General features: G+C 42.0%; 2 protein-coding genes, 1 long non-coding RNA gene and 1 pseudogene across 3 annotated transcripts; 1 reads left to right on the forward strand and 3 right to left on the reverse strand.

Moving 5' to 3' along the window:
- Nucleotides 1–10,041: 10,041 nt before the first annotated feature.
- On the forward strand, nucleotides 10,042–20,540 carry FPR2 (formyl peptide receptor 2). Its single transcript, XM_036104140.2, has 2 exons — nucleotides 10,042–10,090; nucleotides 18,393–20,540. The coding sequence occupies exon 2, from the start codon at nucleotides 18,404–18,406 to the stop codon at nucleotides 19,457–19,459; it is 1,056 nt and encodes a 351-aa protein (XP_035960033.1). The 5' UTR covers nucleotides 10,042–10,090; nucleotides 18,393–18,403; the 3' UTR covers nucleotides 19,460–20,540.
- Nucleotides 20,541–30,107: 9,567 nt separating this feature from the next.
- Nucleotides 30,108–31,717, reverse strand: LOC118543209 (uncharacterized; annotated as a pseudogene).
- Nucleotides 31,718–32,563: 846 nt separating this feature from the next.
- Nucleotides 32,564–42,878, reverse strand: LOC118543275 (uncharacterized). Its single transcript, XR_013444336.1, has 3 exons — nucleotides 42,557–42,878; nucleotides 37,037–37,233; nucleotides 32,564–32,987 (listed from the first exon to the last, which is right to left on the reverse strand). It is a non-coding gene; the product is annotated as an uncharacterized LOC118543275 (long non-coding RNA).
- Nucleotides 42,879–45,944: 3,066 nt separating this feature from the next.
- On the reverse strand, nucleotides 45,945–60,421 carry LOC118543243 (uncharacterized). The gene is made up of 5 exons (XM_036104063.2): nucleotides 59,755–60,421; nucleotides 52,572–52,695; nucleotides 49,743–49,869; nucleotides 49,385–49,477; nucleotides 45,945–48,687 (listed from the first exon to the last, which is right to left on the reverse strand). Exons 2-5 carry the CDS (start codon nucleotides 52,593–52,595, stop codon nucleotides 46,841–46,843), a joined length of 2,091 nt encoding a protein of 696 aa, XP_035959956.1. The 5' UTR covers nucleotides 52,596–52,695; nucleotides 59,755–60,421; the 3' UTR covers nucleotides 45,945–46,840.
- Nucleotides 60,422–60,948: the final 527 nt, after the last annotated feature.

Raw genomic sequence — 60,948 nt, forward strand, 5'->3', positions numbered from 1 at the left:
CGCTATATTTATTTCTTCATCTTGCATTTCTCTCTAACTCACTCCAAAGAGTCTCTTGACTCCATCATTCTGATGTGTCCTTGTCGAGGTCCCTAGCCCCTAGAGATATATTTCCCACCTGGAATTTCCATAGACTGTGGTCCTTGCTCTGGACAATTCTAAGTTCTGGTCTCCTGAGAAGAGTAAAGACAATCATCCTAAAAACATTATTGCCAAGGCCCTGAATCAATTAGGGTTTTTCAATTATAAGTCATTTACAGTTTACAATTATACCTAACAACATCTGAAACCAACACAATATTTATGGTGTACTTTACAAGAATTTTGGAAATGGACAGTACTAGGCTGGATTCTGTCTGAATAATATCATCAAGAATCACATTTATTTTAATGCTTCCACTTTTTTTTTTTTTTTTTTTTTTTTTTAAAGATTTTATTTATTTATTCATGAGAGACAGAGAGAGAGACAGAGGCAGAGGGAGAAGCAGGCTCCCCGCGGAGCAGGGAGCCCGATGTGGGACTCGATCCCAGGACCCTGGGATCATGACCTGAGCCGAAGGCAGACGCTTAACCGACTGAGCCACCCAGGCGTCCCTAATGCTTCCACTTTATCGTCCCCAGTTTGGTGGCTTTCTTCCTGGAGTTTGCCACCTAATGGCTGCAAGATAGCTGCCACAGCTCCTAACTTCACACACAGCATCCCAAGCCAGGAGGATGGGGATGAAATGGGAAATCACTGAAGATTTTTAATCAGAAGTAGGGCATGTTCAGATTTGTGTTTTATAAAAATTTCTTTGGAGTCATACATATAAGACACATGTTAGAAGGTTCCCAAGGGAGGAAGGGTAACAAGTGTGGATGTAACCAAGAGTCAAAAGGAAGTCATAGTCTTACTGGGAATTAAAGTGAAGAGAATGGCAGAGGGCACTAATATTCATAGAGGAGAAGCGTTCAGGTGCTGAGAGAAAATAAGAGACATGGGACCCCACAGAGAGTAACTCCCACACAAATTTCCAGGTCTTTGGAAGTCTGGTGTTCTTCCTGAAACCGGGATTCCTGGATGCCCCTGCATGCTTCCCATAAGCCCTCTTTACTGAAGCATATGCGGGTTTTGTTCTTTGCTACCAAATGGCCTATGATTAACACACCAGGATTTGTAAAACGGACAGAGGCAAAGTGACTAAGGTGAAAAAATGGAAATTCTCAACAGGACTCAGATTCCTGAGTGTCCCCATTGTCTAATCTGTGTAAGGCCAAGGGGAAATGATTGAGCTTGGCCTTGGTGGGACAAGTTCCTGCCTATGTTGCAAAAATCCCTGACTCTTGTTGTATCTGAAATGGCCAGCAAAGTCTTTCAGTAAATCACAGTGCCTGAGATGGTGAAGCCAGATTGCCTGGGCTGGAAACCCAAATTTACCATTGACTAGTTCTGCAACTGGTCAAGCCATCCAACCCAGGGATTGGCCGACATTTTCTGTAAAGGGCCACAGTAGTAAATATTTTATGTTTTGCAGGCCATAGTGTCTCCATCAAAACTACTCAACCTTGCTGTTATAGCTGTGTGCCAATAAAACTTTATTTAAGGATGCTGAAATTGGAATTGTATATAATTTTTACTTGACACAGAATATTATTCTTTTTTCTTCAGCCATTAAAAAATATAAGCCAATCAAAAATAGATGGGGGGGCTGGATTTGACCCCCGTTTTTACTTTGCTGAGCCTCAGTCACCCCATCTGTGAATTAAGGATAATAATTCTCATGGAGGACATGTTTGAGCAAAACAAGTAAGATAACTGATGCAAAGTTATCCAGAATTAGTATGGATTAGTTAATTGGCATGAATTATCATTAGTTAGCAGGTATTCTTGTGCAATACATATTACCATATGCTAGTAATCAGAAAAGAATCTCTTCCTCTCATGTTTTACATTCTCTCTGGGTGAACCTATCCACACTTAAGGCTTCAACCACACCTCATTAATAATCCCCAATTCCCTGCCTCCAGCTTGGACCTTGCTCTTGAATTCCAGGCACATCATCTTGGGTTCATTTGTCCCTTCAGGCCCATTTCTAGAATTTGATCTCATTACCTTCTCTGATAACTCTGTGTGATGGAAGGAACTGTGTCCCTCCAAAATTCTTATGTTGAAGCCCTAACCCCACTACCTCAGAATGTGACTGTATTTCGAGAGAGGGCCTTTGGCTCTGACCCAATCTGACTGGTGTCCTTTTAAGAACAGGAAATGAAGATACAGACACACACAGAAGAAAGACATCCATCTACAAGCCAAGGAGAGAGGCCTCAGAAAAAAACAGCGCTGCTGACACCTTGATCTTGGGACTTCCAGCCTCCGGAACTGGGAGAAAAGAAGTTTCTATTGTCTAAACTGCCCAGTCTGTGGTATTTTATTAAGGCAGCTCTAGCATACTAATATACTCTGCCTCTTCTCATGGAATTCCATCTCAGTGATGGCCCCCAAATCCACCAAATTACCCTGGTGCTTTTAAAGAAAATAGCCACAAAATTCTTTGACACTTCTCCCACTGAAAGGTAGGGTCTGTGCCCTCTCCCCTTGAATCTGGGTGGGATTGGGACTACTCTGACCAACAGAATGTAGTAGAAATGACACTGCATGACATCTGATGTTAGGTCAGAAAAGGCCATGAAGCTTCTACTGGTTTTCTTGGGACACTTGTTCTGGAGGAAGGCAGCCACCATGCAAGAAATCTGATTACCCTGAGGCCACCACGCTGTTAAGTCCTTATGTAGGTCCTCAGCATTGGAGTCATTCCCACCCAGGTACCAGACACGTGGATGAAGAAGCCTGCAAGTAACTCCAATCTCCAAACTTCAAGTCACTCCCAAACCTTTGAGTCTTTGGGGGCAGAAAGAAGCATCTCCTCTGTGCCTTGTTCTAATTCCTAACCCACATAATCCATGAGCATAATAAAATGGTTGTTTGACATTGCTATGTTTTAGGGTGGCTTATTATGTAGCAATAGTAACAGGAACTCAAAAACTGTGGGATTCATAAAGAGCCCTTCTTCTTCCTCACTCCGCATGACTGTCCAGTCTTCAAGGCCAGTCTCCTGAGCCTGGACATCTCTCCCCAGACCACTCCTCCTCTCTGGGACCCTAGACCTGCCCTGGGCAGCTCTTCAACAACTTCCCTTTAATCTCTTGCTATATCCTCCACTCTAAGGTCTCTGCCTTCAATTGGGAACATTCTCAAATCTATCCTTTTGCAGGACTCTAGCGCAATTTTTTTTTTTTCTGAAGCACACATCTGACAAGTCATCCTCCTGCTTAAATGTTTTTTCATTTTTTGCAGTTTTTTTAATTGAAGTATAGTTGACACACAATGTTACATTAGTTTTAGGTGTGTAACACAGCGATTCAACAACTCTATACATTATGCTAGGTTCACCACAAATGTAGCTCCCATCTGTCACTACACAACACTATTACGTATCATTGACTGTATTTCCTATGCTGTACCTTTCATCCCCATGACTTACTCATTCCATAACTGTAAGACTGTACCTCCCACTCCCCTTCACCCATTTTGCCCATCCCTAGTCCCTCCTCTCTGGCAACAATCAGTTTGTCCTCTGTACTTATGGGTCTGTTTCTACTTTTTGTTTGTTCATTTGTTTTGTTTTTTTAGATTCCACATATAAGTGAAATCATATGGTATTTGTCCTTCTCTGACTGACATTTTACTTAGCATAATACCCTGGATCCATCCGTGTCGTTGCAAATGGCAAGATCTCATTCTTTTTAATGGCTGAGTAATATTCCATTATATATGTATACCACATCTTCTTTATCCATTCACCTGTTGATGTACACTTTAGCAGCTTCCATATCTTGGCTATTGTAAATAATGCTGCAATAAACATAAGGGTGTTTTATCTTTTTAATTAAAAAAGAATTAAACATTAATTTAGTGTTTTTGTTTTCTTTGGATAAATATCCAGTAGTGGAATTACTGAATCACATAGTATTTCTATTTTTAATTTTTTGAGGACCTCTATACTGTTTCTGACAGTGGCTGTACCAATTTACATTCCCACCAACATGAGGGTTCCTTTTTCTCCACATCCTCACCATACTTGTTATTTCTTGTCTTTTTTGATTCTAGCCATTTTGGTAGGTGTGAGGTAATATTTCATTGTGGTTTTGGTTTGCATTTTCCTGATGATTAGTGATGTCAAGCATCTTCTCATGTATCTGTTGGCCATCCATATGGCTTCTTTGGAAAAATGTTTATTCGGGTCCTCTGCCCGTTTTTTAAAAAAGATTTTATTGATTGATTGATTGATTGCACAGGCAGGAGGGGCAGAGGGAGAGAATCTTAAGCATCTGTGCTGAGCGTGGAGCCTGATATGGGGCTCGATCTCATGACCCTGAGATCACGACCTGAGCCAAAATCAAGAGTCGGTCGCTTAAATGACTGAGTCACCCAGGTGCCCCCCTCTACCCATTTTAAAATCAGATTATTTGTATTATTTGGGGGGGAGTTTTGGTGTTGTGTTGTATACGTTCTTTATATACCTTGGATATTAACCCCTTATGGGATGTATCATTTGCAAATATCTTCTCACATTCAGTAAGTTGTCTTTTTGTTTTGTTAATGATTTCCTTTGCTGTACAGAAGCCTTCCCTTTTGGTATGGTCCCAACGGCTTTTTCATTTTTTTTTTTTTTAAGATTTTTTTATTTATTCATTCGAGACACAGAGATAGAGAGAGAGAGAGAACATGAGCAGGGGGAGAAGCAGAGGGAGGGGGAGAAGCAGGCTCCCCGCCGAGCAGGGAGCCCGATGTGGGGCTCGATCCCAGGACCCTGGGATCATGACCTGAGCCGAAGGCAGACGCTTAACCATCCGAGCCACCCAGGCGCCCCAGCTTTTCATTTTCTTAAGGAGAAATTCCAAGTTTTTTTTTTTTTTTAAGATTTATTTAGGGACACCTGGGTGGCTCAGTCCGTTAAGCATCTGACTTCGGCTCAGGTCATGACTTCAGGGCCTGGGATTGAGCCCTGCGCTGGGCTCCCAGCTCAGCAGGGAGTCTGCTTGTCCCTCTCCTTCTGCCCCTCTCCCTGCTCGTGTTCGCTCTCTCAAATAAAATCTTTAAAAAATAATTTAAAAATATTTATTTATTTAGGAGAGAGAAAGCACAAGCAGGAGGGGCACATGGAGAGGGAGGGAGAATCCCAAGCAGACCCTGTGCTGAGCATGAAGCCCGACATGGGGCTCGATCTAACAACCCTGATATCACAACCTCAGCCAAGAATCGGATGCTCAACCGACTGTGCCACCCAGGTGCCCCCCAAGTCTTTCTTGTAGCAGTTATGACCTTCTAAGAGATGGCTTCTGCCATCACTTATCACTCTCTGCCTCACCACCTATGCTCCAACAACCAATTTAACCGATTTCCTGGCATCTCTCCTGTGTATTTTCACTCCCCTCTGCCTGGAATGCAATTTTCTTTCTCTTCTTTACCTGAGTCTCTAAGACCTAGCCTAGATGTTACCTCTTTCTGAATGACACTAGGCCTTGTCAGTCTGAGTTGGCTGTTTCTTTTGGACAGCCCATAAAAATCCAGGCATCTCTCTATTACTATGTATACTGTCACTCTACTGTGACCAAATGGGCCAGAGCAGGGACTAGACTTGAGTCCTCTTCAATCTTGATGGCGAAACCCAGCATCCCTTGATAGCTGAAACCCTATGCCCCTTGAGTAGCGTATCTTGCAGGAATGCGGAAGCAGGATGCTTACCAAAGGAAGGACTCTAATACAAAGACCGACAGAGACCGAACCAAACCGGTCTGCACCAAGGTGGGCCCCAGCACTGACTTTTCCCCTGATTATAATTTTTTTTTTTAAAAGATTTTATTTATTTATTTGAGAGAGAGAGAATGAGAGACAGAGAGCATGAGAGGGAGGAGGGTCAGAGGGAGAAGCAGACTCCCTGCCGAGCAGGGAGCCCGATGCGGGACTCGATCCCGGGACTCCAGGATCATGACCTGAGCCGAAGGCAGTTGCTTAACCAACTGAGCCACCCAGGCGCCCTCCCCTGATTATAATATTAAAAACACTCCCAGGAGTGGAGATTTAACATACTAATGAGACATGCAATGCATGATGAAGCATGTTCTGTTTGATAACCCTGCGCACCCAACATCCCAAATCTCTCCCCAACTACATGCTTAGGATCACTCCTTTCCCACTTCAGTCTTTTTAAGAACTTTCCCCAGCCTTTGTTCAGAGAGCCAGAATGAAGCACCCTTTCCTTTAAGCTGTCTCCCTTGTGCTTGAGCATAAGCCCCAATAAAAGCCTTGCCTGGAATTCCTGTTTGGCCTCTAGTAAATTTCTATTGCTTAGAGAGCCCAAGGACCTGAATCAGTAACGCAAGCACTTCACTGTCTCATCTCTTCATTCAGTTGATCAGAGCCTGTGTCTGATTAATTTCTACATCCCCAGGAGCCAGCAAGGGAGAACTTCTTTGGAGGCCTACACCTATATAATATCTACCACCCTTATTCCTTAATAAGTGGGTTCCATTTTATTCAGGTGGCAATTTCCTTCATTGTAAGCCAATCAAGGCAACTTCATTAAAACATTTTTTTTTGGCCAGGGATTGGTCTGGAAATGGGTATGTGACTCAGTTCTGCCAGTGAAGAAGAAGAAGAGGTTTGCAGAGACTCCAGAACAGATTTTTCTCCCTTAGAAAATGACAGAGGCATATGAAGTCAGTTTTTCTGCCCATCCCCATTCTCCTGGCTTGGGAGGTTATGTGGACATGATGGTGATGTCTCTAATAATGGCAGTCATCTTATGGTCATGTTAAGGAAGCCCCTGGAAGAAAACCAATGGGATGGTGGACTAGAAGGATTACATTAAACTCAATTTTTGTTCAAATTAAGAACCTTCTTAAATTGAGAAATAAATTTAAAAAAAATTTATTTCACAGAGAGAGAGAGCATAAGCAGGGGGAGCAGCAGGCAGGGGGGAGAGAGAGGCAGAGGAAGAGGGAGAAGCAGGCTCCCCGCTGAGCAGGGAGCCCAACACGGGGTTTGATCCCAGGACCATGGGATCATGACCTGAGCCCAAGGCAGACGCTTAGTGACTGAGCCACACAGGCATCCCCCAATTTTTTTTTTTTTAAAGATTTTATTTATTTATTTGAGAGAGAGCGAGCGAGCACATGAGAGGGGGGAGGGTCAGAGGGAGAAGCAGGCTTCCCGCCGAGCAGGGAGCCCGATGCGGGGCTCGATCCCAGGACCCCGGGATCATGACCTGAGCCGAAGGCAGACGCTTAACGACTGAGCCACCCAGGCGCCCCCCCCAATTTTTTTATATAATAAATTTCTTCATGCTTTAAGGGATTCACAGTTTTCCTATAACATAACTGAAAACATCCCATTGGTATAGTGATTCTGTGAGAACAAAGAAAAAAAAGAAAACAGTTGTCTTCATCTGTTCCTCCTAGACTCCTGTCTTCTGGCTCTCCAGAGCTGTACCCACTGGATTTGAGAACAACTCTGTGGAACAGCATGATGGTGCTTAAAATCTCAGAAAGGGCCCATCTCCTCAGATCAGTGGCCCCAGTTATCTCCCTCAGGAGCAGAAGGGGAGGGGCCTGATCTTGATGATGGTGCTGGGTGAAGGCTCCTCTCTTACACATCTCCCTTACCTCTCTCTATGTTCCTGGTTACTATTCCTTTTATCTCTATTTATTTTTTAGAGAGAGAGCGGGTGAGTGGGGAGTGGGGGGAGTGGGGTGGAGGTGGAAGGGCAGAGGAAGAGGGAGAGAGAATCCCAAGCAGGCTCCATGCTGAGTGCGGAGCCCGACATAGGACTCAATCTCCCCCAAGGTCATAACCTGAGCCAAAATCAAGAGTAGGACGCTCAACCAGCTGAGCCACCCAGGTGCCCCTACCATTGTTTTTAGCACCACTGTGTTTTATAGGAAATATATTTGGTCTTTGTCCCTGGTTCCTGGCACAGACTCCTAAAACCCTAGGAATTTCCTGAGTGATAAAAGTGTATTTTGTTATACCTAAGGAGCTCTTTTCGATCACACCAGAGTTTATGCTAATGAGGTGAGTTAAGTGGGGCCCCTAGATAGCCTCTGAAAGACCAGGTGATTAAAGCTTTGGGACTTTCAGCCCCATATACACTGATCTCAGGAAGGGAAGATGGAAGGGAGCTGAAGATTAAGCTCTATAAAAACTCTTTTTTTTTTTAAAGAAAGATTTTATTTATTTGACAAAGAGAGACACAGCAAGAGAAGGAACACAAGCAGGGGCTAGTGGGAGAGGGAGAAGCAGGCTTCCCGCAGAGCAGGGAGACCAATGCCGGGCTCAATCCCAGGACCCTGGGATCATGACCTGAGCCGAAGGCAGACGCTTAATGACTGTGCCACCCAGGCCCTAAAAACTCTTGACTGGAGGGGTGCTTGAGTGGCTCAGTCGGTTGCGTATCTGCCTTCGGCTCAGGTCATGAGTCAGATCCCAGAGTCCTGGGATCAAGCCCCATGCAGGGCTCCTCTGTCCCTCGACCTGCTCATGCTCTCTCTCTCATAAATAAATGAAATCTTAAAAAATAAAACAAAACTCTTGACTGGAAAGATCTGATGAGCTTCCAGGTTAGTGGACCCATCAAGGTGTTGGGAGGGTGGTACCCGCAGAGAGGGCATGGAAAGTGTGCACTCCACCGTCTGCATACCTTGCTGTATGCATCTCTTCCATTTGGCTGTGTAGCCGAACCAAATGAGTTTGTCCACCTGATGTGCAGCAAGCCAATAAAAACTGACATTGAGCTTTGGCAGTGAAGAAAGGAGAGCTATTTACTGGTGTGGCACCTCCCAGGAGAATGTGGAGCTAATGCTCATTAGCCCCAAACTCCCTGATGGCTTGCAAGTGAGGGGTTTTAAAGGGCGAAATTTGGGGCACCTGAGTATCTCAGTTGGTTCAGTGTCCGACTCTTGATTTCAGCTCAGGTCACGATCTCAGGGTCATGGGATCAAGCCCTGCATCAGGCCCCTGTTCAGCGGGGAGTCTGCTTGAGATTCTTTCTCTCCCTCTCCACCCTGCTTGTGCTCTCTCTCAAATAAATCTTTAAAATAAAATAATGGGCAAAATTTGGGGCAGGGGTCTCCTGAGAAGGTGGATGCTATAGTGCCACTTCATCTGGTTCCCTGGAGGTCTTTTCCAACTCAAGAGACTGAGAATCTGAAAAATATCTTTATTCTTTGTTAGAGATTTCATTAAGTACATCTGGTGATTGTACCTTTACGGTGGTGCTAATTAACTACTGGTAAGCTAGTGGGGTTGCCTTCCCACAGGTTCCTCAGCTGGTCCAGCCATGCCTGGGGGTGATAAGAACTCTACTGTTCATTTTTTCATCCAAACTGACATGATGGATGCTGGCTTCCACTGGTCTTGAGTCGTATCCTTTATAATAAACTGGTAAACAGAAGCAAATTGCCTTCCTGAGTTTGTCAAGCCACTCTAGCAAATTACTGAACCTGAGGAGGGGTTCACAGGGACCCCGATTTACAGCTGGTCAGTCAGGTATAGGTGACACCCTGGGACTTGCAAGTAGCATCTGCAATGGGGCAGTCTTGTGGGATCCAGCCCTTCACTACACATTTGGTGTCAGAACTGTTATGTGAGGAGAGAAACAAGTTTTTGCTTAACTACCATCTCCCGCTTTGTATTGCTTGTCTTGAGTTCTTCTCACCTCAGTAATTATTTCCTTCATTTTCCTGAATCTCTGAAGGAGAAAGGGCCTGGACACCCACGCTCCTTGACCCTTGACATTTAGAGGGCTGAATTCCTGTCTGCCACAGTAGGCTGGAGGTGAGGGGAATATTCAGACTTCAGTCTCTAAGGAGAGTACACAGACAACATAGCCAGGGTGCTTTCTGGAAATTGCAAAAAGCCCTGGGTTTCTGTCACCTGATTGGTTCCAGCTCCATTGTCCCTCCCCCACCTTATCCAATAAAATATCTGCCCAACCTGAGTCACTCTGCAGGAAGCTGGGAACTAGCAACAGAAAACAGATCTCAGTTGGTGGTAAGTTGGGGGCCGGACAATTTCAAAAATTATTATTTGAACATCTGCTAGGTGGTAGATATCTCCTAAACCTTCAGAGCTGGGTGTCCAATATAGAATCCACTTGCTACATATGGTTATTGAGCTCTCGCTGGTCCAAGATGTGCTTTAAGTGTAACACCCATTTAGTACATTCAAAGACTTACCATGGAAAAAGAATGTAAAATAGCTGATTGATAATTCTTATATTGGTTACATATTCCAATGATATTCTTTTTGACATGTTGGGTTACATACAATATATTATTTAAAATTAATATGTTATCAAAATCGATTTCTTTTACTTTGTAGAAAGAATGGTAAGCCTCACATGTAGCTTGCATGTATGTTTGTTTTTTTTTTAAAGATTTTATTTATTTGACAGAGACAGAGATAGCGAGAGCAGGAACACAAGCAGCGGGAGTGGGAGAGGGAGAAGCAGGCTTCCCACTGAGCAGGGAGCCCGATGCGGGACTCGATCCCAGGACCCTGGGATCATGACCTGAGCCGAAGGCAGACGCTTAACAACTGAGCCACCCAGGTGCCCTGCATGTATGTTTCTGCTGGACAGCGTTACTCTAGAGTTTTAGCACCAGAGGAATTTGGTAGTCTTCTAGCATATATACGAATGTGGAGGATATTTATTTATTTATTCATTCATTCATTCATGTAAAATTCTTTAAAATTTATTTGAGAGTATGCGCGCACAAGAGAGAGCACGAGCAGGGGGAGGGGCAGAGAGAGAGGGAGAAGCAGCCTCCCCCCTGAGCAGGGAGCCCAATTCGGGCCTTGACCCCAGGACCCCGGGGATCATAACCTGAGCTGAAGGCAGATGCTTAACTGACTGAGCTACCCAGGAGCTCCTAATGTGGAGGATATTTAGACTAGAAAATGAAAGAGTGCATAAATAAATAAAAATATCTGGTAGGATAAACTGTGCCTGGAGTTGCTGCTCTGCATTGTGGGCCAGGTGGTGCCTCTGAAGATGTAATTACTAAGCTGAGAATGAATATTCGGTAAGAGCCAAATGTGGGAAGCTTGAAAGAGCACTGTAGGCAGAAGGAACAGAGGATGCAGAAGCCCTGAGATGGCGGATGAGCTCGGCATGTTCAAGGAATTGAAGGAACTCCATTTGGATGGAGCGCATTGTGCAAGATCAGAGTGAAAGTATGGAGTATGACTGAGTGTGATGTTGTGATATATAATAAGAAATATGTATTTGGTTTTTGTCCTGTTTCTGGCACAAAGCTCCTAAAACCCTTGGAATCTCCTAAGTCAGGAGAGCAACTGAGGTGTCTTGTTAAGTTAATGGGGTGGCTGGTTACCAGGAGGACCAACAACGTGATTGGAGGGTTGGAACTTTCAGTCTCAGTCCCTGGACCTCCAGGGAGAGAAGTGGTGGAAACTGAATTCAATCCACAATGGCCAATGAGTTAATCAATCATGCTTATGTAATGAAGCCTCCATAAAACCCCAAAAGGACAGGCTTCAGGGAGCTTCTGAGTTGGTGAAAACATGTGGAGATGTGGAGATGCGGGTAGAGCAGCCCACCTGGAGAAGACATGGAAGCTCTGAGTCCTTTCCCCATACCTGGCCCTATGCATCTCTTTCATCTGCTGTTCCTGAGTTATATCCTTTTATAATAAACTGGTGATCTAGCAAGTAAAATATTTCTCTGGGTCCTGTGAGCCACTGCAACAGATTAATCGAATCTGAGGAAGACATTGTGGGAACCTATGATTTAGAGACAGTCAGTCAGAAGCACAGGTACCCTGGGCTTGTAACTGGGGTCTGAATTGCCCCAGGGGCAAGGGGGCATCTTTTAGGACTGAACCTTTAAGCTGTGCAGTCTGATAGCGTCAGAATTGAGTTGAATTCTTGGACACCTGCTGGTGTCCAAGAATTGTTTGTTGGTGTGAGGACTCTCCTACACTTTGGAAATTGGGTCACAAAGGGATAGACAGGAAAGATCCAAGAGTGCTCGGTAAGCTTGAGCTTGGAAGTCAGGAGTTTGGAAACCACTGGAGAATGTTGAGCAGAATAATGTCATGCTCTCTGTTTTTCAAGATCAGTTGGCTAGCCCCACATCGGGCTCCCTGCTCTGCGGGAAGCCTGCTTCTCCCTCTCCCACTCCCCCTGCTTGTGTTCCCTCTCTCGCTGTGTCTCTCTCTGTCAGATAAATAAATAAAATCTTTAAAAAAAAAAAAAAAAAGATCAGTTGGCTATTATCTGAAGATGGATTTTTTGGGGGGGTAGTGGTGGGGGAGGCATTTGAAACAGGAACAAGCTATTTGCAAGTTCAGTGCAAATATGCAAGCCAGACGAGGGTCCATGGACAAGAGCACTGGGGATGGGAATGATTCTGGGTGTGGATTCAGTTGCTTTGCAGACAGAATCAATAGACTTGGGAAAGACATCAAGAATGATAAGGATAAGGGAAAGACATCAAGGATCCATTTTAGATTTGGAGTGATAAGGGAGAGACATCAAGGATCCATTTTAGTTTTGGAGCTTTAACAGCTGAGTGTTTAATCCAGATAGATATGGAATACTGGGAGAGAGGCAGATTTGGGGGGATGGGATAGTTAAGAGTTTGGTTTGGGTAATGTCAGGTTTGGAATGCCTATGGGATTTCCACAGGGAGATTTCAAGTAAGGTGGCTATTGGTACCAGGGCACCTGGCTGGCTCAGTTGGTGGAGCATGTGACTCTTGACCTCAGGGTTGTGAGTTTGAGCCCCACGCTGTGTGTAGAGATTACTTAAATAAAAAAACTTTTTTTAAAAAAGATTTTATTTATTTGACAGAGAGAGAAACAGCGAGAGAGGGAACACAAGCAGGGGGAGTGGGAGAGGGAGAAGCAGGCTCCCCGCTGAGCAGGGAGCCCCATGTGGGGCTCGACCCCAGGACCCTGGGACTATGACCTGAGCCGAAGGCAGACGCTTAACGACTGAGTCACCCAGGCGCCCCTAAATAAAACTTTTTAAAAAAGAAGTTATCAGTGTGGTATTAAAAGCCATGAGACTGGATGATACTATGGAAAGACTATGTATAGAGGATGCAAGGAAGCAGGTATAAACCCAGAGACACCCTAACATGTAAAGTTAAACTTAGAGGGGGTGCCTGGCGGCTCAGTCAGTGGAATGTGTGACTCTTGATCTCGAGATTGTGAGTTTGAGCCCCACGTTGGGTGTGGAGATTACTTAAAAATAAAATCTTTCAGAGGCACCTGGGTGGTTCAGTCGGTTGAGCATCCAACTCTTGATTTTGGCTCAGGTCATGATCTCAGGGTTGTGAGCCCCGTATTGGGCTCCATGCTCATGTGGAGTCTGCTTGGGATTCTCTCTCTCCCTCTCCCCCTCCCCCTGCTCATGAGCACGAGAGCGCTCTCTCTCTAAAATCTTAAAAAAAAAATCTTTAAAAATAAAAAAAGTTAAATTTAGAGGAGAAAAAGCTAGTAAATTGGACTGAGAAGAGGTGGCCAATTGAGCTATAATAACAACCAAGAATGTACTGTGGATACATTTAAGTGATTGCCTTCGGCTCAGGTCATGATCCTGGAGTCCCGAGATCAAGTCCCACATCAGGCTCCCTGTTCAGCGGGGAGTCTGCTTCTTCCTCTGACCCTCCCCCTTCTCATGCTCTCTCTCTCTCTCTCTCATTCTCTCTCTCTCAAGTAAATAAATAAAATCTTAAAAAAAAAAAAAAGGAGGAGGAGGAAGGGGTCACATGGGTGCTACATCACTGAGGTATCAGGATGAGGACTGAGAAGGGACCACTGGAGTCGGCAACAAAAAGGCCACAGGTATCCCTGAGGAGAGCACATTCTGTGGAGTGCTGAGCAGCGAAGTCAGTCTGGAGTATGTTTAGGAGAAAATGTGAGGTGAGGAGTGGAGACACTCCCTTCTAAAGTTTGGCTGTGAATCCTCTTCACAGAAAGAATTCTCTTGAGAGAAATAGGGCTGAAGCTAGAACAGAATATGGGCCAAGGATGGTTTCTTTTTATTTATTTATTTTTTTAAAGTAAGCTCAACGCCCATTGTGGGGCTTGAACTCATGACCCTGAGACCAGGAGTCATGTGCTCTACCCACTGAGCCAGCCAGGTGCCCGGGATGGTTTCTTTTTAAAGGGAGGAGATACGGTAACATTTATGTGATAGTGAGAATGGCCTTAGTAGAAAGAAAATCTTGGATTTTTGTCTTTGGCAGAAAAGAAAAGGGATAATGCAGGAGGAAAGTTCTCAGGAAGGTGAGGTAGAGAGGGATCCAGAGCAAACATGGGAGGGTAGCTGCTGGGATGAATGAGAATGCTTTACTCACTACAACAGGTGCAAGTAGATTGGAAGGTTTGGGGCAGCGCAGGCTAAAAAGTTCTAATGGTTACCATTTTCCCATTACAATATGAGGCAAAGGCATTAGCTGACAGCGGGGACGAGGAGGGGCGAAGCCAGGTAAAAGCAGAGAGGAGAAAAGGAGAACTGAAACAGTTATTTCAAAACTTGGAGGGGAAAAAAAAAAAAGCAAAACTTGGAAGTGCAAATATGCTAGAGAAGTAGAGTAAGCTAACACAGAAGTACTGAGCTGCCATTTGAAATCTGGTCATAAATTCAGTTGTGCCCCATAGTAGTTGTGACACTCACCAGGCAAGTCACTTCCCCTGCCAGAGCTGTGGTTTCCTCTCCTTATCCCAGAGAAGGTTGCTGTAATTGGAGATTATAAAATGGACAGTGACTGGCACATTTGAGGGGCTCACTGAACAGGAGCCCTCATAACCCACAAGAGTATTGTGTGTGGTTCACAGGTCCTGTCTCCCAAACTACAGCTAGGGTGGGCCCATAATGTACAATTTTGCCTCATCGGCCTTTCCCCTCCTGTCATTGCACAATTGTCCTTCCTTGTTGTAGCAGCATTTTTAAACCAAGATCTATGGATCACTGAACACATCATATCTTCTGAGTGCCTCACAGGGTGCTTAGTGAGTGGGTAGAGAGAACATGACTCTTGTCAAGGAAGTATGGTGGGTGGAAGAGAGTTGAGGGGACAATTCTGATGGAATTTCAAATGCTCGTATGTGAGGGTTGTGGGCTAAAGGAGCTCTTGGCATATGCGAAAATGTTCCTAAGTACTAACTACTACTGTTATGAGCGCTGTTCTTGACTTGAACTTGAGCTTCCACAATGCATGGCCCAGGACTGAGCCCCAGGACACAGTACAGAGCCAGGTGAAGACCAAGAGTTCCCATCTGTTAAAGACTCACTCGGTCCTGCCTCAAACACTTCCATGTCTACTCTCAATCCTCACCTGAAAAATCAGTCTTCACCATAAAACTGCCTCCATTCTGCAGAGGAGCAAACTGAAGCTCAAAGAGATGGCACTAAGAACTCCTTGGGCAGGTGTCAGATGAAGAGTAGAATAAAGACTGACCTCCCTCCAGAGCCCAGCACTTTTTACACTGGTAACAGTGACTCTCAACTGGGAGTGCTTCCCGCCCCCCGCCCCCCCAACCCAGGGGACATTTGACAATTTACTTTTGGATGTCACAACTGGTGGTGGAGCTGCTACTAGCATTTGGTAGGTAGGGGTAGGGATGCTGCTAAACATTCTACAATGTACAGGACAGCCTTCCAAAACTAACAATTACCCAGCCCCACATGTCAATGGTGCCAAGGTTGAGAAACTGCACTAAATCAAGCAATGTGCCATAGAGGCCCGCTGGGAAAGTGACTGGTAAAGACAGGAAGAAGGACAGGAGAGAGGGAGATCACGTCCAGGTAATCTTGGGGGAACCCCTTTAAAAAGCAGCATTTTAGACTGGCAAAGGCAGTGGCTCTGGAATTGGTTAAATCCAGTTTTCAAAACTTGCCACCTCTGCTGACTAGCTGGGCATGATGTTGAACAAACTACTGAAACCCCTGGGCCAAAGCTTCCCTTTGATAAAAGAGGGATAACAACAGACACCTTGCAATATTATTATTATTATTATTATTATTATTATGTTTTTATTTTATTTAAATTCAGGTTAGTTAACATATAGTGTATTATTAGTTTTGGGGTAGAATTTAGTGATTCATCCGTTGCATATGACACCCAGTGCTCATTACATCAAGTGCCCCCCTTAATGTCCATAACCAATTACCCCATTCCCTCACCCTATTATTATTTCTTAAAGATTTACTTATTTTAGAGAGAGAGAAAGAGCACGAGCTGGAGGGGCAGAGGGAGAGGAGGGAGAATCTCAAGCAGACTCCTCACTGAGCACAGGGCCTGACGTGGGGCTCAATCTCATGACCCCGAGATCATGATCTGAGCCAAAAGATTCAGACACTTAGCTGACGGAAACACCCAGGTGCCCCTATTTATTTATTTTAGAGAGGGGCGGGGAGAGGCAGAAGAGGGAGAGAAAGAATCGCAAGCAGACTCCCTGCTGAGCACAGAGCCTGATGTGGTGCTCCATGCCATGACCCTGAGATCATGACCTGTGCCAAATCAAGAGTTGGACACTTAACTGACTGAACCACCCAGGCGCCCCAACACCTTGCAATATTATTATGAGTATTAAATGTGAACAGGTGCTTGGGAATTGCAATTTCTCTTGAGGCCGAATAGCTCAGAGTAAATTGACCCTCAAATTTTTGAGGCCATAGAAGACCACCTTACCTTTTATGCAGAGATTCCAGAGTGGGGTTCATGAATATGCATTATTAGTAGCCCCCCTGGATATTTCTTTTTTTTTTTTTAAGATTTTATTTTTAAGTAATCTCTACACCCAACGTGGGGCTTGAACTCACAAGCCTGAGACCAAGAGTCGCACGCTCCACTGACTGAGCCAGCCGGGCGCCCCAGCCACTCTGGGTATTTCTGATACAGAGAACAGATCACAATATGAGAAAATGTGTTAATGTGCATGAGCCACACAGGCTTCTGGGTTGAATCTGGATGCAGTTACAGATGTGACCTGGTCCAGATGCAGACACTACATTTTTTCGAATTCTTATTCTTTTCTTTTGGTGGGGGGATTATTCTTTCTTCTTTTTTTAAAGGGAGATTCTTAAAAGCAAGGAAATCTATCCCAGAAGCTCCCCCCCCCGATATCTTCCAGCAGTGTTACTGTCCAGGATTTAGTCATGTGCCCACTGTTAAAGCAAGCCCTTGCAAAGCAAAGGGGATTCCAATTACTGGTGAAACTAATCAGAATTTGCCTCCAGAGACTGAGAGGAACACCTTCCCTGAAGGATGAGTAACTAAACAAACCTACGGTTTGGGCAGCAGAAGAGACTAGGGGAATGGATGTTGGGGGCAACCAGCAATGTCTGTCACAGTGGTGTAACAGAGCAAGCCAGATTAACCTGGGTCAAAGGCCTTCCTCTACCACTTACTACTGAAGTGACTTTGGGCAGTTTCTATAATTGCTCTGAACATCAGTTTATTCTTATGAAAACCAGAAATAATGAGCATTATAGCATTCTTATGTAGATCAAACTGGATCCCCATATATAGCAACTAACACAGTGCATGGTCTCAGATAAGAACCCAACAGATACTACTAACAAATTTTATTACTCTCACATTCTTTATCCCACAGAACACTAATGCTATGCAATGGGTAAAAATTCTTCACATCCCAGAGAAGAGCTCCATATCAAGCAATGAAAAACAGAAGGTTGAAAGTAGAGATAGGGCCCCCTTTGCTGACTTCCTCTAGCACAGAATCCACATGATGTAACAATATTACTACATACTACCGGTAACTGTTCAAAGTCCTCAATTATAAACTCAAACCAAATCCTAAAACTTTAACCTCAATACTAAGCAAACAGCTGGCGAAGTGTTCTCATAGTGGGAGCTGGGAGTCTGGGAGAACCTAGGGCTACAATAGCTTGCCGAGCTTGCCAGCATCTATGCAGTGAGTCATGGGTGAGAGGTGGACCTACTGACTCTGAGTCTAGTGTTTCCCCTCACTAGGCCATAACTGTCTATCAATTTTTTCTTATCTCTATACCCTCAGTGTAGTTTTCTGCTAGTGAACAGGAGCCTTGAAATCCTCTTGACTAGGCAATCAGCCTGATAGGTGGAATACATCCGAATAACTGTGGGAATATGGAGAACTATCCTCTCCCAAAGTAACAGCCAAGGGAGTGCCAATTTTAGTATGACTGGCCACAAGTTTCAGGAGAGTCGGGTGTCCTGGTTGGAGCGGGAGCTTAGTGGAGGGTGATGTTGACCATGAATAGGGATGCTGTAAGATGGTTCCTCAGATGAGACATGGCAATTGTTGAAATGTTTCAGGTGTGGGCAAGATGGAAAGCAACATCTCCATCCCAATGGATGGACCCAAAGAGATGCTCCATGAGTCTGCTGGCTACACGGTTCTGCGGATCCTGTCATTGGTGGTGCTTGGCATCACCTTTGTCCTTGGCACCCTGGGCAATGGGCTTGTGATCTGGGTGGCTGGATTCCGGATGCCACGCACAGTCACCACCGTCTGTTACCTGAACCTCGCCATAGCCGACTTCTCCTTCACTGCCACCCTACCATTCCTCATTGTCTCAAAGGCCATGAGAAATCAGTGGCCTTTTGGCTGGTTCCTATGTAAGGCAGTTCACATTGTGGTGGACATAAACCTGTTTGGGAGTGTCTTCCTCATTGCTTGCATTGCCCTGGACCGCTGTATTTGTGTCCTGCATCCAGTCTGGGCCCAGAACCACCGTACTGTAAGTCTGGCTACAAAAGTGATTATCGGACCCTGGATTCTTGCCCTAATCCTTACTTTGCCAGTTTTCATCTTCTTGACTACAGTAAATGATAGAACAGGGAATATACAATGTACTTTCAACTTTGCATCCTGGGGCAACAGTACTGAAGAGAGGATGAAGGTGGCCCTCACCATGTTGATGGCCAGAGGGATCATCCGGTTTATCATTGGTTTCAGCATGCCGATGGCCATCATTGCTATCTGCTATGGGCTCATTGCTGCCAAGATGCACAAAAAAGGCATGATTAAGTCCAGCCGTCCCTTACGGGTCCTTACTGCTGTTGTGGCTTCCTTCTTTCTCTGTTGGTTCCCCTTTCAACTGATTGCCTTTTTAAGAACAGTCTGGCGCAGAGAGATATTGTTGGAGCGTAAGTACAAAATCCTTAGTGTCTTTGTTAATCCAACGAGCTCCCTGGCCTTTTTCAACAGCTGCCTCAACCCAATGCTCTACGTCTTTGTGGGCCAAGACTTCCGAGAGCGATTGATCCACTCCCTGCCTGCCAGTCTGGAGAGGGCCCTTAGTGAGGATGTAACCCAGACCAGTGACACAACAGCCAAATCTGCTTTACCATCTGCAGAAGCAGAGTTACGGGCAATGTGAGGGGGCTGGGGGACATTTTTGAGCTCTGCATGCTCTTAACCCTGCTCCCATTTCCAGCTTCATCTTACCTTGGGTCATGAGGAAAAATACTTTGGTGTCCCCTGACTTGTGGGGAAAAAAGTGACATAAGGTGTCATTCTGATTTTGGACCTCAGCCTCTACCCTGGGATAAAGTGGAGGTTGTCAAAGGGTACAAGGGAGGAGAAGAGAAAGTGATGGGGAATTTGTAAAGTTTAGGTGAGAGAGTATAGTAAGGGAAAAACTATTTTACCATTAAAATTTTGCTTAGGGTTTCTTTAAAGCTATTGTTAATCAGACTACAGAAATTTCTTTGTGTTCATAGCTTACTAAGAGTTTTCTTTTTAAAATCATGAATGGCTATTGGATTGTATGACTGCCATTATATGCGTATATTAAGATGATCATATAGTTTTATCCTTTCATTTGTATCATCATACATTACACTGATTAATTTCTGCATGTTAAACTACCCTTGCAGTCCCAGAATAAACCACATTTGGTCATGATGTATTTTGTCTATATATAATTTATCTCTCTAGATTTGTTTAGAACTTCTGCATTTATGTGTATGTAAAGATGGGTCTCTTACTTTCCTTTCCTCTAGTGTCCTTGTCAGCTTTTACATCAAACTGCTGATGGCCCCCTAAACAGACTTGGGAAGTGATTCCTCTGATTCTTTTCTTTCATAAATGTTTAGAATTTCACCAGTGAAGACAGTTGGCTTTGGGTTTTCTTTCTGGGAAGGGTTTTAGTAATGAGTTCAATTTCTTTAATAGCTATGGGACTATTCAGATTTTCTATTTCCTCTTCTGTCAATTTTGGTAAACTGTGACTCTCAAGGAATTTAGCATTTCATCCAAACTGTCAGATTTATTGGCATGAAACAGTATGATAACTGTGTGTAGTACTTGGTATGGTTTCCTTCACATAATGAGAATGTAAACTATCTGAAGACAGGGATTTTGGCCCATATTATTCACTGATGGATCCCCATACCCTATGTATAAAATAGTGCCTAATGTGTGATAGGCAGACACTCAATAAATATTGAATTAATGAATCAATAGACAATACTGTCATCCAGGTGTCAAGTAAGAACCTTTAATGTCTAGCGAAAATGATCTCTCACCCTCATTTCATGAATTGGGAGTGCCCAGTAGATTCTCACTGCAGTTTACATTATTTACAAATTCCCATGTGGTTTACATTTTTATGAACACCTATGGTTTTCAGTTTCTGCTTCAAGTAAAGCACTCTGGCTAACTGTTCCCTGGTGCTTTTGTTTTGAAGTCAGTCAGTCCACAATAGTACTCAGCCTTTTTTTTTTTCTTTCTGCAAACATGACTCACAAATTATCTGTTACTGCATAACATACTTCCCTGATGCGCTGGCAAAAAAAAGAACTCAAACTAAATATTAGGTCGTCTTATTATCAAAAGTCCCTCACTCATTCTGCTGCTTTACTGTCATCCTCCTTCTCCCCTTCCCTCATGTCACCCCTAAAGTTTTGCATTTCCAGTGCACAGCAGTGTACCCATTTCATTTACATTTTTGACTCCTAGAAATGCTTTTTAGTTCCCAAGAAATGTCCAACTAAGGTGTGGTCATGGAAAATAAGACACAAGTAAGAAATGCAAGAGTGCAAAGCCAGGAGCCACAAAGGATGGTGTACATCTTCTCAATAGAACCAGTGCTTCCAAACTGGCTAATTAAGAAACTTGCTTCACTGTCAGGGCTGGGAATTCTTATGATGCCTGCTCACTGGCCTTGGTTATTTGCAACAGAATAGTGCCTGCTATATCCTCTCTACTTTCCTGTTCTTCATTGGAAGTCTTCATTGTATATGCCCAGTTCCTACTGCACCATTTATGTATTGGGTCTCTGGAAGCTGAGGATTCTTTTAAGTTTATGGAATGCTTCTCACAAAGAAACAGTTATAAACCTCCCTGAAGCTAAAACTCCAAAATAAAACATTGGGGCTATCACCCTTGGGAAGGATGGGATTACTTTTGTTTGGAAGAGTATACAGGGATGTTGAGGGGGCAAAGAGGTAGGATGTGGTAGAGACTGCCAGCTTCCTACCCAATACTCATCCCCCTCCACTACAAGAAGTAGGTGGATATTCATCTAACTAAATCAATACTTTCCTCAGCCATCCTTTCAGCTAGATGAACTTCTAGCAATTCTTAGCAATAACATGCCCGGTATATCAGCATGTAAAGAGCTTCTTCATTCTTTTTAAAGCTTGCATGGTATTCCACTGGATTGACGTAACAAAACATTTAATCAGTTACATATTAATGGACATTTAAATTGTTTCTAAACATTTCTCTGGCCTTTTGGCTAAATTGTTTGTTTTATTTTATTTTTTAAAAAGATTTTATTTATTTATTGAACAGAGAGAGAAAGAGCACAAGCAGGGGGAGCAGGAGAGGGAGCAGCAGACTCCCTGCTGAGCAGGGAGCCCAATGTGGGCTTGACCCCAGGACTCTGGGATCATGACCTGAGCCGAAGGCACACGCTTAACTGATAGTGTAGAGATATATAACTATGTAGTAAAATTATGAAGGAAAGTGACGAATTGACTGCCATAATCAAGATAGTGGTTACAGTTGGAAGGAGGAAAAATGATCAGAAAAAAGTATGTTGTGGCTGATGGCTTCTGGAATGCTGATCATGATCTATGTCTTCACTTGCTGCTGGTACATGGGTATTTGTTTTACACAAATATATGAATCTTCATCAAAAAAAAAAGATTCGGGGAACCCGGGTGGCTCAGTTGTTAAGCGTCTGCCTTCGGCTCAGGTCCTGGTCCCAGGGTCCTGGGATGGGGCCCTGCTTCGGGCTCCCTGCTCCGTGGGAAGCCTGCTTCTCCCTCTGCCACTCCCCCTGCTTGTGTTCCCTCTCTAGCTGTCTCTCTCTGTGTCAAGTAAGTAAATAAAATCTTAAAAAAAAAAAAAAAAAGATTCATTTTACTTTAGAGAGAGAGAGAGAAAGAAAGGTGGGAGGGAGAGGGATAAGAATCTCAAGCTGACCCTCCACTGAGGGTGGAGCCCAACCTGGGGCTCGATCTCAACACCCTGAGATCATGACCCCAGGCGGATGCTTAACCGACTGAGCCACCCAGGCGTCCCTAATCTTCATGTTTACCTTTTATTCATTTTTGCCCTTAGGTTTGTTATATCCCACTTTTTTTTTTTTAATAGTTCCGTGAAATTCAGGCTCCTTTTCCTTCATACCAAAGCTTCATAGCTTCTGGATTTCGGCTGCCTCAAGCAGGGCAACCCATTTATAGAGGCACTGAAGTTCTCTAAATTTGCTAATTGGATTTATCAGGACAGGGAGAGCTGAGGCGTCAAAAGAAAGGAGCAGCTAAACAATCCGGTATGGCTGGCTTTGGTGTTCTTACTTGTCTCAAGTGCTAAAGAAAACAAACTTAGAAATCGAGCTCCACCCTGTGGCTGCCAGAGCACAAAGCAAGGAAATGGGAGTCTGACCTGCCTCCTGAGCTGTACAACCCCACTGGGAGCAACTGGGAGCGATCCTCTAGGAGAACCAGATTCTCTCCTCCACAAGTTCCCCCAGAGTGAATTTTTTTGGGGGGGGGGCAGGTGGAGAGGGATTGAGAGAATCTTAAGCAGGCTCCACGCCCAGTGCAGAGCCTGACAATCTCACAACCCTGACATCATGACCTGAGCCGAAATCAAGAAATCAGCCCTCAACCAACTGAGCCACCCGGGTGCCCCCCCTAGTGTGAACTGCTAAGTGCAAGGAAATCTGTTTTCTAATGGAGGAAGTCTCCTCATTCCAGAATGTACATTCCAGAGATAGGAGACTGGGGATCTCTCCTGTATCCCATCCCACCATAAGATACTAGATAAACTTGCTAGTAGATAAAAAGAGAATCTGTGTGAATGTCTCATAATCTTGGGACACTGAAGATTGAGCAACTGTGTTTTTTCCTCACGTTCCCATCTCATGGCTCTCTCAGCTCCAAATACCATCTAGGTAACTATTTCCCAAATGTGAACCTACCACTGATGCTGTTCGTCAAAATCATCTGGGGAGGTATTTTTTTTTAAATATGGGTCAGGTCACTGCAGCACCAAGCCATCTCCGATTAACAAAGTCTGGTGCAGAATGCAGGAATCCGTATTTATTCCCAAAGCTCTCTGGTAACTGTGATGTGCAATCAGATTCCTCTGATGATTAGCAGTTATATAAATGCTTTCTTTACAAGAGAACAGACTAAGAACTAGTATCAGATCTTAGAAACACGGATACATCTTTATAGTCCACACCCAAGAACAAATGGTCTTCTCATGGGGCTGGGGAGGCAGCTATTAGGAGGGCAATGTGAGCAGTGCAGTTAGCAAAATACATCTTGACAGAAAGGTCGCTGCCCCAGTATCTTGTTCAAGGCCCTCTAGAGCAGCTTTGGTCTTGAAGTCGCAGATGTGGGCGAGTTAAGCTGTCACTATTCTACTCTTCTAAAAGGAGAGGTTCTCAGGAACAGTAACAGAATTACTACTTAATCAGAAAGGCATCTGCTTCACCCTTTCCAACTCCAAATTCTCAGCCTCCACAATCATGACAGCCGATACCTCACAATAAATCATACACCCATGCCCACACAACCCACACAACCCAGAATAGATTTGTTATATTCCACTGGTTCTGTTTCTTTGGAGAACCCTAATATACTAAAAAATTATTGTCGATTGTAATGGTATGGTGGCTATAGTTTTTAAAAATCCTCATCTGTTACAGATACATACTGAAGTATTTAAGGGGAAAATGACATATGATTTTTTTTTAAGATTTTATTTATTTGAGAGACACAGAGAGAGAGCATGAGCACGAGCAGGGGGAGGAGCAGAGGGAGAAGGAGACGCAGACTCCCTGCTGAGCAGGGAGCCCAACACAGGGACGGAGGAGTCCAGGACCATGACCTGAGCCAAAGGCAGACGCTTAACTGACTGAGCCACCCAGGTGCCCCGTGACATATGATATTTGATTAGAAATATTCCCCAGGGGAAAAAAGGAGGAAAGGCAATCAGTGAGAGATCAACAAAATGTTTTCAATTTTTGAAGCTTTCTACTCATGTAGATGTTTCCATTTTGCACTTTAAAGTCTTTTAAAAAATCACTCTATGACCCAACAAATCCATTCCTAGATATATGCCCTGCCAACAAACATGTGCCTATGAACGCTAGGACACATAGATGATATGAGGGAAAAAACAGCTGGACAACAGAGTGTGCCCAAGATTATAAAATGCTTACATATTTCATAAGAGCCCCAAACTGGAAACAAGCCAAATGCCCATCTTCAGTAGGATAAACAATTGCAGTCTAATCCTAAAATGAATTACTATACAATAAAAATGGTTGAAGTAGCCTGCATGACATGGATCAATCTTAAGATCATCATGTTAAGTGAAAAAGCCACATATATCAGAATAGATTTGTTATATTCCATTTACGTACAGCTTTCCAAAAAGTAGTTAAACTATACTACTTAGGTACACATACTTAGGTTTAATTTTAAAAGGCAAGGGATTTGGGTGTCTGTGTGGCTCAGTTGGTTAAGTGTCTGACTTTGGCTCCGGTCGTGATCTTGGGGTCCTGAAATTGAGCCCCACATTGGGCTCGGGGAGTTTGCTTGTCCCTCTCCCTCTTTCCCTCCACCCACCTGTGCTCTGTCTCTCTCTCAGATAAATAAAATCTTTTAAAAAAATAATAAAAAGCAAAGGGTTTATTACATAAAAGCCAAGAGGGTGATCATAGCTAGGAGGAGAGAGCAGGTTTGATCTGAAAAGTATACAAGGTTGGCTGGCAGGCTTCTGGGGTTCTTTTAAGTTTCTAGATCTTGACTTATGTAGGAGGCACATAGGTGTTTGTTTTATAAGAACGGGACAAATTGTACATGTGTTTTATTCACTTTTCTGCACCTTTGGAATCCTTCACAATAAGGTTATTTTTATTTTTAAGATTTTATTTATTTATTTGACAGAGAGATAGAGAGCACAAGTAAGCAGAGAGGCAGGCAGAGGGGGAGGGAGAAGCAGGCTCTCCAATAAGCAGGGAGCCCGATGTAGGACTTGATCCCAGGACCCTGGGATCATGACCTGAGCCGAAGGCAGCCACTTAACCAACTGAGCCACCCAGGTGCCCCAATAAGGTTATTTAAAAAAAAAATCAATTCCTCTCGTGTCCATTCCTGTTTACACTAAAGAAGCCTCTTGGCTTCTGGAACCCAGGCAGCCTGAAGTAGAGCATCCTATTCATATCAGAGCTATGTTACCTAAAACTGGGCTTATTAGAAGAGAGAAATCTGGGGGATCAAAGGCCAGCAAAAGCAGAACAACTCAGGTTTGACCTGGGTTGATGCCCCTTGTGTTACTTTATTTGTTCAAGAGCTAATGAAAACCCCGAGTTAGAACATAACTCCCACCTAGTGGTTGCTTGCAGTTAAGACACAATAAAGGAAGCGGAAGTTTTGCTGAATCTCACTTCTTCATCCCCACTGGGAGAGGCTCTGGAGTAAGTTTTCTGGGGCTCCCTGAACAAACAATCTTCCAGGAAATCCAGGATATCCTCATCCATCCGAATGTATATTCCAGAGACTGGCCTTCACCTCACCCCTCACTGTTACTAGACTGAACAAAATAGGTTATAAATGTTTTACACTGTCTGTTTGTCCTCGTATTCTCAGCCTCACCTCCCCCAAATACTGTCTATGGTGGTATTTCCACGTTGATCTCCACTGTGGCCACAAGAGAACCAGCAGGGAAGTAGTTAAAACTACAGATGAGCAAACTATGTATTCTGTTATTTAGCCATAAAAAATGAGGAAATCTTGCCATTTGCGACAACATGGATGGGCCTTGAAGGGATTATGCTAAGTGAAATAAATCAGAGGAAGACAAGACTTGATCCCAGGACCCTAGACCTGAGCCTAAAGCAGACGCTTAACTGACTGAGCCACTCAGTCCCCCGTACCTATTGCTTTAAAACAAAAACCTGGTTTCTAATGATTTGTCATGTGGAAATTTGCAGTGAAGCAAAAATGAAGCCAAATTATTTCTTACTGTTCCAAAATCTCAGTATGCAATTCTCTGAAATATTTAGCTAATATAAGGAAGTTCTGACTTTATTGTCAGACACTTCATGAAATTCCTACAATGATAAAAACAATGGAAAGACACTATGAAATCTTATTGTTCAAATATAGTAAGTACTGATTACCAAGTACTTGGATTAGACACCTTTCCTCAATTAGGTATCACAGTCAGAACAAAGGAAAGTGATGCTGATGTTTATTCACATATTATAGTACTTTCTGAAATTGTAATATTTCATACATATTGTATGTATGTAAGATAGATAACAAAATAAGTGAAGACTCCCATCCACCACTAGGCTTCAGAGAGATAATACTATTGACGCTGTGAAAGCCTTTTCTGACCAAATTCCCCTTTCACACCAAGTAACTACTATCCTAAAATTTTGTGTTTAACATTCCCCTACTATTTTTTATAGTTTTACTATATATGTATCTCTAAGAAACTTATTTGATTATACCATTTATTTATTTCTTTTTTCAAGTAATCTCTACTTGCCCAAGGTGGAGCTTGAACTCATGACCCCAAGATCAAGAGTTGCATGTGCATGCTCTTCCTACTGAGCCAGCCAGATGCTCCTTTTTATACCATTTAATTTTTACACTGTATTCTGTGACCAGACTTCTCAACCAACATTATGCTTGTGAGATTCAATCATACTGATAAACATAGCTCCAGCTCATTTCTGTTCCCTGTGGTATAGTGTCCCATTGATGAACATGTGGTTTTTGCCTCAGCATATGTAAAACATAAAATAATTAGCTCTCTCTCTCTATTTTGTAAAAGGAACTACCCTTGTTTTTTCTCTTTTTTCTTTTTTAAGTAAGTTCTATGCTCAATGTGGGGCTTAAACTCATGACCCCAAGATCAAGAATCACACGCTTTACTGACTGAGCCAGCTAGGTGCTCCAAACTGTCCTTATTCTTATTCCACAGTCATAAATAAGCATAAGTAAATAGGAGTTTCAACCCTTTCAGAAATATTGGGAAAGAGTCATATATTTCCCTCTATACCCTCATTCCTCCTCATCCAAAAAAATAGGTTGCAGAGAGTATAGTGATTCATACTACTCCAGTTATAAGGATACTGCACTGTTGTGATGCAAAATACAAATGCTGGAATTTTTTATGGGAAGTCTACGTACTAAAAATCATATAAATTACTTTGCTGAGTATACCTTTGGGTATAGTTTTGACTTCTGGAGCCATGCTAATGTTTTGCATATAAAAAAATAATACCAACATCAACAAGGATAGGTACAAAAATTCTAAGAATACAAACAGAAAATAATTTAATTTTATTTTCATAATCACTCCAATGTAATTTTTAAAACTGTCCCAAGTAACTTTTTTTAAATTTATTTTTTAGTAATCTCTACACCCCATGTAAGGCTTGAACTCATGACCTCAAGATCAAGAGTTGCATGATCTACCAATTGAGCCAGCCAGATGTAAATTAGATAATAGTACTGAATCAATGTTCCTGATTTTAATAGTTATACTGTGATTATGTTGGAGAATGTCCTTGTTCTTAGTATTTACACACTGAAGAGGTATCTATCTGAAACTCACTCTCAAATGGCTCAGAAAAACAAAATAATATGTATGTGTGTATACATGCAGAGAGAGAATATAATAAAGCAAATGAAGTAAAACGTTAACACCTGGGTAATCTGGATGAAAAGTCCACTGTATGGCGTACCTGGGTGGCTCAGTCGGTGAAGCATCTGACTCTTGATTTTGGCTCAGGTCATGATCTTAGGGCTGTAAGACCGAGCCCCAAGCCCCATTTCGGGCTCTGCACTGGGCATGGAACCTGCTTAAGATTTTCTCTCCCTCTCCCTCTGCCCCTCCCCCAATCGCTTGCGCACTCTCTCTCTAAAAAAAAAATTTTTTAAGTTCTTTGTAACTATTCTTGCAACTTTTCTGTAATTTTGAAATCAGTTCAAAATATAGTTACAAAACATATATTCACCTCTTACCTATAAATATACTTACACATATAGCTCAAAAAGTCACAATTTTCAAAGCTCAAAAAGCATGTTCCATGATATTATCAGAAAATAAACACCTAGATATATAGCTGAAATTATTGGTAAACTTCTCTTATTCTGAATGTTCCATTTATACACATACTTAAAAAGGCTCATACTCCACAGTGAACACTGATGTCTTCTTCATACTGAAAGCCTTTTGAAATATTTTCTTTATCAACATGGTATTCACAGCAAGAACATGACTTACTTTCTAAAATTATTTCTAGAGAAAATGATCTCAATTTATTGACCTGGTTTAATTTTTCCTAAATATAAGTTCTTATACACAATTAGAGTTCCATTTCATGGTGTAGTCCCCACGCTTTTAAAAACTTTTTTAATTTTTATTTTTTAAATATTTGAGAGAGAGAGCGTGCACGAGCAAGCGCACGAGTCAGGGGGAGGGGCAGAGAGGGAGGGAGAAGCAGACTCCTGCTGAGCAGGGAACCTGACGCAGGGCTCGTCCCTGGACCCTGGGATCATGACCTGAGCCAAAGGCAGATGCTTAACTGACTAAGCCACCCAGATGCCCCACTTTTTTTTTTTTTTTAAGATTTATTTATTTGAGAGAAAGAGAGAAAGAGCATGAATGGGGAGAGGGGCAGAGGGAAAGAATCTCAAGGAGACTCCCCACCTAGCATGGAACCTGACACGGGACTCCATCTCACGACCCTGAGATCATGACCTGAGCCAAAACCAAGTATGATGCTCAACCGACTGAACCACTCAGGCACCCCCTTTTTAAAAAAATTAATTTAGTTTAGAGAGAGAGAAGAGGAGGAGGGGGAGAGGGAGAGAGAATCCCAAGCAGACTCCCCGCTGAGCACGGAGCCCAAGGCAGGACTTGATCTCATGAACCTGAGATCATGACCCGAGCAGAAATCAAGAGTAGGATACTTAAGCAACTGAGCCACCCAGGTGCCCCCACAGGTTTGCATTCTTACATGTATTATCTGTGGACATTTTTTTCATAATAGAAAAGGTTTTCAAAAAAGAAAAGGTTTTCAAGTATTTTATGGCAATCAGAGTTATTCCTTAGTGTAAATTCTCTAATATCACATGCTTCTGACTTTCAGTAAAAGACTTTTCTCACATTCATTACTCTTCTATGATTCACTCTGGCGTAAACTCTCCGGTGCATCTGAAATTTGGTTTCTCAATGAAAATATTGCAACATTCCTCCCCTGTGTACAGTTTCTTTCCTCTATGGGTTTCTGTGCGAAAACTTCTGCACATTTGCTAAATTCAGTTTCTCTCGTGTATGCCTTCTGAAGAACGACTGCACTGCAGGTTATTACTGAAGATTTTTGTCATATTTATCTACGGCACTAGATTTCTCTCTCATTTTAATTCTCAATGAAAGTAAACATCTGACTGGAAGCTTTTCTTTAGTCACCATAAAAACTGTCTCCCATACGCCTGCTATCTCATGTTGGAATGGCCTCCTTAAATGCTTTTTCATTTTCACCATATCCATCTTATCCATCTGATTTCTCTACTATATGACACTGGGCATGGAACCTGACTACTATGTGACTTGACACCAAAGGATTTCACACATTCACTGCATTGTAGGGTCTCTCTCCTGTATGTGTTCTTTGATTAGGCCAGGTTTCCAGGTGAAAGCTTTCCCACATTCACTACATACATAGGGCTTTTCTCCTGTATGGTGCATAATGAGTGGGGACTTATGGCTAAAGGCTTTCTGACAATCACTGCGTTCATATGGTTTTTCTCCTGTGTGGGTTCTTTAATGTACAGGGAGTTGTGACTTCTGTGAGAAAACTTTCCCACAACCACTGCATCCGTAGGGTTTCTCTCCTGTGCGTGTTCTCTGGTATGTAATGAGTGGTGATTTGGTGTCGAAGGCTTTCCAATTCACATTGGAAAGGCTTCCCCCCCAGCCCCCCGGTATGAACTCTCTGAGGTAAAATGCATTCTGACTGCCGCACGAAAGCTTTCTGACATTGACTGCATTTATAAGGTTTCTCCCCAGTATGAATTCTCTGATGTAAAGTGAGCTCTGACTTCTGGATGAAAGCCTTCGGACATTCTTTACATGAAAAGGGTTTTTCTCCAGTGTGAGTTCTTTGGTCTTCAAGGAGCTGTGACCTGCAGATGAAAGCTTTTGACACTGACTGCATTCATTGAGCTTTTTTCTTGTATGCATTTTATGATGTAAAGTGAAACTAAACTTAAGAGAGAAAGTTCTTCCACATTCCTTAGATCCATAGGGTCTCTCACCTGTATGAGTTCTCTCACACTTAGTGAGATGTGGCTTACTAATGAAGGTTTTCCAACATTCATTACATTCATAGGGTTTCTCTCTGGTGTGAGTTCTCTGATGCAGAATCAGGGTAGATTTGTGGGGGAAGGCTTTCCCACACTCACTCACTGCATTCATAGGGTTTCTCTCCTGTGTGACACCTCTGGTGTAGAGTGAGCTGAGACTTACTACTAAAAGCCTTTGGACATTCTCTGCACTCATAAGGCTTCTCTCCTATGTGAGTTCTTTGATGTAAAATAAGCTCTGTCTTCCGAATAAAAGCTTTCAGACACTCATCGCATTCATGTATTTTCTCGCCTGTGTGAATTCTCTGGTGTACCATGAACTGTGATTTCTGTGAGAAAAATTTTCTGCATTCACTGCATCCATAGAGTTTCTCTCCTTTGTTACTTCTCAGTGTAGAAGGAGTTGTGACATATGGTGAAAAGATCTTTGACATTCACTACATTTATAAAATCTCATTTCTATATGACTCATTGAGGCACAATGTCTTACTGACGGCTTCTCCACAATCATATTCATAGCAATTCCAGAATGAGTGTTTTTGTGCATAGTGTGGAAAAATAACTTTTCAGGTTTTTTACTTATATAATTTCTGTTCTGGAAAAGTCAGTCTAAATTATGTTTCAAAGTTTTTCCATTTGAGTCAAATTGATCAAAGTCTTTTCTCAGGTGAAATATTTTGCTGAATGCATCACATTCCTGGTACCTCTCCCATGGGATCCAGCCTGTCAGAGTTTTCCCAAATCCCAATCTATACCATCATCAGCTTGCCAGGTGTCTTCTAGGAAGGAGACCAATGAATGTGTATATGATTAGGTACTGGAAGGGGCCAACTCTCATAACAAGGATCAAGGGATCAAGGAAAGAAATGATGTTCTGGAAATAGAATACAAGTTAGAGGCATCCATTAGAAGGTGAAGAGAAGGGGCGCCTGGGTGGCTCAGTCGTTAAGCGTCTGCCTTCGGCTCAGGTCATGATCCCAGGGTCCTGGGATCGAGCCCCGCATCGGGCTCCCTGCTCCGCGGGAAGCCTGTTTCTCCCTCTCCCACTCCCCCTGCTGGTGTTCGCTCTCTCACTGTCTCTTTCTCTGTCAAATAAATAAATAAAATCTTTAAAAAAAAAAAAAAAAGAAGGTGAAGAGAAAATAGAAGGGAAGCAGAGCAACATAAAAGTCATGGTTATGGGGAAAAATCCATGTGTATGTGAAAGCTTAATTCTGACCATAGGTGAGACGTTGAGCAGGAGGAAGGCAACATGAGCAGTGTTGGTGATAAAGAGTGAAGACGCTAGAAAGAGAGAATAACCAAGAAAGCCGGGTCCTAGCTAAGTGGCAGATCTGACACAGAGGGCAAAGACTTCAAAAAAGTTTATTTTTTTTAGTAATCTCTACCTGCAAAGTGGGGCCTGAACTCACGACCCCGAGATCAAGAGACACATGCTCTACTTACTGAGCCAGCCAGGTGTCTCAAGGGTTTAAAGGTTTTTAAGCAGTATTCTCAAAATAACCTATCAAAGATTCTAGTTCCTTAGGCTTTCACTCATGGACCTGGCTTTTATCCACTCACCTAGATGGCCCTTACTGCTGATTTCTCCCTCTATAACCCATGACTCCCTGTTCCAGATGGAGGACTGCTGCTAGTCTGGAAGTCTAACAATCTGCATATGGATAAACATGGTGCCAAGAGCTTGGTCTTTGGAACCTCTGAAGAAATAGGAAGGGACTGTTTCAGAGTTAGCACCTCAGCAAAGTGAAAAACTTTCATTTGGGAGGTGAGAGCAAGATCCTCTCTCCAGGTTCAGACAGACACAAAAGTTCTACCATCCATAAATCATAAGTTCAAAGACGTTAAACATTTCAGAAAACTTAAAAATTCCAGCAGTTAAGAAAAGAATGGCAATAGGCTGAGGGTTCACCAAGGGTCCTTACCCACAGACACGAGGTTGCTATAATTTTCCAACATTACATCCCAGTATAGGTTCTTCTGAACAGGATCCAGTAGCTGCCACTCCTCTGATGTGAAGTCCACAACCACATCCTTAAATGACAATGTTACCTGTAAAAGCATACTTGTTTCAAGTGATTTTTCACACGGTGACATGGAAAAAATGCATATGAATTTATTATGATCATTTTCACATTACATTATATATCCAAGGATTGATGAATCTAGTTTTACCCTTACGGAAGAAACTTAAAACTCATTAAACATATCCTGCCATTCAAAAATCAACTAATGTAAATCACCAGATTGACAGAATCAAGGATAAAAATCACATCATCATGTCAATGGATGTAACACAGGTGAGAATACGTATGTCAAAACTACCAAATGGTTAAGATTTGTACATTTCATTGTATGTAAATTTTACATCAAAATAAATAAAAGTACTATAAATACATATTAAACAATAAGTTAATGATATACATGCTGGAGTATTTAGGGAGCAGTTTGCTAATGTTTGCAATTTACTTTGAAATACAGCAAAAAACAAGGGAGAAAGGAATGGCTAAATGGAGAGGTACGTTCTTCTGATATTCTGAGACTCAATTTCCAACATGGCAGGGTGACGGTTTCATCATAACAAAAAAAAGCAATTCTTAGGACACCAGCGCAGTGTCCTACAATTCAGCTCAATTCTGACATTATCTACCTGCAGACAGCATCGGATTCCACCATGTAAGGGTTCAGTCCCACAAGACTCCCCTTCCCCTCTCCCATTTCAGATGCCAGTCACAAGTCCAGATTGTCATCTGTACTTCTGATCGACTGGCTATCAATCAGAGGTTCCCACAATTTCCTCCTCAGGTTCAATTAATTTGTTAGAGCAGCTCAAAGAACTCAGAGAAACATTTTACTTTTTAGATTACCAGTTTACCATAAAAGGATATAACACAGGAACAGCCAGATGGAAGAGATGCGTAGGGCCAGGTATGGGGAAAGGGTAAGGGGCTTCCATGCACTCTCCAGGTGCACCACTCTCCCAATCTCCACTTGTTCACCAACCTGGAAGCTGTCTGAACACTGTCCTTATGGGTTTTTATGGAGGCTTCATTGCACAGGCATGACTGATTAAATCACTGGCCACAGGAAACTGATTCAACCTCTTGCCCTTTTCCTATTCCCCTAGGTCAGGGGGTGTGACTGCAAGTTCCAACCCTCTAATCACATGGTTGATTCTCCTGGCAACCAGCCCTCATCCTTGGATGCTTCTAAAAGTAATTGTTCACATCACAAAAGATACTGTTATCACTCTCAACATTTAGGAAATTCCAAGGATTTTGGGAGCTATGAGCCAGGAACTGTGGACAAGACCAAATATAGATGAGAAATGTATTTTGGTTGTCTGAATGACCAAATGTATATTTCTTATGACTCACAATATCACATGGGTGATAAAGCAAGGGCAGTAAAATGTTAATTACAGAATCTACCTGGTTGGTATATGAGTGTTCACTGTAAAATTCTTTCAACTTTTCTGTACATCTGAAATTTTTATAACAAAACTTCAGGAAAACACTAGAAAAAAAAGCATAAAATAAAACTTAACACCCTTTAATGATGAAAACTCTTAGCAAATTAGGAATATAAGTAATCTGCCTTAATCTGAAAAATAGTACAAAACCTAAATAATAAATAAACCTAATAATATAAAACCTCAAAGCAAACATTACACTCAATGATGAATTATTAAAAGTTTCTGCACTGAGACAATGAGACAAGGATGCCTATCACCATTTCTATTCAAATGGTACTGAAGATCCTAGCCAATGCAATTGGGCAAGAAAAAGAAATAAGAGGCAAAAATATTAGAAAGGAAGAAATTTATCATTGACAGAGGACATGATTTTCAATGTAGAAAATCCGTAAGAATTATAAACTATTAGAATTCATAAATGAATTTCTCAATGTCACTGGCCATAGGATCAGTGTTGATAAATCAACTGTATTTCATTTTTTAAAAAAGATTTATTTATTTACTTTAGAGAGAGGGAGAGAGAGAGAGCAGGGGAAGAAGCAGAGGGAGAGGGAGAGAAGCAGACTCCCTGCTGAGAGGGGAGCCTGACACAGGGCTCGATCCCACATTCCCGAGATCATGACCTGAGCCAAAACCAAGAGTTGGATGCTCAACTGACTGAGCCACCCAGGTGCCCCAATCAACTGTATTTCAATATACTAGTAGCCAACTACTAGAAAATGAAATTAAATAATATACCATTCATAGTAACATCAAAACAGCAAATGCCTAGAAATAATTCTTGAAAAATTTGCAAGACCTCAATACTGAAAACCACAAAACTCTACTGAAACACATTAAAGAAAACGTGAATGAATCCAAGAAAATGCCATGTTCCTGGATTAGAAAATTCCATGATATAGGGGCATCTGGGTAGCCAATTGGTTGAGCATCTGACTCTTGGTTTTGGCTCAGGTCATGATCTCATGGGTCATGGGATAAAGGCCTGCGTTGGGCTCTGCGCTCAGCAGGGAGTCTGCTTGAGATTCTCTCCCTCTGTCCCTCTCCCCACTTGTGCTCACGTGCTCACTCTCTCTTCCTCACCCCCTCTTTCTAAATAAATAAATTTTAAAAATCTTAAAAAAAGAGATAATTCCACAGTATAAAAATATTGATTATCCTCCAAATTGATAGAGCCAAGCAACTGGATAAAACCAATATCCTAGGAGGTGTTTTGTGGAAACTGACAAGCTGCTTCTAAAATTTTTAAGAAAATACTAAGGGCCAAAGCAACAAAGCCATCTGGAGAAGGGCTTGTAAGACAGCAAGAATGTTAGCAAGAAGAACAGTGAGGAGGCAGCTGCAGCGGTCCAAGTGACTGATGATGGCGGCTCTGGCTACAGTGGTGCTGTGGCAACGAAGAGGGGCACATGTGAGGTCTACTTTGTAAACAGAACCAACAGGATTTGCCCACGGGTGATGGGAAAGACAGAGATTGATAAAAGTGTGAGAAATGGAGACATGCCCATTGGCTCCTGTATTGTCTACGGCTGCTGTTGTGCTGTGTGGCAGAGTGGAGGAGTTGTAACAGAGACTATCTGGCCCACAAAGGCTAATCATCTTGCCCTTTACGGAAGTTTGCTGACCCCTCATCTGAGAAGCTAGGAGAAGCTATTAACTGAAAGAAGGAAACTATGGAAGGAACAGGTTTCAGGTGAGATTAGGAACTTGGTTTGGGAAATGATTAGCTGGACACACCTGTAGAGATGTGTACCTTAGAGATGTCAGGGAGACAGTACGATATAGGAGGAGATGCTTAAGAAAGAAGCGCAGGCTGGAGATACAAAGAGGAAGCCATCACCATACCAGTGCTGCTTAAACTGTGACGCTGGATGAGAACACTGAGGAGTGAGTACAAATACAAAAGATGCACGGAATGAGCCCTGAGACACTCTGGGGATTAAGATAAGAGAATGGGAGACAAGACAAATTACAAAAAGAAGTTGAACCCTACAAGTGGCCAATAAGGCAGAAAAATCCAGAGAGCATGGCATTCTGAACACCAAATGACAAGAGTATTTTAAGGAAAAAGGAATGTTGGATGCTGCTGGAAGGTCAAGTAAAAACTGAGTGTGGTATTTAACAACATGAAGTCATTGGTGATCCTGATAAAAACCACTTGTGGAGGAAGGAGGAGATAAAAAGCAACTGGAGTGGGTTCAAATAAGAAAGGGAGGAGGAATGGTGATACTGATTTGGGGCAACTCTTTTGGTTTTTGATGAAGACCTTGTGCCTAAGTGCCAGAAAGCATTTACTGGCTGTGAGGAACAGTCTTAATGGAAAATGTACTTCAAAAAAAAAAAATGTACTTCATAAAAATGCCTGTTTCTCTTTTGATTACAGCTCCCATTGGCACCAGAGGAAAACCGGCAACTCCACTTTGAACCTAATGGTTTACATAGCAATGTTTTGACGTTAAGCACTTTGAATGACCCACCATTTGTAAATGCACCCATGCTCCACCTGGCTGTGTCTCAATCTTCTTTCTATGCCTTTTTCCCACCTGACTTTTATCATTTGTGTAGTGTTGCTCTCAATTATGTACATTCTAGAAATGTCCTCAAATCTTTTGGAAAGACAGCTCACCTGGGATTTGGTCATTTTCAGCTGCTCTTGGAAAATGACCAGTGACTCCAGCATCTGCTCAAATGACTTTTCTAGCTCTTTTCTGAGTCTTGATAAGAGTTCTCTGGTCAAGAGAACCACCAGTGCCATGACACTGCTTGTTCAGGAACCTCTACCTCCTCACATCATGGAATCTGTCTTTTCCCAGAGAGTGAGACCTGTGGATTTAAGAGGAACATTTACTTTAGATGGCATATCAACTAGAGACCCTGAATCTCTGCTTTTACTGCAGAGGACCTACCCTCACAGAGAACTCCAGGCTGGGCCTTCTGTTGACTCTGATCAGGCTTCCGGGAACAAAAGTAACACTGAGTTTGACACCTTAAGTAGTTAGTTTAATCCAAAGGTTCTAGAAATACAATGTCCAAGGCTGAGATGCTCTTAATATTCATAAAGACATCCTACACATACCTATGGATTGATAACTTCCCTAGTTATTGTTACTGGACTTGAGTGCTTGGACCCAGCAATGGTGGAAATGAGGCTGGACCCAAAATTTATTCATTTATTTTTTTAAAAAGATTTTATTTATTTGTCAGAGAGAGAGAGAGAGCACAAGCAGGGAGAGTGGCATGTAGTGTCTCTGCTGAGCAGAGAGCCCAATTCGGGACTCAATCTCAGGACCCTGGGATCATGACCTGAGCCAAAGGCAGCCGCTTAACTGACTGAGCCACCCAGGCGCCCCTGGACCCAAAATTTAAAAGCACATGCAAGGCTTTATTGGGGCTTATGGTCAAGCACAAGGGAGGCAGCACAAAGGAAGGAATTCCTTAGGCTGACTCCCTGAGGAGAGGTCAGGGAAAGGTTTTAAAGAAACTTCGGTGGGAAAAGGGTGACACGTCATCATGGACAGGCAGAGATTTATTTATATCTGCACATTTAAAGGTCATGCTTCCTCATGTGTTGCATATCTAACACGTTAAATCTCCACCCCCTCCCCCCATGGTTTTTAGTATATGAGGGTAAAAGTCAGTGAAAGGTCAAATTTGGTAACCATTGTGTCTCAGACTAGTTTGAACTGATCTGGGCTTGCTATTTGGCTGGTGCTTTGCTCTGCAAGAAAAGTGGTAACAGTCAGCAAGGACTTTCCCAGGTGCATAGGGACTTATTTTTGAGTTTTTGACTATGTATTAAAATCTGCAACTTCAAAAGTATAGTCTATTGGGAAACATAGTAACTGGTAGAAACTGAGTTTTGAGAACAGTCCAAGAAAAAAAAAAATTACAGGCAAATCTCATACATGAACACCAATGATACCATGCAAAGGAATAGTAAGTCAAATCCAGCAATGCAAAGAAAAGCTAATTTAGGATGTCATCACGGGTTTTATACCAAGAGTAGAAAGTTGATTTATCCTTATTTTTTTAAAGATTTATTTATTTATTTGAGAGAGAGAAAGAGAGCAGAGGGAGGGGAAGAAGGAGAGGGAGAGAGAATCTCAAGCAGACTCAGCACTGGGCCTGACGTGGGGCCTGATCTCACAATCCTGAGATCAAGACCTGAGCCGAAACCAAGAGTCAGATGTTTAACCAACTGCACCAGCCAGATGCCCCAGGAGTACAAAGCTGATTTAGAATCCTAGAGTCAATAAACGTAATTCACAACAATTAAATAAGAAAAATCATGATAACAAAAAACATTTGACAAAATTCAACTTACAATGATGACTAAAACAACAAAAAGAACAAAAATCTTAGCAAAGTGGGAACTAGAAGGAAACTTTCTTAGTCCAAAAAAACAGTATTTATCAAAAAACCTACCTCAAACATCATACTTAAGAGTAAAACACTGAAAATTTTCCCAAACTGAGGTCAACAAGAAAAGGATACCTACTAGCAGTATTTCCATTCTTCATTATACTGATTGTCCTGGCCAGGAAAAAACAAGGAAAAGGAAAACAAACAAACCCTGTAAGGATAGAAAAGATGAAACAGAAATGCAATAAGTTGCTTTTGTTAGGGTTGTTTACAAAGAAAAATTCAAAGACTCCTCAAATATATTAGTAAAACTAACAAAGTTATATAACATAGCTAGATACAAAATCAATATATAAAGTTTAATGCATTTCTATGTAGTAACAAGAGCAATTAAAAATAGTTACTAAAAAAAAATTTAACCATTTTTTAAAAAGTGTGAAAAATAAGCCCACAGAATGTGAGAACATCTGCAACATGTATCACCAACCAGGACTCATATGTAGAAAATATAAAGAACTAACAAATCAATTTTTAAACAATGGGAAGAGGGGCGCCTGGGTGGCTCAGTTGGTTAAGCAACTGCCTTCGGCTCAGGTCATGATCCTGGAGTCCCGGGATCGAGTCCCGCATCGGACTCCCTGCTCAGCGGGGAGTCTGCTTCTCCCTCTGATCCTCCCCCTCTCATGCTCTCTGTCTCCCATTCTCTCTCTCAGATAAATAAATAAAAAATCTTTAAAAAAAAAAAAATTAATAAACAATGGGAAGATATGGGGCATCTGGCTGGCTCAGTTGGTAGGGCATGCAACTTGACCTCAGGGTTGTAAGTTCAAGCCCCATGTTGGGTGTAGAGATTACTTACAAATAAAATCTTAAAAAAATAAGGGGTACCTGGGTGGCTCAGTCGGTTGAGTGTCTGCCTTTGGCTCAGGTCATGATCTCAGGGTCCTGGGATCGAGCCCCACGCCGGGCTCCTTGCTCAGTGGGGAGTCTGCTTCTCCCTCCCCTTCTGCCCCTCTCTCTGCTCATGCCCCCCCCCCCTCTCTCTCAAATAAATGACATCTTTAAAAAATATATTAAAATTAAAAATGGGCAGATAACCCAAGAAAAATTGGGCAAAAAAAATTTGAAGAGGCATGTTATACAAATGAAATCCAATGTCCCTGAAACATAATAAAAGGGGCCCAGTCCTACCGATAATAAAGAAGATGTAAATTAAAACTACAGTGAGATACTACCACAATCCCAGTAGATGGACCAAAAGCAAAAGATCTGAAAATACAGGGGGCTGGCAAGGATTTAGAGCAAAAGGAGCTTTCACACGCTGTTGATAGGGGTGCAAATTAGAAGAGCTCCTTCAGGGAAAACATGGTGTTAGCTAGTGAAGTCATTGTTATGATCAAGCAACAAGTAAACATCTCAGAAAAACTTATGGAGACTTGTAAACCAGGATATGTATACCAGAATGTTCACAACAGCACAGTGTATAATAACCAAACATGAGAAACAATTCCAATGTCCATCCATAGTAAAATGGAAAAAAATAAACTGTGCCATATTAATAATATGAATGAATGAAATAATAAGAAAATAAAGATACATGTAACATAGATGAAGCTCATAAACATAATGTTGAAGGAAAGAGGCAAGACACACAAAAATATAGCATGTAACTGTATAAACTGAAAGAAAATAAGATAAAGTGCAACCGTCACCCACTGTTCTAGCTACTCTACATAGATTTTACTTAATGTTCACAACCCTCAGAGTCACTATGAATTTAGTTTACACAAATGAGAAATTGGACACTCAGAGAATTAGGTAACTTTCTCAATGTTCTAGCTAGTGGTATAATTGAGATACAAACCAAGACTTTAAAAATCCACATTCTTTCCACTAAAATAATTTGAAGATTTTGTGACTGCTTTCCTAAAAAATCTCGAGAGAAAAAAAAAAAAAACAAAAACAGAAAACTATGCATAATAATGAAAATTCAGCAATGGGCCCAGATAGATTTTTTAAAAAGATTTATTTATTTCTTTTTGAGAGAGAGAGAGAGAGAGTGCAAGTGTGAGTGGGAGAGGGGCACAGGGAGAGAATCCTCAAGCAGACTCCCCACTGAGGGTGGAGGCAGATGAGGAGCTCAATCCCAGGACCCTGGGATCATGACCTGAGCTGAAGGCAGATGTTTAACGGACTGAGCCACCCAGGCACCCCAAGATAGGTATTTTAATTGCTTTTCTTTACATCAAAATTTGAAACAAAAGTTTAAATGGCAAAAAAGAAACACTTGCAATAGCAGTAAAAATTACTAAAGACAAGATAAATATCCAGAACCTATATAATAAAACCCGAAAATTTTCTTGAGGAGCTGTAGAGACCAATTTGTATTAAGATAAAAGTATAGATTGTTCTTCCTAAATTTATGTATAGTTTTAATGTGACACCAGGCAAAATTCCATAGTATATTCACTTGATGAAATACTAAAAGTATTTTTTTAACTTTTAAAAAAGTATTTTAGGGGTGCCTGGGTGGCTCAGTCGTTAAGCATCTGCCTTCGGCTCAGGTCATGATCCCAGGGTCCTGGGATCGAGCCCCGCATCGGGCTCCCTGCTCAGTGGGAAGCCTGCTTCTGCCTCTCCCTCTGCTGTTCCCCCCGTTTGTGTGCTTTCTCTCTCTCTCTGTCAAATAAATAAATAAAATCTTAAAAAAATCTATTAAAAGCATTTTTAAAAGAATATGGGAATGTATATATGATAAAGTCAGTTTTAAGAAATTATTCAATTAATAACTTTAAAAGGCATAAAAAGCCTAAAATAAAGGGGCTTCTGGATGGCTCAGTCGTTTAGCATCTGACTCTTGATTTTGCTCAGGTCATGACCTCATGGGTCCTGAAATCGAGCCCCAAGTCCCGCTGGCACTCAGTGGGGAGTCTGCTTGAGAGTCTCTCTCTACTTCTCCCTCTGCCCCTCCCCCCACTTGAGCGGTCTCTCTCTCTCTCTCTCAAATCTTTTCTAAAAGCCTAAAATAAAAAACAAAGAAAAGTTAACAACTGTTATCTGTAGGTAGCATATTTTGGGGAAACTGGCTTGTTTCTCACTACCTGTTTCATGATCAACCAGAAAAGAAACACGCAAATGAGATTTAAAAAAACCAAGGACAAAAGGCAGAAGCCACACCTTTCATAACACATCTTTTGCAGATTAATTTAATCTAGTCACTTAAAAGTATTTTCATTTTTCACTGAACGAATAAGAGAGTATGAGTTGGGGTCAAAGGAGAGTCGAAACAGGCCTTGCGTAGGCGATTGGGTATGATGGACCAAACTGTGCGTCAGCTATGAGAATCGTACCCCAGAAAGCCTTTTCCCATTTTCCGAGGCGGTGGAGTCAAATTACCGAAAACCCCCTGCCCATCAAGACCTCCCCCAATTCACCACACTTCTCAGACCTGTGCACAACCCCGACAAGCTACTCAATCACAAACACAGATGAGGATATCCAACCGCTCACGCCCACACACTGCTATCTTATCCTGAAGCAAGTCACCCCATCCAGGGACCCACATTAAGGTTATCGGACTCACACAGCCAACCAAACACTGACCACCAGAAGTCCCTAAGGAGTGAATCCCTGGCCTCGCTGACCCACTCCCGCGACCCTGCTCTCACGCCCAAGCCACCTCTCCAGGCACTCATCACAGATCCCCCAGCCCACCGCCGAACGCCAGACGCCTCCAGGCTGCCTTCATCAGTTAGGGATCCCACCACCCTCCCCGAGCACTCACCAGACGCCGCACCTCTAGGCGAACAGCTACCGAGTCCTCAGCCGGCCACAGGAAGTGAAAAGGACGGCACACACCACTTCCGCTTCCCGTCCAGCCCAGCGCCGACCGCTTCTCTCGCTCACTCCTAAGCAGGTGGAAGGGCCGCATCCTTCCGAAGACTCGAATTCTGCACCCTTGACACTTGGCGAGTAATAACGGCCCCTCGCACTGATCGGCTTCACAGCGGGAGTGGTCGTCTTGAAATAATGCGCGGGGCAGAAGCCTCCGCCGGCTTCTCCCGCTCTCACACTCACTTCCTCCCGAGAGCCTTTCCGGCCCGCGCCTCTGCAGCACGCCGGGGCCGCTACGCATGCTCAGGAGCGCGTGCGTCGCGCTGCCCCTCCGGGGGCCGGTACGCATGCTCAGTAGCGCGGCCCACCCGGCGCGCCTCCCCGGCAGCCGAGGGGTGACCTGCAGCCGGAGAGATGGTTGCTCTTGCACCAGATAGCAGAATCCAGGGAGACCTCTGATGAAGGGCATCGTGCTCTGCACGGGGCACAGTAGACACGTGCACTGAAGAGAAGTAACTCTAGGGTATTTGGAAGTAGAGGTCGTGGAAGAGGAGGCACCAGGGCCGGTAGAACCGGGAAGCCAACCGTGAAGACAGGTTGCGTGCCTGACGGTGAGGAAGAGGGACGGATGGCGGCCAGGGGGAGCTTTCCCCCCGGGGGCGCCGGCCAGAGCTCAGCGGCGCGGGGCTTTCCAGGTGCCCGAGGGCCGGGCCACAGCCGGAGGAGGGTCGGACGGGGTACACTGTTGCCAATCCTAAACCTAGAAGAAGCGCAGAGGAGAGCTACTGCATTTCTGGAAGCATCTGGTGGGCTCTGCAGATCAAACGAACCGGCCCTACTCCAAACTCCAACCTGTTACACATCCTGGGAAATCAAAAGGCTAAAGTTATATCATCAAAAAAAAAAAAAAAGCATACTTCACCTGAACGCCTCCAAACTATCTGCGGGTTGGAGATGTCACATAAAGACCTTGCTTTTGAGTTCCTCTTCACACAGCAGAAGAGGACTTTTGTGATATCCCAAGGACAAAGTGGAGACCCAGACTCAAACGGGACGAGTCATGTTAATGTGACCTGTTGTCAGGCTGCAGCAAAGTGTCCTGGTGTACACTTTTTTTAATTTTAAGATTTTATTTATTTGACAGAGACAGAGATAACGACAGAGATAGTGAGAGAGCAGGAGTAGGGAAGAGAGGGAGAAGCAGGCTCCCTGCAGGGAGCCCGACCGGGTGCTCGATCCCAGGACCCTGAGATCCTGACCTGAGCCAAATGCAGACGTTTAAGGCCTGAGCCACCCAGCCGCCCCTTGTGTACACTTTTATGGCTCTTATTACTTAGGAAACCCCCAGTGTTTTAATTTCCACTATTTAATTTCTTAGGTTTGGTAATAATGTCATGATTATGCAGGGGATGCATGATAATATACAAGTAAGGTGTCATGGTATCTTTAATTTCAGATGATTTTGAAAAAATAAATAGGTAGATAACTAAATGGAAAATAGGTACATAACAAAATGGTTAATTTGTTGAATCTATTTTGTAGGTACATAGGGACCATTATTATTTAGATTTTCAACCTTTTTATACTTAATCATTAGATGGCAAAGTTGGAAAAATAATTATTTCTAAATAAAATATTTAGAATTGTTTCCTAATTTCCAAAGTTATAGATTTCTAGCTAATTTTTGTCATTGACTTCTAAGTGTTTGTGAGCTTAACAGAACCCGATTGCACATTATTTAGTTCAAACTTTGATATTTGTTGAAATCTGCTTTATAGCTCAGAACATGGCAAACATGGTAAACTTTGAAAAGAAGTGCTTGAAAATTCTGTGCATTTTGAGGATGTTTTATATAATACCTCCATTATACTTATTTTTATGTGGTATGTTCAAAACTTACTTTTACAAACATTTTATCAGTTTATTCTGTAATATACTGGTAGAAAAGGATTAAAATCTCTATGATTGTAAATTTGTCTCTATAAATCTTACATTTTTACTTTAGATACTTTGAGTCCCTGTTTGATGTATGAATTTAGCATTTCTTCCCATGAGTAGTGACTGTCCCCTTAGAGATTATTTTTTTCTGATATTTAGTTGTACTAGTTTTGTCATGTTTAGTATTTGCATGAGATGCTTTTTCATAAAATCCATGTTTTATGTGGTTATTTCATTTTTAAAAAAACAGTATTTTAATTTTATTTATCAAGTCTGACAATAACAAGTCTGTATATTAACCAGAGCATTTAATTCATTCACATTTAACTTACTAACAAATTTTTGTTTGATCCTACCTCTTTCTATTTGGGCACTTATTCTGTTTCTTTATTAAACTCTACTTTTTAGCCTTCTTTGGGTTCGTGATGATTTTGGGTTTTTAATCATTCTAGTTTTGCTCTTTACCTTTGCCTTTGACTAGTTTGGAAGATACATACCCTGCTCCTATTCCCTTAATGATTATTTTCCTTAATGATTGAACGTGCATCCTTAACCATAACATGCATTCTTAACAACACTCAAAGTTAACAACTTTATACTTCTTTAGGAAAATAGAAAGTACTTTAGAACACTTTAATACAGGAGACTTCTTGCAATTTACATGCTGCTGTTGTCACGTAGTTCAAGTCTATGTAATTCTTAAAATAACGTGATAGGATTATTTTTGCCTATCATCTTTATTGAAGTTTACTACACTTTGACTATAATTACCTCACAGCAACAGAGTAAATTAATGTCAATATAGAGTGAATTAACTTTTATTAATATGTATTTTAATTACTATTAATTATAGTTATTAGTTGCTGTGCTGCCTTACCAAAGGATTGAGGTCCCTCATAAACAGATATAGTCTGTGCTCACTGCCTTTTTCTGTTTGGGTTAGCCATCTGCTGTTTTCATTTCTTTGAAAATAGCAGCTGCTTCCAGTTTTTCAGAACTTAGGGACAGAAGACATGTGATTACTCATCACTCTTAAATCTCAATAGTTTTTAAAGAGATTTTTAAGTAATCTCTACATCCAATGTGGGACTCACACAACCCCAAGATCAAGAGTCACATGCTCAGGGCGCCTGGGTGGCTCAGTTGGTTAAGCATCTGCCTTCGGCTCAGGTCATGTTCCAAGAGTCCTGGGATCGAGCCCCACGTTGGGCTCCCTGCTCAGTGAGGACCCTGCTTCTCTCTCTGCTCCTTCCCTGGCTCATGCTCTCTCTCTCAAATAAATAAATAAAATCTTAAAAAAAAAAAAAAAGTCACATGTTCCACTGACTGAGCCAGCCAGGTGCCCCAAATCTCACTATTTTTAATGCATTTATTTTTTCTGAGTGACAACCAGAAGACAATTTGTTTCAAAAATTTATTATCCCAAAGGGCTAAAACTATTACCAGACCCACTATGTATACCAGTAAAGAATTTTTAAAAAGGTCTTAATCTTAAGCCTAATTACTTCCCTTGCAATTTATATATTAAAAAATGTACAATGTTGGCATTTCTTGATGGATACTACACATTACAAACAATTTTGTGGTATACAACTTTCTTTCATGATCTTATGAAACCTGAAAATTACTATATACATGTGCTACAAAAATACTCAGACACAAAACAAATACATTCATCTTGGACCATTCTTAACTTACTGTTTTGACTATCCAATATATTCAAATATGAAACAAAGTGTCCTTTGGCATACAGAAGTTATTTGCTCTTTCTGACTACTTCATGTTATATTTTCCATAAATAAATGGCAATGTGACAGGAACGAAATTTCTGTTATAAAGTTTATATGTAAGCAACCTTTCCCAGCATCATTACACCACACTAATTCTCCTTAAGTGTTATCTGATGCATAGTAAGTTTAGACTTCATGCCAGAGGCATTCCTCATCACAAGTCTTCAGTCTTCTATTTTCTTTGGTGTGATCATTTGTTTGGAAAGTATTCCAGATTTCACAACATTTGTGAGTTTTTTTTTTTTCCCTCGGTGAAAACTATTAGAGGATGACCCATCGAAAACATTTGTTGCACTCAGGTTTCACTTCTGTGTGATGTATAACGGGATTTCACGTGTCGAGAAAAGATTTTGACTTTTCACCTCATTCATATGCCTTTCCCCAATGAAATGAGGCTACACTAGTGGTAGATAATTTTCTTATATTCACTGCACTTAAAAGATCTCTCTCCTGGATAAGTTTTCTGAAACTGACACCGACCAAAAGTATCCTAACTTTCACAGCATTCATAGGGTGTGTCTTGTGTGATTTCTCTTATATTCAGTGAGATCTGACATCTCACTAAAGTCTTTACAGTGCTCACTGTGTTCCTGAGATTTCTTTCCTGTATGAATTTCCTCATGTGAGGTGAGAAAGAACTTAACAGAGAATGTTTTCCCACACTCATTACACTGATAAGGTTTCTGTCCTGCGTGACTTCTCTGATGGACACTGAGGTATGATTTCTCAAAAAAGGCTTTTCCACACTGAGTGCACTGATACGGTTTCTCTCCTGTGTGGCGTCTCTGATGTCTAATGAGCTGGGACTTCTGGTTGAAGATCTGACCACATGGAACACATCCATAGGGTTTCTCTCCAGTATGGCACCGTTGATGGATAATAAGATGGCTTTTTTGGCGGAAAGCTTTTCCACATTCATTGCATCCATGGGGTTTCTCTCCTGTATGAATCAGCTGATGTCTACTGAGCATTGCCATACTGCTAAAGGCTTTTTGGCATTCCAAACATACAAAGGGTTTTTCTCCTGTATGTGTTCTCTGATGGACAATGAGCATTGCCTTTCGTATGAAAGCTTTTCCACATTCACAGCATTCATAGGGTTTCTCTCCCGTATGAGTTCGCTGATGGACAATGAGATGTGACTTGTCTATAAAAGATTTTCCACATTCACTGCATTCATAAGGCTTCTCTCCTGTATGAATTCTCTGATGTGTTATGAGGGATGACTTTTTATTAAAGGCTTTCCCACATTCCTTGCATTCATAAGGTTTCTCTCCTGTGTGAGTTCTTCGATGAACAATAAGCTGTGAATTGTCTATAAAAGCTTTTCCACATTCGCTGCATTCATAAGGCTTCTCTCCCGTATGGATTCTCTGATGTGTTATGAAGTGTGACTTTTTATTGAAGGCTTTCCCACATTCCTTGCATTCATAAGGTTTTCTTCCTGTATGATTTCTCTGATGTACAATAAGCTGTGATGTGTATACAAAAGCTTTTCCACACTCACTGCATTCATAAGGTTTCTCTCCTCTATGAATTCTCTGATGTGTCAGGAGATGCGAGTTTTTATTGAAGGCTTTCCCACATTCCTTGCATTCGTACGATTTTTCTCCTGTATGAGTTCGCTGGTGAACAACAAGCTGAGACTTACTACAGAAGGTCTTCTCACATTCTCTACATCCATAGGGTCTATCTCCTGTATGAGTTCTTTGATGGATAATCAGGTTTGACTTCTGCATAAAACTTTTCCCACAGTCACTACACTCAAAAGGTTTCTCTCCTGTATGCGTTCTGCAATGCAATCTGAGCTTGGTCTTCTCCCTGTAAGCTTTTCCACACTCTTTGCACTCATAGGGTTTCTCTCCTGTGTGAGTCCTGTGGTGTAGAATGAGATGATACTTTGTTCTGAAAGATTTCGGACACTCAATACATCCATAAGGTTTCTCTCCTGTATGAGTTCTCTGGTGTAGAGTGAGATGACATTTTGTACTGAAAGCTTTCTGACATTCAGGGCATCTGTATGGCTTCTCTCCTGTATGAGTTCTCTGGTGTATTATGAGCTTTGACTTATACCTGAAGGATTTTGGACACTCACTACATTCATAAGGTTTCCCTTCTGTGTGAATTCTATGATGTCTTTTAAGATTTTTCACCATGCTGCAAGTCTTCACACAGAAATTATGTTCACCGTACTGGGCCTGAGTATGGCAGGTTTCATGTAGAGTATGGAAAAATGGTTTCCCATGGCTGTTTAATTCAACAGAATTCATTTCTGCATAGTTTTTACTCTGAAATTTTGAATCTGACTTTTGTTTCAAATGTATTCCTTTTGAGAAACATTGAAGGGGTCTTTCTACAAAAGAAACAAAGTTTTTGCTCAGAGAAAATATTTTTCCCAATGCATTATTTTCATTATTCCCCTCCACAGATTCATCCTTCTCAATATTTTCCTGATACTAACCCTAAACTTGCCACATTACTTCTAGGGGAAAAAAATCAATGAATCCTACCATTATGAAATTGCGGGGGGGGGGGGGGGAGGATGGAATCTCAAGTCAATATCCAAAGAGAATGGAGAAAGTGATACAGCAGGGGCACAATGTAAGTCAGAGGTATTCAATAAGAGAAACAGACAATAACTAATGAACTGAAGACATGGTATCCTCAAACTCTGGAGGGAATCAATGACTATCTGAAAGCATAATAGAAAAGCTGCGTGAATATGGATAAGATGTGGGGAAGGCAGGCTGTGTCTCATGACCTGCAAAAGAACAACTAAGCCAAAAAGGAAAGACCAAATGAAACAGACCAAGATCTGACCCAGAGTAGATAAAAGGAGGTACATCTTCTGCTAGGTGGCTAGCATATGAATCATATATGGTGAGAGAAGGAAGCACCATTCACACTGATGACCTCTTTTCACTTGCTCTAAGTCACCTCTTAAGGTTCAGACACTATGAGAAAAAATATTAAAATAACAAGGGCCCCAACACACCGATGATCAACTGTCACTTGGCTTCCACTAACTCCCACTGGACTGGTGTACTCACCAGGACTACACCGACTTGGGAATTCTCTCTCTAGCATTCCTTGTTCTCCTTTCTCCAAGGGGACCGTTGCTTCTGGCCTAGTGGCTTGATAACCTGTCAAGAGGCAATCCCAGAGAACTGAGCAGTGTTAGGGCCTATGATGAAAAATTCCGTTTCAGGGAATCTCAGCAAAATGGAAACTTTTCATTCAGAAAATGAAAGTAAGTACCATCACTATTTGGTCATAAAATAAGTTCTACCACCTATACAACTCCAAAATCAGTAAGGATATCAGATTACCCATAAATTATGTCAATGGGGAAAAAAAACCAGGCAATTAATGGGCTCATGCTGAGATATTTAGGAAAGTTGTCTTTACCCAAAGACATTAGGTTGCTATAATTTTCCAACATCACATCCCGGTAGAGGTTCCTCTGAACAGTATCTAGTAGCTGCCATTCTTCCCAGGTGAAATCCACAGCCACATCACTGAATGACAACAAGCCCTGTAATAACATAATCCTTTTTAATCTAGAGTTAATATAATGGAATAAAATGTAGAAGATATATAGGATATTATTCTGATTATTTTTACTACAGAAATTTATAAACAAGTTATTTCTTTATATCTAGTTTTGATTTATACTTTGTGCACTAATAAATCCATTAAAACAATCCTTTCTGCATTTTTAAAAAAAAAGATTTATTTATTTGAGAGAGAGAATCAAAGGAGGGGCAGAGGGAGAGGGAGAGAGAGAATTTCAAGCAGACTCGCCACTGAGCACAGAGTCTGATGCGGGACTCTATCTCATAACCCTGAGATCATGACCTGAGCTGAAACCAAGAGTTGGATGCTTAACTGACTGAGCCACCCAGGCACCCCTCCTTTCTGCACTCTTCATTCACTTCGTCACTCGTTCATTCACCCAATGTAAAATGTTGTTAAAACTTTACCTAGGGGCGCCTGGGCGGCTCAGTCATTAAGCGTCTGCCTTCGGCTCAGGTCATGATCCCAGAGTCCTGGGATCGAGCCCCGCATCGGGCTCCCTTCTCAGCAGGAAGCCTGATTCTCCCTCTCCCACTCCCCCTGCTTGTGTTCCCTCTCTCGCTGTCTCTCTGTCAAATAAATAAATTTTAAAAATCTTAAAAAAAAAAAAACACTTTACCTAAAAACCATCTGCAACCAACCTTAGGAGCATTTGATGTTTTTTGGGGGTTTTTTCTCCCTAAGATTTTATTTATTTATTTATGAAAGAGAGAGCACGAGCTGTGGGAGGGGCAGAGGGAGAGGGAGAAGCAGAATCCCCGCTGAGCAGGGAGCCCGACGTGGGGTTCAATCCCAGGACCCAGATCATGACCTGAGCCGAAGTCAGACGGCTTAACCAACTAGGCCACCCAGGCGCCCCAGGAGCATTTAATGTTACCTACTATACATTGCAATAAAAAAGGAAATAAAGCATAGTCCTGACTTCAGGTAGCTTCTGATCTTGCAGAGTGGCAAGTACACTCCTTTACAGAGTTCATATACAGCAAGACATTATGGTTTAACAAGGGTTACAACAGATGTATACTCAAGTTAAAATACGGGCACAAGTAGGTGAGGAACTAATAGTTCTGAAGAAGAGGTCAAGCTGGAAGAGGTGCAGCATGTTTAGTGGGGTGTTCCACAGTAAGTGCTGGAAGACATGGGAGCCGTGGGTCTTCCAGAGGAAGCATGTGTTAAAAATGTTAAATACCATGCTGGGTTCAAGGAACTGCAAGAAGTTCAATAGGGTACAGGCAGCAACAGAACTTGGAGTAAGTGTACACATTTCCTGCAGACACTTGGTAGACGCTACAGTGTTTTTCGTATACAAAAGTATGTTATGCTCAGAACTGCCTTTTAGAAACTGACTGTGCTACATATTAAATCATGATAGTCATAAAAGCAAAAACAGAGCTCTTACTATGTGCTGTATATTGTTCTAAACACTTTACATATGTTCACACAATGATCTACACAAAGACCCTTAGGTAAAAATTACTCTTCTCTTTGTAGCTAAGAAGAGATTTTTAGGGGCGCCTGGGTGGCTCAGTCGTTAAGCGTCTGCCTTCGGCTCAGGTCATGATCCCAGGGTCCTGGGATCGAGCCCCGCATTGGGCTCCCTGCTCCGCGGGAAGCCTGCTTCTCCCTCTCCCACTCCCCCTGCTTGTGTTCCCTCTCTCGCTGTGTCTCTCTCTGTCAAATAAATTAAAAAAAATCCTTAAAGAAAAAAAAAAAGAAGAGATTTTTAAAGTTTTCTAGCTATGCCTTTTATATCTCCCACATTTGCTTAGGAAGATGACCATTCACTGGGTCCATACTCTGGAGAAAAACAGAAGAGGAAGACCCATCAAAGACACTTCTTCACATTTAATGTCTGGGAAATATTTACTCAGAAAGGCCATGTGCTTCCTCCTTATATACAAAGTAAATCTTATAACATGTTTTTATTCTTCTGTGATGGTTTCCAGTATTACCACAGAAATGTCTGCATTGTTCCAACTGTTAGCACCTGGCAACAGGAGACATACAGGTGAGACAGTACTCCCTTCCTGACTGGCTACTCCAGATCATTATTCTGCTTCCCAGTCGAAGCACATTTCTCCCAGCTGCAACAGATTTACATACATCATTCACTTTGATTGTATACATTTGTTAAATTGTTAACTCTAGTTGCCACACGATGTTACATTAGTTTCAGGTGCACAATATAGTGACTCAACAAGTCTATAGTCCTGCCGACCACAAGGGTAGCTACCATCTGTCACCATACAACACTATTACAATATCATTGATTATATTTCCTATGTTGTATCTTTTATTTATTTATTTTTTTAAAGATTTTATTTGAGAGAGAGAATGAGAGAGAGAGAGCATGAGATGCGGGAGGGTCAAAGGGAGAAGCAGACTCCCTGCTGTGCAGGGAGCCCGATGTGGGACTCGATCCCGGGACTCCAGGATCATGACATGAGCCGAAGGCAGTCGCTTAACCAACTGAGCCACCCAGGTACCCCCTATGTTGTATCTTTTAGTCCCATGGTTTATTCATTCCATAATTGGAAGCCTGTATCTTCCACTCCCCTTCACCCATTTTGCCCATCCCCCCACCGCCTTACCAACTCTGGCATCCATCAGATTGTATACATTTTTATAAACATCTAGAGATCTGGGAAATAAACAGCTCACCTGGGACTTGGTCATTTTCAGCATTCAGGTGTCTCATCAAGGGTATCCTCAGCAAGGATGACCTTCTAGACTTGAGATCTACTTTGTCCTTTATAGGAAGTGCCTCATTCTAGGAAGCCAGCATCTAAGGATTCAAGGAAAGATTTGTTTGGCATGGAAATAATAACAAAAGCAGGTTCCTATACATGCAAGGAACTGTTTTAAGCATTTCTTTTCTCATTTAACCCTCACAATCCTATCGGGTAGACTGTAATTATTCCATTTTAGAGAAAACCAAGAAAGGAAAGGTCAGGCACCTAGCTAAAAGCCACACAGTAACGGGTGGACCAAGGATTAAAACACAAACCCTCGGAATTGATAGAATCTCTGATTCCAGGGAAAATTACCAAATTATGAACTATCCTTTCATCTTAACCAACTTAAAAAAAAAAAGGAAACATGTCTAAAACAACAATTTTCTCACACAGAAGTCAGAGGAGAAGGGAAACAAGGTGAGACCCTTACGTGCCGTAGCTCACTGCCTGGAGACTTTCTAGGCCACAGCACAGGGAGAAGGAACCCAAAGAATCTAGCAGTGTTGCTGAGTTAATGATACAGAATTCAGAGTCTGAGAAAGAAAAGATGACTAACACTTGCCAGGCAGTAAAACCAGAGAAGAGAGGGAAAACTCACTCTAGGTTCCTTTGAGTCTCTGGCTCAGCACTAATGAGCTGTTCGGAAACTACCAAGGCCACTGGAAAGGAGCAGGTGGAACAATTCCTAGCGCTCACACAAGATCAGGAACAGTTAAGCGTTCCCACTAACCTGGGTGGAAAGACCTTCTAATATGCCTGGTCTCATGCAATGCAGAGGTCTCAGGAGAATATTACCTCAGAAATGGGGACAAAACAAACCTAGACAAATGACTCTTTTGGCACCACCTAATAAAGCTTAAAAGAAAGCCTCCAATGAATCAAACTGTTTCAAAGTAACTTGGTTACATCCCAGAACCAACCTCAAAAGTAGTTAAAGGAATTAAAAGAAAATCCTTCAAACAATATGAAACTCACAATATATGACATCCAATCAAAAATTACCAGACATGCACAGAAGCAAGGAAATATGACCCATAGCTAGGGGGAAAAAATCAAGCAAGAGAAACAGACAAAAATGGCCAAAGGGAGAGACCTGGTGGACCAGTACACCAAAAATGCTATTCCATATACTCCATATATTCAACAAGTTAGAGACAAGCATGAGCATGATAAAAAATAATAAAATGTTTAACAAACACTATTGAAACAATAGGATACTCGTGTTTACCCCATACCAAAATTAACTCAATAGATTATAGATTTAAGATTGAAACTGCTGGGGTGCCTGGTGGGCTCAGTCAGTAGAGCAGGTGATTGTTGATCTTGGGGTTGTGAGTTCAAGCCCCACGTTAGATGTAGAGATTACTTAAAAAAAGAAACAGTGAAACTTCTAGAAGAAAGCACAGAAAAACTTTAAGGGACCTTGGATTAGGCAAAGATTTCTTGAAAGGGCACAAAACGCACAATAAAAGAAAAAAAACCTGATAAATTAGGCATCAAAATTTTTGATATTCAAAAGACACTTGCAGGGGCGCCTGGGTGGCTCTGTCCTTAAGTGTCTGCCTTCGGCTCAGGTCGTGGTCCCAGGGTCCTGGGATCGAGCCCCACGTCAGGCTTCCTGCTCGGCGGGAAGCCTGCTTCTCCCTCCCCCGCTCCCCCTGCTTGTGTTCCCTCTCTCACCGTCTCTCTCTCTCTCTCTCTCTCTCTCTGTTAAATAAATAAATAAAATCTTTAAAAAAAAAAAAGACTTGTAAAATGAAGGATCAAGCTAGAGGCTAGAGTAAAATATTAACAAAATGCATACCTGATGGGGCGCCTGGGTGGCTCAGTCCTTAAGCGTCTGCCTTCAGCTCAGGTCATGATCCCAGGGTCCTGGGATTGAGCCCCGCATCGGGCTCCCTGCTCAGCGGGAAGCCTGCTTCTCCCTCCCCCACTCCCCTTGCTTGTATTCCCTTTCTCACTGTGTCTCTCTCTGTCAAATAAATAAATAAAATCTTTAAAAAAAAAATGCATACCTGACTAAGAGACTTCTATCTAAAAAATAAAAAGAACTTTTCCAACTTCACAAAAGAGACAATCTAGTAAAAAAGAAATAAAAGTTTAAACAGACACTTCCCTCTCCAAAAGTAGAGAGATGGCTAATAAAAACACAAAAAGCTGCTTTACGTTACACAACAAAAGCAAATTAAAACCTAAATAAAATATTGCTACAAACCCATTAGAATGGCAGTAATTTAATCTATCTATCTATCTATCTACTCTAGGCCCAACTTGGGGCTCAAACTGACAACCCTAAGATCAAGAGTCCCGTGCTCCACCAATTGAGCCAGCCAGGTGCCCCAGAATGGCTATAACTTAAAAGACCGAAATTACTAAGTACTGACTAGGATGTGAAGAAAAAGAACTCTCCTGCACTGCTGGTAAAAATACAACATGGTACAGCCACTTGGACTTGTACATGAATGCATACTGCAGCTTTATTCAGAATATCCAAAACCGACCCCCAAAATCCAAAACATCCATCACCTGGGGAATGAACATGTTGCAGCATATCTGTGCCACCGATTATTACTCAGCAGCGGAGAGGAATACACTCATGATAAATGCAAAATCATGGATGAAGATGAAAAGCATTATTCTAAGCGAAAGAGGCCAAACACCAGCGACTGACAGAGTAGGCAGTTAGCTAGATATAAGCATGGAACAAGTGATTTACGATTGTAAAAGGGAGGAGGCCAAGCTCCAAACACCTGGGAAAGACCCCATGGGATATGCCTGCATTCTTCCCTATGACCACTGCCCTACAGTAACCTGGAGCTTTATTATAATACATTTACACTGTGGTTTTAACCCCCTCCCCAGAGAATGGCTGCCATGACAGTTCCGACAAGGACCATATAAGGCCAAAAATTCCTCCAGTAGATGGAGACCCTTAGATGACTGGCTGCAACCTCAGTCAGAAACCACCCTACCTATGACCCATAACCTATCCAAACACAAAAAGAAAAAACAACCCTGACCCAGGGTGCAGCTGCAACCTCTGGGCCTGCTCGCTCTCCCATCTCAAGAATGTACTTTTGCTTAAACTGCTATTAAACCTTTGCTTGCTTAAGAGTTTGGCTCTGAATTCTTTCTTGGCGGAGCTCAAGAACTGAGGCCAGGGAATGGGACTCCCGTTGACACAACTACTTACTGTATAACTCAGTTTATATGAGGTATTAGAATACATGTAACTATAGAAAGCACATAAATGATCACGAGGTAACAGAGGATGGAAATATGGTCTCAAATGGAAAGGGGACACCAGGGAACTTTTGGTGTTGACGCAAAACCAGGGAACTTTTGGGGTTGACGCAAAAGTTCTATGCATTGATTCAAGAAGAGGTTACACGTTGGTATACCTTTGACAAACTCATCAAATTTGTACATGAAGAACTGGTAAGAGTTACTGTAGGTAAATTATACCTCAATTAAGCTAAACTTGCCTACAAAAAGCAAAACAAATACAGGCTATCTGCCTCTGACACACACTTTGTGTGTCCTTAAACTCTGCAATGAAGTCTCAACTGAAATCTCAAATACATATCTCTTGTTGAGACTTCATCTTCACAAAAAACTCAGCTGGTCTCTTACATACTCTAAACAGTGCTGACTGTTAAAGAATTAACTCTGGCTATGAAAAATCAATTTAACAGAGAGTAATCTAGAGATGCCAGGACACCCTAGAAATATATTAACACAGCTTAATATTCTCAATATCACACTGCTGAGAACTCTGAAGGAAAATGCAACTCTGTGTCTTAGGCTATAGGACAACTGAAGGAAACAGTACCGGATTTCAAGGATAATATGAGAAAGACATTTATAGGCCAATTGCATTTATTAAATTAGCTATAAAAAGCCTAAATAAAATACTGAGAAACCACATCCACTGATATATAGGAAGATCACTAAGAAAATGAAATACAGGAAGAATCATACTAGACACAGCTGACTTTATTCCAGGAATGCAAGGATAGTGAGTAGAGGAAGAGGAGGAGAGAGTCCTTGAACAGACGTCCTGCTGAGCGCAGAGCCCAATATGGGGCTCAATCCCAGGACCCTGAGATCATGACCTGAACTGACATTAAAAGTCTACTGCTCGGGCGCCTGGGTGGCTCAGTTGGTTAAACGACTGCCTTCGGCTCAGGTCATGATCCTGGAGTCCCGGGATCGAGTCCCACATCGGGCTCCCAGCTCAGCGGCGAGCCTGCTTCTCCCTCTGACCTTCTCCCCTCTCATGCTGTTTCTCTCTCTCTCGCTCTCTAATACATAAATAAATAAAATCTTTAAAAAAAAAAAAAAAGTCTACTGCTCAACTGACTGAGCCACCCAGGTGCCCCACCACTGACAATTTAAAAAAAATATATTACTAAACTAGAAATAGACAAGGAAGAGTATCTACAAAATAATCCGTGGCATTTCTTTAAACTGAGGGACAGGGATAACCTCTCTCTCAACATTTAGTCAAAAATGTACCACAAATAAAAACCTAAGCAATAAAATGGGAAAAATAAAGGAATGAAGACTGGAAAGGAAGAAACAAAACTGTCATTATGCAATTGTTTTAGTATCAATATAAACATTAATTGCAATTTCATATTCAAACAAACAATAAGATTTAAAAGGGGGAGAAAAAACAGTATTTACAAGGTACCTGGGGGGAAAGTGTGCAAGACAGAAGTTTTATTATAGCAAAAGGAAGGACACCTGGGTTGTTCAGTGGGTTAAGCATCTGACTCTTGATTTCGGCTCAGGTCATGATCTCAGGGTCATGAGATGGAACCCCCACTCAGGCTCCGTCATGAGCGGGGAGTCTGCTTCTCCCTCTCCTCCCTCTGCCCTTCCCCCAACTCATGTGCTCTGACGTATGCTCTCTTCTCTCTCAAATGAATAAATACAATTCTTTAAATAAATAAATAATTTTAAAAATATATCATTATAGCAAAAGGATACAAATCATAACCAGTCAAATGGAGAGAGACAATAGGGTAAGTGAGATTTGGGATCCTCCCAAACCAGAAGCTTCCATTGTCCTATCCCTTTGGAGTCAGGGACACATTACTCATCCAGCATATCTACGAGTGACAATATGTAGGGTCCTGCCAACCACAGATGTTCACCTGAGCTTCAGTGTCTATAGTTTTTATTAGAATTTCTTTAAGTAAGCATGATTGAGCTAATCACTGGCCATGTGACTCAACCTCCAGCACCCTTACCATCTCGGAGGTTGGGCTGGTATCACCAGGCTCAAAGCCTCAACCCTCTAATCACAGGGTTGGTCTTTCTGGCATAAACAGCCCCATCCTGAGTCACCCCACTGGCACAGCTATCTATAGACCCACCATGAGTAACAAAGACACTCCTGTCACTCAGGACATTCCAACAATTTAGAGGCTATTTCCCAGGAGCTGGGGACAAAGGCCAGACAAATTGTTTATTACAAAATAACTAGCAAAAGACGAGCATTCCAAATATGTGGAGTAAAGACAAACTTCTCAGTTTTAAAATTGGCCCATGTAATATATAAAGATCACTATGTTGTACACCTGAAGCTAATGTAACATGGTGCATCAACTACACTGAAATTTAAAAATTAAAATAAGTAAATAAAAAAATAAAATTGGCCAATAAACATATAAAAAGATGATCAACCCTGTTAGTAATGAGAACAGTGCATATGGAGACCACAATGAGATGATGTTTATACCCAAAAGACGGTCAAAAAGCAAGAATGAAAATACTAAGTGTTGGAAAGCTTATGGATCAACAGGCACTTTTATACACTGCTTATGACAGAGTAAGGTGGTACAAAAGCAATCTGGCTTTTCCTTCTAGATAAAAATTCATCTACTTTGTGTCAGAAATTATACTTTTATTTTTATTTTTTAAGATTTTATTTATTTGTTAGAGAGAGAGAGAGAAAGACAGCACAAGCAGGGGGAACGGCAGAGGCAGAGGGAGAAGCAGACTCTTTGCCGAGCACGGAGCCCGATGTGGGACTCGATCCCAGGACCCTGGGATCATGACCTGAGCCGAAGGCAGACACTTAACCGACTGAGCCACCCAGGCATCCCAGAAATTATACTTTTAGGTATATAGCCTAGACTACACAAATTCTCACAATGACTATGAGACATACAAGACTTTTCAGAACTTCACTACTTTTAACAGCCAAAACCCAGAAACAATACAGATGTCTGACAGCAGGAGAATGGATGCATGAACTACATTGTATTTATGCAATGAAATTCATATTAATGAAACAAGCTGACATGCAAGATGAATGAACCACAGACTTGTACTGAATCAAGAAAAGCACAGAAGACCACATTATAATATCCTTATTATAAAACTTATAAACTAGAAAAACTAAGGAGTGTACTCTCACTACCGTTAAGAGTATATTCATATACATGTGATAAAATTATACAAGTCAAAGGAATAATACATACTAATTTGTGAATAGTAGTTCCAAAGTTTGGGAGGGTTAGAAGGAGAGACCAGGAAGATGGAACAAGGATGAAGACTTTTCCATTTTCAGATAATCAAATATGACCTTTTTAAACAAAACTATAAAGAAAAGCTGAGGCTAATCACTTTTTTCTAAATATGAAAGGATGATTTACCCACTGTTGCTAAAGATGTAGAAAAACCTGGCACACTGTGTGGAAGCATTAGATAATGGAACATTACTGGGGAGTCTGGTAAAACTAAATCAGAAGCCTTTGAAATATGCATTTAATCCAGTCTACTTTACCCATTAAAAAAAGGAAAAATATCCATAAAATATAATTCAGTTTAAAAATACATTTCAAAACATTACAGATAGTTTAAGGTGATTTTTATCTGCTTTTATTGATGATAAGTATATAATGATATTGTGATACAAAAACTGAAGAGAACTCCATTTAATATGAAACATAAATACATATAGTTAGAAAATATGTATGTGTATGTTTATATATAAATCTAATTTAAAAAGTTAACAGAATTGTTTGAAATATAAAAACTCCCATTAAGAAAGTATACATTTAAATAATAATAGCTACCTTCTGTCAAGTACCTACCTGTTATGGACTTAATATTTATATCCTCCAGGGGTGCCTCGGTGGCTCAGTCGGTAGAGGATGTGACTCTTAATCTCAGAGTTGTGAGTTCAAGCCCCACCTTGGGCGTGGAGCCTACTTTAAAAAATAAAAAAAAATTTCAGCCCCCAAACTCATGTGTATTTGGGAACAGAGGCTTCCGGAGGTAATTAGGTTTAGATGAGGTCATGAAGTTAGGGCCCTCAGAAGTACCTGTGAGACAGACACCAATGTGTTTGAATGGGAAAACTGAGAATTAAAGAATTTAGCACCTTACGCCAAATCACACAAACATGAAGCAGAACGGACATAAAAAGCTAGTACTAGCTTCGCGCGGTGGCAGCAGCGTAGCCAATGCGGTTTATCCGAGGAGCGATTACGGCTAACTGAAAAAGCTAGGGCTAACATGATTTCATGCGCGTGCAAACGCACGTGTACACTCGCTGATACGCACACACATTCTAAGTGTTCACTGCACGGTTTTAACTCGTCGATCTATTCATGGCGGGTGAACCATTCTGCTATTCTTTCGACTTTTCTGTACGCCTAAGTTCAGCATAAAAAGCTGGGAAATGGAACACGCCAATACACACACCCAAGCGTCTCCCTGCGGCTCCTCGCGTTCCAATCCCACACGCCTCTCCCACGAACACCCTGCACTCTGCGCTCGCACCCATTCACAGCCCCCGCAGGGATCACGGGCCCCTCGGATGCTCACACTCGGACCCTAGGAACCTCAGGTGACCCCCAAGCCTTCCCTCACCGACCAGACCCCGACGGGCTCCTCGGTCAGTGGCTCGCCCAACGCCTCCATCTACGGCCCGGGGCACGACCCGGAGCCCACCTGTCGCTGTCAGTAGGAATTGTCTTTCGTTCTAAACACTAATGCCAGCCCAAGCTTCCGCCAACGCCCTGACAACCCCGAAGCCCCCTGAAACAGTAACCCCCCACGAGTACCCACCACCAACCGCATCTCAAGTCGCAAAATTCCGACAGTGCGGGGCTCTGAAAGCGTCTAGCAGAAAGCCAACTAACCTCTACCGCGAATCTGTGACCTTACGCCGTGGGAACCCAAGCTTCGGTACGCCACTTCCGCTTCCGCTCACCTGGTTGGGGCCCGTGTCTCGGAATCAGTGGCACTTTGGAGTCAACAATCAATCCACAAACCCTCATTCT

Source organism: Halichoerus grypus, chromosome 15 (assembly GCF_964656455.1).
Source record: "Halichoerus grypus chromosome 15, mHalGry1.hap1.1, whole genome shotgun sequence".
Classification (NCBI taxonomy): Eukaryota; Metazoa; Chordata; class Mammalia; order Carnivora; family Phocidae; genus Halichoerus; species Halichoerus grypus.

Bases quoted from the DNA above. Each gene is read 5' to 3' on its own strand.
- FPR2 (XM_036104140.2), top strand. From the start codon at position 18,404: ATGGAAAGCAACATCTCCATCCCAATGGATGGACCCAAAGAGATGCTC.
- LOC118543243 (XM_036104063.2), bottom strand. From the start codon at position 52,595: ATGCTGAAAATGACCAAGTCCCAG. The intron at 49,478-49,742 runs GTAAAGACAACT...GCCTCTTGACAG, and splicing joins TAGCAACCTAATGTCTTTGG to GTTATCAAGCCACTAGGCCA. The intron at 48,688-49,384 runs GTGAGTACACCA...TTTCTTTTGTAG, and splicing joins CCCAAGTCGGTGTAGTCCTG to AAAGACCCCTTCAATGTTTC.